This window comes from Acomys minous, assembly GCF_964271855.1.
Source record: "Acomys minous genome assembly, chromosome: 9".
NCBI lineage: Eukaryota > Metazoa > Chordata > Mammalia > Rodentia > Muridae > Acomys > Acomys minous.
Window position 1 is genome coordinate 69,098,935 of NC_140490.1, and position 67,285 is coordinate 69,166,219.

The 67,285-nt window shown below is 50.1% G+C and overlaps 6 protein-coding genes across 32 annotated transcripts; 2 read left to right on the plus strand and 4 right to left on the minus strand.

The window, feature by feature from the left end:
* Window positions 1-6,715: 6,715 nt before the first annotated feature.
* CRLF2 (cytokine receptor like factor 2) lies at window positions 6,716-15,396 on the minus strand. 8 transcript variants are annotated; one of them, XM_084794747.1, is made up of 9 exons: window positions 15,019-15,396; window positions 13,331-13,433; window positions 13,036-13,199; window positions 12,783-12,916; window positions 12,342-12,504; window positions 12,143-12,257; window positions 11,910-11,994; window positions 11,452-11,721; window positions 6,716-11,346 (listed from the first exon to the last, which is right to left on the minus strand). In XM_084794747.1, exons 1-8 carry the CDS (start codon window positions 15,239-15,241, stop codon window positions 11,500-11,502), a joined length of 1,209 nt encoding a protein of 402 aa, XP_084650873.1. In that variant the 5' UTR covers window positions 15,242-15,396; the 3' UTR covers window positions 6,716-11,346; window positions 11,452-11,499. The 8 variants fall into 8 exon arrangements, with proteins under 8 accessions (XP_084650873.1, XP_084650874.1, XP_084650872.1 ...); XM_084794748.1 differs by having other exon boundaries at window positions 6,716-11,277; window positions 15,019-15,394; XM_084794746.1 differs by having other exon boundaries at window positions 6,716-11,308; window positions 15,019-15,392.
* Window positions 15,397-15,596: 200 nt separating this feature from the next.
* CSF2RA (colony stimulating factor 2 receptor subunit alpha) lies at window positions 15,597-20,497 on the plus strand. 7 transcript variants are annotated; one of them, XM_084794739.1, is made up of 13 exons: window positions 15,597-15,726; window positions 16,079-16,245; window positions 17,348-17,445; window positions 17,629-17,777; window positions 17,857-17,974; window positions 18,086-18,215; window positions 18,388-18,557; window positions 18,997-19,130; window positions 19,237-19,266; window positions 19,365-19,500; window positions 19,602-19,698; window positions 19,764-19,845; window positions 20,083-20,497. In XM_084794739.1, exons 3-13 carry the CDS (start codon window positions 17,355-17,357, stop codon window positions 20,113-20,115), a joined length of 1,170 nt encoding a protein of 389 aa, XP_084650865.1. In that variant the 5' UTR covers window positions 15,597-15,726; window positions 16,079-16,245; window positions 17,348-17,354; the 3' UTR covers window positions 20,116-20,497. The 7 variants fall into 7 exon arrangements, with proteins under 7 accessions (XP_084650865.1, XP_084650861.1, XP_084650862.1 ...); XM_084794735.1 differs by having other exon boundaries at window positions 15,657-15,999; window positions 17,291-17,445; XM_084794736.1 differs by having other exon boundaries at window positions 15,657-15,999; window positions 17,291-17,445; window positions 17,632-17,777.
* Window positions 20,498-24,981: 4,484 nt separating this feature from the next.
* IL3RA (interleukin 3 receptor subunit alpha) lies at window positions 24,982-28,970 on the plus strand. Of its 2 annotated transcripts, XM_084794755.1 has the most exons (13): window positions 24,982-25,216; window positions 25,360-25,431; window positions 25,603-25,684; window positions 25,876-26,018; window positions 26,092-26,209; window positions 26,305-26,437; window positions 26,915-27,090; window positions 27,508-27,626; window positions 27,732-27,758; window positions 27,881-27,986; window positions 28,139-28,238; window positions 28,643-28,724; window positions 28,864-28,970. In XM_084794755.1, exons 3-13 carry the CDS (start codon window positions 25,618-25,620, stop codon window positions 28,918-28,920), a joined length of 1,128 nt encoding a protein of 375 aa, XP_084650881.1. In that variant the 5' UTR covers window positions 24,982-25,216; window positions 25,360-25,431; window positions 25,603-25,617; the 3' UTR covers window positions 28,921-28,970. The 2 variants fall into 2 exon arrangements, with proteins under 2 accessions (XP_084650881.1, XP_084650880.1); XM_084794754.1 differs by lacking the exon at window positions 25,360-25,431 and having other exon boundaries at window positions 24,985-25,216.
* Window positions 28,971-29,174: 204 nt separating this feature from the next.
* On the minus strand, window positions 29,175-32,498 carry LOC311604699 (putative bifunctional dTTP/UTP pyrophosphatase/methyltransferase protein). 4 transcript variants are annotated; one of them, XR_014781616.1, is made up of 9 exons: window positions 32,364-32,498; window positions 32,168-32,299; window positions 31,697-31,744; window positions 31,530-31,594; window positions 31,365-31,420; window positions 30,993-31,101; window positions 30,522-30,829; window positions 30,037-30,117; window positions 29,175-29,905 (listed from the first exon to the last, which is right to left on the minus strand). XR_014781616.1 is itself a non-coding variant. In XM_084794757.1 (8 exons), exons 1-7 carry the CDS (start codon window positions 32,454-32,456, stop codon window positions 30,541-30,543), a joined length of 792 nt encoding a protein of 263 aa, XP_084650883.1. In that variant the 5' UTR covers window positions 32,457-32,498; the 3' UTR covers window positions 29,175-30,117; window positions 30,522-30,540. The 4 variants fall into 4 exon arrangements, 2 of the variants coding, with proteins under 2 accessions (XP_084650883.1, XP_084650884.1); XR_014781617.1 differs by having other exon boundaries at window positions 29,175-30,117; window positions 30,490-30,829; XM_084794757.1 differs by having other exon boundaries at window positions 29,175-30,117.
* A 796-nt stretch (window positions 32,499-33,294) lies between these two features.
* On the minus strand, window positions 33,295-35,857 carry P2RY8 (P2Y receptor family member 8). 3 transcript variants are annotated; one of them, XM_084794743.1, is made up of 3 exons: window positions 35,563-35,857; window positions 33,546-34,648; window positions 33,295-33,434 (listed from the first exon to the last, which is right to left on the minus strand). In XM_084794743.1, the coding sequence occupies exons 1-3, from the start codon at window positions 35,683-35,685 to the stop codon at window positions 33,365-33,367; spliced, it is 1,296 nt and encodes a 431-aa protein (XP_084650869.1). In that variant the 5' UTR covers window positions 35,686-35,857; the 3' UTR covers window positions 33,295-33,364. The 3 variants fall into 3 exon arrangements, with proteins under 3 accessions (XP_084650869.1, XP_084650868.1, XP_084650870.1); XM_084794742.1 differs by having other exon boundaries at window positions 33,364-34,648; XM_084794744.1 differs by having other exon boundaries at window positions 33,364-34,648; window positions 34,766-35,857.
* Window positions 35,858-35,892: 35 nt separating this feature from the next.
* Window positions 35,893-45,242, minus strand: ZNF322 (zinc finger protein 322). 8 transcript variants are annotated; one of them, XR_014782172.1, is made up of 4 exons: window positions 45,009-45,242; window positions 44,020-44,112; window positions 39,513-41,770; window positions 35,893-38,793 (listed from the first exon to the last, which is right to left on the minus strand). XR_014782172.1 is itself a non-coding variant. In XM_084796995.1 (4 exons), the coding sequence occupies exons 3-4, from the start codon at window positions 41,592-41,594 to the stop codon at window positions 38,764-38,766; spliced, it is 1,170 nt and encodes a 389-aa protein (XP_084653121.1). In that variant the 5' UTR covers window positions 41,595-41,770; window positions 44,020-44,112; window positions 45,009-45,242; the 3' UTR covers window positions 35,893-38,763. The 8 variants fall into 8 exon arrangements, 7 of the variants coding, with proteins under 7 accessions (XP_084653121.1, XP_084653119.1, XP_084653117.1 ...); XM_084796995.1 differs by having other exon boundaries at window positions 40,455-41,770; XM_084796993.1 differs by lacking the exon at window positions 45,009-45,242 and adding exons at window positions 44,196-44,331; window positions 44,907-44,989 and having other exon boundaries at window positions 35,893-41,770; window positions 44,020-44,109.
* Between the last annotated feature and the right edge of the window lie 22,043 nt (window positions 45,243-67,285).

Below are 67,285 nucleotides of genomic sequence, written 5' to 3' on the forward strand. Positions count from 1 at the left end.
GATGTTATCCGAGGGGACCTGATAGCAGGAGATGTAGAGATGTGAGAAGGAAGTGGTCCTCCACTGCTGCCTTTGAAAATGGTGGAAGAGGGCTACGTTGAAGAAGAGACCAAACCTGGAAGTTGCAAAGTCTCCTGAGGGAACATGTCCAGTCAATACTCCAGTAATACCTGAGAGAGACTCAGCCTAGAGTCTTGACCTATAGAACTGTGAGACAGTAAAACCATCACATCATCATCATCATCATATTGTTTGACCCACTAACTTTGAAGATATTTGTTCTAACAACAATAAAAATAATGAACCATTGTGTTTGAGTATACAGAGGGTGGATGAGTCCCCTCTGTCCTGAAACCTGCTATCCATCTCGACAATTTCCCTCACATGCCTGGGTTCACAGCACAAGTCTTTTACTTTTCAGAAGTGAAGGAGAGATAAACTTGTTTTTGTTATGACCCCAAATGTGGGATCGGATCAGTCTTGTGAGAACATATGAGGTTAATCCAATAGAAGACAAACTGCCTCTTGCGGGAGCTTGATTGTTGCCAGCTGAAAAGATCCCGTGAACAGACTCTGGGAGGAGATATATAAATGAACCCCAAAACAGGAGGCGAGGTCTTGGGAGACTTGGGATAGTTTTGGCTGTTCATCACTGCACTTCGAGATGCTCCAAGAGAGAACTGCCCGAGAGAAGGCTTTGAGGCTCTGGGCTCCTGCTGAGGTTCCAGGTTCTGGTTACTCCACGTTCCAGAAAAAGAAATCCTGCTGATTACACCAGGAGAATCGTTCCTCGGAACTGATATCATTACGGTTTTGTTATTGTATGCTTTAAGATGTTTAAGATGCCTCTTTTGCTATCGTTTAGGTCAGTCGGGTTATAAGTGATGTATGCTTGGTTAATAAGTTCATAATAAAACACATTTGTTAAGAAAAAAGTAGCCTACACAGAAGTTTTCTTTTTCCATCTGTTTTTCAAAGTTTGTACAATTTGTTTTGAGGGCTTCCTTTGTCTTAGATGAACAAAGCACTGTTGACTGATTGCCTGGCAATTTAAAATGTTTTTCTTATTAAGTAAACATTTCTTATATTGCTGCTTTAATGTTGTCCTTAATGTTGTCCACACAATGCAGAGGGGGGTGAGGAGGGAGGAAGAAAGACAGAGAGAGAGAGAGAGAGAGAGAGAGAGAGAGAGAGAGAGAGAGAGAGAGAGAGACTGTTTCATGAGTGGGCTCTTGTGGGCCCTGTCTCACGTACAGCAGGCATTTCAGACTGGGGTGTGTAAGCACAAGGGAACTGCAGGTCTGTGCATTTTGGCTTGCTTCATTTACTTTTATGTCACCTGCATTTCTTCACAGTAGATCTTAATTTTAAAAGCATAATAAAGGATCCAAGATACATCCCGTGATTTTTTTCCCCCACATGTATTTTATGTGTTGCTTGCTGAGGACAGAGGACAACTTCGGGGAATTTGTTCACTCCTTCCTCCTGTGGATTTAGGGGATCAAATGTAGGTCACCAGGGTTGGCAGCAAGCAGCCTTTCCCTGCTGAGCCGGCTCACCAGTCAGATACATGCTTTTTTTTTTTTTTTTTTTTTTTTTTGGTGAGACAGGGTTTCTCTGTGTAGTCTCCCCTGTCCTGAACTCGCTTTATAGACCAGGCTGGCCTGGAACTCACAGCGATCCTCCTGCTTCTGCCTCTCGAGTGCAGGGATTAAAGGCGTGTGCCACTACAGCCTAGTGATACACCCTTTCTTAAAGATACAATTTCCATGTCTCAAGTTTTAGGAAACAGGTTACAAATGGGTCCTAGGATGGTTTGACAGAGAGCTGTTTCCCAGGCTCCAGTATTCCACTTGGTGTCCAGGCGGTGGCGCTGTTGGAAGGTTCAGGCTTGCTGTAGGAAGGACGTCCCTGGGAGTGGGCTTTGAGGTTGGAGCAAGCCTGTAATCTCAGCACTCAGGGAGGCAGAGGCAGGTGGATTGCTGTGAGTTGGAGGCCAACCTGGTCTATAAAGCGAGTCCAGGACAGCCAAGGCTACACGGAGAAACCGTGTCTCAGGGGGCGGGGAGCAGGGGAGGCGGGCGAGCGGAGGGAAGTGTCTACTTCCAGCGTACTCTCTGCTTCAAGTTCGCTGTTCAAGCCATCTGTTCTTGTCGCCATACCGGAGCTTACAGGAGAAAGAGCTCTTCTGTGCCTCCACTGTGCCCTCACTCTTACCCTCTGGAACTGTAAGCCAAAACCAACCCTTATTTTAAGATGCCTCTAGTCGGTGTTTTGTCACACCAACAGAAGAATTAATATGCTGTCAGAGAGCTGGTTGTTGCTGTTGAAATGCCCAAATCACGAAACTTCACAGACTACCAGAGACCAGTCAGATGCAATGTACATAGGGTCTTTTTTCTTGATCTTGCTCCGGAGAAAGGACCGGCCGTTCCCCAGAGGCTGAGGAAGGTGGGCGGCCCTGACTCCTCAGAATACAAGGTTTTTAAAAGGCAGAAACCGCAAGCAGGACTTTCCCTGCCTTGGCATCCCATAATTGGGTAAGGGGCATAGAGGAAGTTGGCCTTAATTGATAAGGTGCAGGGCAGAGGGGCTTTGAGTCATGCGGCAGGGGGACTCTTTTATGTAGACATTTCATCTGCTGTAGCTGTCACACTGCGGGGTCTCCCACACAATTGGGGAAGGGGAAGCTGGCCCTAATCTGCTAAGGTGAGCTTCTGTTTGTATCTCAGGGAAGTGAGCTCTCTGTGTAGCTCCCAGGGAAGTTGACTTCAAGCTGATTGAACATAGGGCAGGTGGGAGGGGGCTTCCGCTCAGGGAAGCTAGGCCTTGTCCAGTTCCCATACTGTGAAGAAGCGACAGTTGAGGATGTGAGCCCTGAGCTTCCTGGTGCTGGCCCTGTGCTTGCTGCCACGCTGTCCCTGTTGCTGTGGACTCTAACTCTCTAGACTGATAACGCCAGGATAAGCTCTTTCTCCTGTAAGTTACCTTGGCCGTGGTGCTTTATCACAGTACCAGGAAAGTGCCTGCACCAGGTACTGTAAGAATTATCTTGGGGCTGTGGTTTTCTGATGGAGCAAGACCTTGAGATTGCCTCTGAACATTCAGCGGGACAACACAACATGACTTAATCTTTCTGATTTATCTGTGCGCTGCTCATTCTCACTCTACAAAACAGTTCAACTCTACACTATGATGAGAAAAGGTGTTTTTTATTTACTGTGAAGATGTATAGTTAGGGATAAGCCTTTACTTTCTTTGAGATAAAGGAAATGCAATAATTGGGGCTGCAGTGATGGCTCAGCAGTTGACAGTGTCTGCTGCTCTTGCAGAGGACTCCAGTTTGGTTGCAGCTCCCTCATCAGCCACCTCATGACCACCTGTGACTCCAGCTCCCAAGGACCTGATTTTCTCTTCTCATCTCTCCATCTATCCACCTATTTCTTTTTTTTCTTTTATTTTTTTATTTTTTTGAGACAGGGTTTCTTTGTAGCCCTGGCTCTCCTGGACTCCCTTTGTAGACCAGGCTGGCCTCGAACTCACAGAGAGCTGCCTGCCTCTGCCTCCTGAGTGCTGGGATTAAAGGCATGTGCCACCACGCCCAGTATCTATTTTTAATTGATAGCACTTTCCATCCTGATCATAGCCCCTTCCCTCCTCTGCTCCAGGTGCCTCCCTCTTGCCCTCTTCACCCTGTCCTCCTTTCCCTTGTCCTCAGAAAAGGGTCCCCCCAACCCACCCCAGCACAGCAAGGACTGAGCTTTTCCTCATCCACTGAGGCTAAGCAAGGCAGCCCAGTTTGAGTGATGTGATCATAAGCAGGCAACAGAGTCCGTGTCATAGACAGCACCCACTCAACTTACTAGGGGACCACATGAACATCAAACTGCCCATCAATGACATATGTGTTGGGGGCCTAGGTCCAGCCCATGCATGCTCTTGGGTTGGTGCTTCAGTCTCTGTAAGTCCCCATGGGTCTAGGTTAGTTGACTCTGTTGGTCTTCTTGCAGCGTTCTTGTCCCCTCTGGGACCTTCTATCCTTCCCCCTGCACTCTTCCACAGGACTCCCCGAGCTCTGCCTGATGCTTGGCTGTGAATCTCAGCGTCTGGTTCAATCAGCTGCTGGGGTGGGGGTGGGGTGGATCCTCTCAGAGACCAGCTATGCTAAGCTTCTGCCTGTACACATAGCAGAGTCGCATTAATAGTGTCAGGGGTTGGCTCTCTCCCCTGGGATGGGTCTCAGGTTGTGCCAGGCATTAGTGTGACATTCCCTTGGTCTTGTAGGCTCAATTTTCTTAACAATTATATTTTATTATGAACTTATTAACCAAGCATACTTCACTTATAACCCAACTAACCTAAATAAGAGGAAAAGGAGATTAAAGAACACAAGAATGAAACCTTCTGGGTGTCAGTTCCTAGGAACAATTCTCCTGGCGTAGTCAGCTGGATTTCTTCTGCTGGAGCCTGAGCAACCGGAACCCAGAGCCTCAGCCAGAGCCTGGAACCCTGAAGCCTTCCCTCGAGTGGTTCTTTCTAGCAACGTCTCGAAGTAGAGCAATGAACAGCCAAAATTATTCCAAGTCTCCAAAGGCCCCACCTCCTGTTTTTAGCTAACATTTATATCTCCTCCCAGAATCTGTTCAAGGATGCTTTTCAGCTGGTTAACAGCCAATCTCCCCTACAAGGTGGTCCAACTTCTAAGAGGATAAATGTCACCTGCTCTCTCACAAGTCTGTTCCTCATCCCTCACTTGTGATCTAAACAAAGAACATGTTTATCCCTCCTTCATGGTCTCCATCTTTACCTCTGCACATCTTGTAGGCAGGGTAAATTTTGGTTTGAAGGGTTTATAGGTGGTTTGCTGTTTCCCCTCACACCACATAGGTCCTGCCTGGCTAGCAGGTGGCCTCCTCAGTCTCCTGTCCCCTGCCGCTAGGAGGCTCAGCTAGAGACATCCCCTGTCACCTACCCTGTCGCTGGTCTCCATCTTGTCTCCGTGACTGAGCCCTTCCCCATCTTCAGTTCCCTTTTCTCTCCAGGCCTCAGGTCCCTCCTCTCCCCACATCCCATCCTCCCCCTGGTTTCCCTCCCAACACCCTCTCCTATCCAGTTCCCTTTCTACTTCCTCTTCCCCTGTCTATTCTATTTCCCCATCTGAGTGAGAGTCAAGGAGGCCTCCCTGGACCCTCCTTGTTCCTTATCTTCTGTTGTATACTTACCTTCAATGAACAGACTGCAGTATGTTTATCCTGCACTATATGGCTACAATCTGCTTATAAGGGAGTACATACCATGTGTGTCTTTTTGAGCTTTTTGAGTCTGTGTTACCCTCCCTCAGCATAGTATTTTCTAGTTCCATCCATTTGCCTGCAAATTTCAAGATTTCATTGTTGTTGTTGTTGTTGTTGTTTTTATGGCCGAGTAGTATTCCATTGTGTAAATGTACCACAGTTTCTTTATCTGTTTTTCAGTTAAGGGACATCTAGGATGTTTCCAGACTCTGGCTATTACAATAAGGCTGCTATGACATAGTTGAGTGAACGTCCTTTTTGTGTGGAGGAGCATTATTTGGGTATATGCCCAAGAGTGGAATTACTGGGTCTTGAGTAGCATTATTCCCAATTTTCTGAGAAACAGCCAGGTTAATTTCCAAAGAGGTTGCACAAGTTTGTACTCCCGTCAGCAATGGAGGAGTGTTCCTCTTTCTCAACATCTTTGCCAGCATGCATGTGCTGTCACTTGAATTTTTGATCTTAGCCATTCTGACATGTTTAAGATGGAATCTCAGAGTTGTTTTGATTTGCATTTCCCCAATGACCAGATCTATTGAGCATTTCTTTAAGAGTTTCTCAGGCATTCGATATTCCTCCATTGAGAATTCTCTGTTTAGCTCTGTACCCCATTTTTAAAATTGGGTTATTTGTTTTGTTGGTGTTTAATGTTTTGAGTTCTTTATATATTTTGGACATTATTCCTTTGTAGGATTGGTGAAGACCTTTCCAAAATTTGTGAACTGCTGTTTTGTTCTGTTGATATTCAGGGATGGTTTAATGTATTTTGAAGCTAATTACTGTTTGCTGTCTCTGTGATGCATCTTTTGATTAATAAAACGCCATCGCACCTGGATAGGCCAGAGGAGATAGAGGTGTGGCTAAGGTTCCAGAGAGAGAGAGAGAGAGAGAGAGAGAGAGAGAGAGAGAGAGAGGAATTCTGGGGAGAAGAAGAAAGACTGCCATGAAAGAAGGAGAGACCTGAAGGGAAGAGAGGAAGGCCACCATGGGTTAGAAGGGGAAGAAGCACATGGCCAGTGTGGATGGAGGATCTGGCCCAGATGAAGAATATTAGAAAGTATTTGGGATTATGGATGGGAGGTAGCTTGATAGAAGTTATTAGAAACAGATGGCATAGGATTGGGGCAGGCATACCTGCCCCACTATGGGAAGTGGTTTAGAGGATTAATGTCTGCCCTGCCCCAGGTTAACTAAGGCTATTTTAAAATATAACAAGTGTCAGTGTCTTTTTTTTTTTTTTTTAAGTGTCAGTGTCTTAATTGATTGCTAGCTGGGCATACTGATAATACTAATAATACTGGTAATTTAAAAACAATATGTTGACAGTATCCTTTGCCTTACAGATGCTTTTCAGTTTCATGAGGTTTCATTTATTAATTAATAGTAGACTTAGATTTTTCAAAAACACTTTATTTAGGGTTCTTAAATAATTCAACTTCATTTCTAACTCACTGACCAGAGGAAGGGAAGAAGAAGGAATGTTAATAGGAAAAAGGGGTTGTGGACCTATTTAGATGTAATTCCTCTACCCAATTCCACCTTGTGTTGTCAGGATACCAGCAGTCTAATGCAATAGCCAATAACAAACAGCAACACAAATCTGGAATCTGGAGCAGTGGCAGGCTCCAGCAGAAACAGCAAGGATCCGTTGAATCAGTTCAAGTCAGTGGAAGCGGCCAGAATCAGCCAGAGTACCAGGAGAAGTTCTCTGGAGCGATTTTCTCTGCACATTGAAGACCAGCAAAGGCCAGTGAAGACCAAGGACTCATTAGTGTTCCAGGGTGTAGCAATGCAAAAGTGTCCTTTTGCTGTTCATGGGGCTCTATTTATACTCCTTCAAAACATCACTGGTGTCTTCTCCAAAAACAACATCACATGACACAACTGAGTCTTCAAAGAAACCAGAAACTTCCACTTCAGTTGATCTTAGAGCCTCAGTTGTTAGTATTCTGATCAGGAAGTTGTCCCCTGTGCCAATGGGTTTAAAGCTGGTTCCCACTTTCACTTCTAACAGATTTTGTGCATCCCCTTTTATGTTGAGGTTTTTGATGCACTTGGACTTGAGTTTTGTGCAGAGTGATAGATATGGATCTAGTTCCATTTTCTACATGCAGACATCCAGTAAGACCCGCACCACTTGTTGAAGATGCTATCTTTTTTCCACTGTATGGATTTGGCTTCTTTGTCAAAAAAAAAATCAAGTGTCTATAGGTGTATGAGTTATTTCTGGGTCCAATTCCACTGATCATTAAGCCTATTTTTATGTCAGTACCATGGAGTTTTTATTACTATTGCTCTATAGTATAGCTTGAAATCAGGAATGGAGATACCTCCAGAAGTACTTTTATTGTATAGGATCTCATTTTTCTTCTGAAGTCATTCTCTTTCTTTCTCTGCTCATTTAATTTTTTTGGTTTCTTCAGACAGAGCTTCTCTCTGTACCAGCCCTGGCTATCCTGAAACTCTCTTTGTAGACTAAGCTGTCCTCAAACTGATAGAGATCTGCCTGCCTCTGCCTCCTGTGCTCCCATGCCCAACTTCTTCTGGATTCTAAAGGCAGCGGTACTCACTCATACATGCATATACCCCCACCTGGACATGTACACCTCAGGCCAGAAGAGGGCATCAGGTCCCGGTATAGATGGTTGTGAGCCACCCTGTGGTTGGTGAGATTTGAACTCAGGACCTCTAGTAGAGCAGACAATGCTCTTAACCTCTGAGCCATCTCTCCAGCCCCCTGGCTAAATTCTTAAGATTCTTATTTCTTACTAAGGATATTCTTCACATACAATGAATTACAAAATAATACTTCTTTAGTCTAAACTTACTATGTTCCACTTTTCAAAATTGTGTTTCCCAAAATAAAAGTTAAAAGTCCAAGGAGGGCGAGGCTATTAAAACTTCTGATGACCTCCAACTCAGATGTGGCAGGAGCTTCTTGAAAAAGAAGAGTGTGGGCTCAATTTCCTTAACAATTATACTTTATTATGAACTTATTACACAAGTGTATCTCCCTTATAACCCAACTAGCCTAAGCAAGAGGAAAAAAAGATTAAAGAAAAGAATGAAAGCCAGGCGTGGTGGTGCATGCCTTTAATCCCAGTATTGGGAGACAGAGCCAGGAGGATCTCTGTGAATTCGAGGTCAGCCTGATCTACAATGTGAGTCCAGGACAGCCAAGGCTACACAGAGAAACCGTGTCTCAAATAAACAAACAAACAAAAAAGAAAAAAGAAAAAGAAAACAAGAATGAAACCTTTTGGGTATCAGTTCTGAGGATTTTCCCGGCATAATCAGCAAGATTTCGCAGACCAGCAATTCCAACAAAGTTGCTGTTGGAACCTGGAGCAGCAACCAAAGCCTGGAGCCTCGAGTCTTCACTGGAGCAGTTCTCTTGAGGAGTGTCTGGAAGTGGAGCTATGAACAGCCAAACAATCCTCCCAGAGTCTGTTCAAGGACATTTTTCAGCTGGCAATAACCAAGCTCCCCGACTTCTTCGTGGATAAACTCACCGGTTCTCACACAAGTCTGTTCCCCATCCCACATTTGGGATCACAACAAAAACAGGTTTATCTCCTCTTCAGAAGAGCTTATTTAATGAGATAATTTTATGTCCTCCACTTAGTCTTTGTTTAGCTGTTTGACAGATGAGAGCCTCTTCCTTTGTGACCATTCAAAAAATGTTTTAAAAAAATGTACATATGAAGCAATAGCAGACCAAAAAGAAAACAAAACAAAATCCTAAACTGGTATCATCGTCTATGTACTTTCCTATAGGGACACAAAGCAGGCAAACACACACACACACACACACACACACACACACACACACACACACACACACACACACACCCTTTGTATCTGATAGTAAGCTTGCTTTCTGTATGTCCGGCTTGTTCACATCACCTGCTCTATGCCTTTTTTTTTTTTTAAGATTTTATTTTTTTATGTATGAGTGCTCCATCTGCATATACACCTGCATACCAGAAGAGGGCATCAGATTCCAGTATAGATGGTTATGAGCCACCATGTGGTTGCTGGGGATTGAACTCAGGACCTCTGGAAGAACACAGTTAACACATGCACTGAGCCATCTCTACAGCTGTCGAGACCTTTGCCTTTTGTACATAGAAATCACCCACCTGTAATGCTACAGTGAAAATGTGTTCACATTTCTCCTGTGTGAGCCTGTGGACTTGTGTAGGGTGAAGGTAAGAACACATTTTGGGGCCAGGTGATAGTGGTGCAGGCCTTTAATCCCAGCACTGGGGAGGCAGAAGCAGGTGGATCGCTGTGAGTTCGAGGCCAGCCTGGTCTACAAAGTGAGTCTAGGTCAGCCAAGGCTACATAGAAAAAAAGAATGCATTTTGGAAAAGGGCAGTGACAATGAATAGTTTTGCTTTGACAGATGACATTGCGTATTTTCCTATAATGCACACAGTATGCTTTTATATAATGTATGCAGGCATGGATTCGTCCTTTAGGAGCCTTTTAATTGGTTTATTCCCAAATTAGACCTGCTTCATATATAATATGCACAACTTCTGAAGTACCTCAAAGGCACATTTCTAGACTTATTTTTTTACACTTACTACGAGTTAGTAAAAACAACTGTGAAAAATAAGGGTCACATGATAGCCATCGACTAGACTTTATGAAGGACGTGTATTCTGTGTGCAAAGCGTTGGTGAAGATTTACCTCGTAGTAACCGCAGAGTGGCTTAGATGTTTGGATATGGGCTTATGCATCAAGAGGGGTTGTGTGTGCGTGTGCGTGTAGTCCTTGCCAGCCTTAACCCTGCTGTTTAGACAAGGCTGGTCATGTACTCACAGAGAGCCCCTGCCTCTGCCTCTTGATTCATGAGATTAAAGGCTGGTCTGATCAGCACTGGTGGAGGCAGCAGGATTGGGTTTAAGGTCAGCCCAGGATACACAGTGAAACCCAGTCTTCTCAGAATCAATAGATAAGAAAGTAAATTATTTTGAGCACAGATCACCCTGACGGCGGGACCCTGTGTATTTATTGATATTTCTTCCCTGTTTTTATTTCCTCCACTCACTTTCCTACGCCCTGGTAGTTGATAACTTAGAATAATTCATCGTTAATACTTAGTGCAGCTTTTGTCAGCTCCGCTTTCCTTTTGAGACAGGATCTTACTGTGTAGCCGGGCTGGCGGTGCTTGCAGTGTTTGTTGGGGTTAGAGATATGCCCTCATACCCGAAACTTTGCTTGATTTATGCTGATTTGGGGGGCCAGAGACATGGCTCAGTGGCTCAAAGTAGTGCTGATCGTGCAAAGGACTCGAGTGTAGGTCCCAGAACCTACATCTGATGTAACGGAAAAATCTATTAGGACAGAACGTGTTGACTTCCCGGCGATCCGGCCGGAGCTGTCAATCAAGCGGGGTCACGTGGTGCGGACCCCGTCGTTAGCGAGTGACTGAACCTTCCGCAGCAGCCTCCCTGGTCGCCGCCCACGCCCACTGCCGCCTCAGCTCGCAGAACCGAGCTCCGCTCCCACCTCCTGCGGCTGACGTGCGTCCGCTCGGCTTCCACCCGGATCCCACAGACCCGGGGCAGCTTCCGGCCCCGCCTACGAGCGGACCTATGAGACCCCCGGCGTCCGCGGTGACTCTGACAACATGGGGACGCAAATAAGTAAATAAATAAAAATAATAGTAGTGCGTAGGCGGAGGGAGCCAGGGATGACCCCTGACCCTGCTGACATCACAGCGCACACATCAGAAGTCTTACTGCTTTACAGGAAGCGATACAGGAATTGACCCGGAAGCAACTGCTGCCACCTGCCCCCCCCCTCCCCCCAATCCCTCCGTGGTCATCTGAGCCTGGCGTGCGAAGCTGGGAGCGTCAGTGACGGAATGCTAGGATGCGGCTGACGCTGGGAGCTCAGCGTCTTCGTGTCCACTCTATTCCGTTCTGGGAGCTGAGTCCTCACTGGCTTGTCCATCATGGACACAGGCACCTTGGAGGAAGAGGCGGGCTGTGGGCGGGTCCTGAGACGTGATTGGCAGGGAAGGGTTATGAGCAGGGGCTGAGGGGTGATTGACAGGGAAGAGCTGTGGGTGTGTTCCAAGGTGTGATTGACAAGGGAAGGCCTAAGGCGTGGTGGACGGGGACAGTTTCTCCACACACTGACCTTTGCTCTGACACGGCAATGCTACGGTGACGCCAAGGTCGCCTGGGATCACAAGGTCATGTACGCGCTGTCATCTGTCAGGAACGTGAACCCGCCCACCGACAACTGGGCTCCGCCTCTCGGGTCCTGGTGCACGAGCTCGTGAAACCCCGCCGGCACGTCACCCTCAGGCTCCGCCCCTTTCCCTTGGGGTAGGATGATGTCATCGTCCTCGGCGCTAACTTCTAGCTTTGGCACCGGGGCTACGGCCTGCGTGTCGGCGATCCACTCCTGCCAGGAGCAGTGCATCATAGCAGGGAGGGTGGGTCGGCTCACCAGGTCAGCTGTCACTCATAGGAACAGGAAATGGGGGGTGGAGACATGGGCGGGAGCACAGGGCCACCGGAAGTTTTCGCACTACTCCATAGTAAGGCTGACAACAGTCAAACAGGAAGTGGGACAGGAAGTCGGATCTATACCTGAAAATTCCCATGATGCTTCTCGAACAGCCCGGGAAAGGAGCCTTTGGGATCCGGCACGCATGGCATGAGGACGTTCTTTACCCTGGTTCAAGGGTCAGGGGTCAGCTTGAGGCCAAGGAAGCCCCGCGGGCAGGTCTGGTTCCCCGGATTCCCGCATTCGCTGTCAGCCTGCAGGTTGATGGCGTCACGGCAGGCCATGATGTCACCAGATACGTGACCCTGCCCCTCACCTACGCAGCCGCAGCAGCAACAGGAGCAGCAGCAGTGTCAGCAGCATCGCAAGGCCACAGGCGATCGGGAGGGGTTGGGGTCTGGGTCTGGGCGGCGCGGGGGACGGACAGGAGCCTGTGGTGAGGGGCGGGGTGACCTGTCAGTCTTTCATCTGTCAATCATGTCTCCTGTCATTCTTGACCGCCCCTGTGACGTCACCTTCGCGCTGCCCTGCCTCCCAGCGGGTCACGTGGGACCAATCACTTGGGCGCGCCTGGAGTCCATAGTAAAAATTCTGGGGCGTCGCCCTGACCCGGAAGTCATAACAGCGTTCAGTGTCAAGCCCGCCAACCGTCACGTTGCAGGAGGTCGCTGACTCTGTCTGTGGGTGGATGAGTCACTTGATGTGGACACTGGGGCTCAGTTTCCCCACTTTCCGCATCTCTGGGACCCCCCCCCCCTTTGCGTAGCACAGAGATCAGGGCGGTGGGGGCGGGGCTGGTGGGCCATGTGCATTGATTGGTGGATGGTTAGTGATTGACACACGTACGGGCGATTGACAGGTGGACGAATGATGCGTGATTGACACTAGGGTAGATGGCTGACAGCCGGTGCCCTCTTCAAAACAGAGAGCATGCTGGGAACCCTGATGTCACTCACCTGCCACTCTGGGTCCACGAAGCTGCGGTACTGCACCTCATACAGGAGGTTGCTGTAAGGATGGGGGCGACACGTGACGACGACAGAGTCCTCCAGCCAATGGAGCGTGATGTTTTGCAGGGGGCGGGGCTTCACTGTAGGGGAAGGGGCGGGAATTGGCACTAGGTGACTGATACCCCTCAGACAGAGGGCGGGGCTGACAGGGGCCTTGACACCACACACTTTTGGTCTTGATTTCACTTCCTGTACTCACGGTAGTTCCATGCCTTGTTTGTCCGCTTGAAAACCTCACGCCTGCCCTTCCGGATGGTGACCTCCAACAGATCCCGCCTTGCGGGGAAGGTGCACCCAGAAGTGAATCCCCCAAGCAGGAAGTAGTGAGGACAGGGATGCGGCTCCTGCTGCCTGATGGGATAACTGCCAGAGACCAAGGCATCATGGGAGGGGACGGGGCCAGGCAGACACAGGAAGTGGCAAGTGGAAGGGGTAGGTACGTGTCTGTAACTGGAAGTGAGTGGCAGGGGGTGAGCCCAGGTGCCTTTGCTCACCGGAACTCCAGGCTCAGGTTGGTCCCTGAGTGGGTGGTAGGGTCCCACGTCACCTCCATGGTCTCTCGGTCGTAGCAGATGATGCTGACATTCATGACATCACCTGGGGGCGGGACCACCGGACAGATGATGTCTCAACGGCGTGGGGTGGACAGCCCAGTACTGCCTGAGGGCGTTTGTCAGCTGGAGCCTGGGAGGGAAAGCGGCTACCGGCTGCTGTTGATGCCGTTTAAGGAGAGCACCGCAGGACCCAGGTTCAATATCCAGTGTAAGGATCAGACAAACTCCAGTTTTTGTGTTAAACCTGGCCAAGGCTAAACCCAGGTTCCAGGAAAAAGCACAAACTATTCTAAAAAAAAAAAAAAGAAATGTTCCCCAGCAACACAACCATCTCACCTTAGGAAAGTCCAAATATACTCTGCTGGTCAAGCTGATCAGCAGCAGGTGATCTGGTAAATAGCAGCAACAGCCAATTAGGAGAAGCCAGGCCCAAAGTTCCTAACGTCCCATGGTTCCAAACCAATCTTTTCTATAGGCCAACTTGCCCCTACACCTGTTACCCAACCATGAAATGCCAAGGTTTGTAATTCCCTGCTTGCAGCTTTTCTGCCCAAATGCCATCCAATCATATACTGTAAAGCTCATTTCTTTGTCTAAAACCTATTTTTAAAACAAACAAACAAAAAAACCTCTCAATTGAGACTCGGTCAGATCCCCTGCATCAGCTGAGTCAGTGCATAGGGGTGTCTTGGGCTGGAGTCTGCAATAAAGCCTTCTTTGTGATTGCATTTGGACTGGGCTCCTGGGTGGTCTGTTTGGAGGGGAGGGTCTCACAGTTAGGGCACAACACCAGCGCCCCATGGTGGCTCCACTCCTGTCTGGGATCTGGGGCGCAGGACATCGTGAGAAAGAAGAGACATTCTGACTGCGGACAGGACCAGGACCCCGGACAGCAGGAAGTGGCTCCGGAAAGTTCCGTGCCCTCCCCACTAACCCTGCTGGGTCCTGGTGTGGGGAGGGAGGAGCAGGGTGCGCAGCCGCTGGCCTGTCACACCTGGGGAGAAGGGACCGTGCGTGGTGGGCACTGACCCTCGGAGCACAAAGGGCTGTCCGCGCCCGTGGCCCTGCTCCGCGGACTTGAAGCGCCCCACCCCACCGCCTCTGCCTGCCTTCAGCTCAGCCGCTCCTGACCCCAGATCCGAGAACCTGTCTGAGTCGGTGTTTTCCTAGAAAAACCACAGGGAGGGGGAGAGGCGGATCAAGCAGGAATTGACGTCATAGGCGTTCCAGGAAACGGAGATTCTGGGGAAAGCGCAGCCTGGCCCACTGCGTTGTGATTGACAAGTGCCCTCCCTAGAGCTTGCTCCCACTCTCATTAATGTTCAAATAAAAACATGGTCAATACATGAATATTCACGAAGAACATTTAAATGGTACCCCAAACGGCCTCCCTCTGCCTTACGCATATGCAAAACCAGGCTAGTCGGTATGTAAGTTTGATTGAAGGGTATTTATAATCGGCTGCTGCCTGAGGCTGGCGTCGGCACAGCATGTGCATATGCAAATGACATGCTAATGAGGCCGCTGCCCACAGCAAGGCTCGCTTGTAAAGTACGCAGTAAGCTCCTTTTGGGGGTCCTCCGTCTCTCCCGAGGCCCAGCTCCCACCCTACGCCCCTCCCCTCTCACCTGCGCTTTGGGCCTCTCCGGATAGGAGCTGCAGCAGGAGGATCACGGCGATGTACCAGGCACAGAAGACCATGTCGGATGGACAGACACAGGGAGACCAGAATGTACAGACCGGGCTGCGTTCCCCTCCACGCCGCGTTGACGCCCCGGGGGATTGTGGGGAAGTCGAGGCTTCCTCGGAAGCCAAGTGACTGATTGATAGGTTCTCTTGCGGTACTAACATGTCATGGGGACGGGGCGGGGGCCAACTCAGGGAATTCCCCCACCCAGAATGGTTCGCGATCGTACTGTTTCAGACTCGAGTGTGAATGGTTGTCCTGAGTAGACCTCAGCAAACCTCAAAAACTGGGAGGAGGGTGGACAGTACAAGGGGAATCACCACGTGACCCTCAGGGTAGGGGCGGGGCCTGAGGGCTGAGGAGCTTTGTGGGAAGAAAAGGAGGGAAGGAGCAATCAGAGGGTCCAGGAGAAGTGCTTGCGACTCTGTGACTGTGGGAGTGGGCTACAGATGAATGACAGGAGATGGACCCTGTCCTCTGCCAGGAGGCGCTGAGGATCATGGGGGAATTCAATAAAGCTCAGCCCACATATAATGTGTGACCCCTGTGATGTACAGATTGATTCCTGTGAAGTCATCCAGGAGGATCATGTGACCTGGAGCTGAAGGGTCAACGTAATCAGACAAATTGACGGGCGGGCCTGACTCTGGTGATTGTGCATGATGTCACACAGCACACCAATGCCACCCTGACCAATGACATCACAAAGGCCTTGAAGTCACATCACATGCCTCACATGGCCCGCCCCTACCTTCCTTCATCCTCGCTGTCAATATTCTGTCAACAACCTCCCCTTCTGCAGGCCTTGCCCTCTTGTGAATTCACAGGCCCCGCCCATGGGTCCAGCTGTCAATCACCCGGGTCCCCATGTCCAGTTGTGACATCACCACGGCCATGCTGGGCACAGCTGTCAATCACCATGGTCAGCTATGTGACGTCACCCAGCCCTGACTGACTGACAGGTCGTAGCTGTCAATCACCGCCCTCTCTTCCCCCTCCAGGTTTCCCAACCGTTAGATGAGGAAGCGGGAGCCGGACAGACAGACAGACGGAGAGACACGGCTCTACAGCTCGCCAGGGCCACCCTGCGCAGCCGAAGCAGGGGAATTGCTGCGACCAGAACCACCAGAAACGGCAGCTTTGTCATCAAGGGCAGTCCCCTGCCCTGGTGAGTCTATTGATCCAGGGGGAGCTTCTGGTGTCCCTAGCTATGAGGTCTGGGTAGGAGAGCGAGCAGGCGCTTCTGGTGACCTCCAATCCTCTGATGCTGCCCTACTGTGTGTGTGTCATTCGGTCACCTCCCAGGGCAGGCATGCCATTTCATGTGTATGGAGACTGGAAGTGGCTGTGGGGGGGGCAGAACTTGCAGGCCTACTGTGTGCTCCCAAGGGCAGGCTCTGTCCCAGTGACAGGCAACAATGGGTGGGCAAGGTTCAAGGTCAGGTGGGCCCCGGACCAGATGTAGCCCGTGGGTTGATCTTGTCCTGATAGCAAGGGTCACTCACAGGGATTCAACTCCTGCCAGTAATTACTTCCGGGATTGAACTCCTGCCAGTAATTACTTCCGGGTCATGGGGCTAACGGGGCGGGGCACTGAGGGGTCAGCGATGCACTTCCAAGAGACCCTCTCTTTAGAGGATCCCTGAAGCCTGGATCTCTCCAATTAATTAAAAGTCCTACCCCCACTCTCCGCCTTTCAGAGGCTTTGATGGGAGTCTTGTGGAGAGAGGCATCATGGGTGGTGACAGGAATTATGAGAAATGAGGAGGGGTCATGGCAGTAACTGACTTGTCTATGCGACCCTTGCACACGGGGCTCCCCAGGGTGTTACTGTCAATTCTCAGGTTTGGGTGAGTCACCTCAACCACTGCTAGGAAACTGGAAGTGAGCAGCGTGTAAAAAAGAGGAAGTCCCATCAGTTTTCGGGGTGTCACGTTGCTGAGGCAGGGGCATGACTGACAGGGATCAGTACTGAGGCGGGTAGGGGGATGGTGGGGGCGGGACAGGAAAGCACGCAGGGATACCAGCTAGGTGGGCGGGACCTGACCATAGCCTTCAGGTGATTCCCAGGGCAGAGCATTGTGGGTAACGTGGGGGCGGGGCTGCCATGGAGTGGCACCCGGGGGTCACTATGTGTCTCTGCAGAGACCGTGCCTCTTCCAGGGTGACTTGCAGTTCCCATGTGATTGACAGGGTAACTTTCCCCAGTCCAGCCTACCCCAGGTGATTGACAGACTGACGTCACCAGCATTGCCTCCTGTCTCTCCTAGTTCCGCCATGAATGTCCCACCCCTCCGGCCCCTCGCCCTCCTGTGCATAGCTCTGCTCGCTGGTGCTAGCCCCTCCCCCAAGGTTCAACTGCTTCCTGGTGAGTGCCCGGCCCCTAGTGACTGACAGGAGGTGAGCCGACCCACTGGGAGCTCCCATCATGCCATCCATTTAGAGGGCGGAGCAAGGGCGGGGGAATCCCAGCTGTGAGGTCACTTCCTGTCTCAGGGTCAGGTGTCATGGGGTTGGGCTGCGCCATCTCTAACCCAAGCCTTCATGTCAGCAGTGACAACAGCAGATCCCAGCTCCCTGAACGTGACCTTTGACCCCGGGACTTGGAGCCTGAGCTGGGAGTGCACGGAAAATGTCACAGTGACGTCATGTGTCGCAGAGTTCAGAGAGGGTGGTAAACTGTGGCCGAGGCGTATCACGGTAGGCTGGAAGCAGTGATGGGATGTACAGAGCCATTGTGGCCGGGGACCTGCGTGATGACATCACATCCGCTCTACAGGCAAAAGGCTGCAGCTGCCAGTTCCAGCTAATGGTCCTGCACCACGGGGTCACACTGGAGGTTATCGGAACTGTCAATCACTGGCCCATACACAGGAAACTGTACTACGTCAACGCTGGTAGGGATGATGACATCACAAGGCTATGGTGAACTTATATGTCCGTGGTGACCTCATAGATGGAGGGTTGACTCCCGGGTCACAGGCACCATGTCTGTCCCTGACTTTCAGGTGTGGAGGGCTCGGGCCCACAGAATGTGACATGCGTTATCCACGATGCACGTTTTCTGATGTGCAGCTGGGGCGTGGGGCCAGCGGCACCAGACGATGTCCAGTACTTCCTGCACATCAGGGACTCTGCGTAAGCTCTGACGTCAGCGCCGGAGTCACCCCACTTCCAGCTGGGCCTGAGTATTATGGGTTGTTCCTGGCCAGGAGCTCACTATTGTGGGATATTCCAGGTTCTGTGCTTAGTATTATGTGATGTCATCATCCCTTTTCCCCAACTGACTATTATGGGCTGTTGCCTGCAGGGGTCAGGTGGTGACGGAATGCCCTGCCTACCTGGGCAATCACCTGCATTTAGGCTGCAGCTTAGAGGACCTGTCCCTGCTGCCTGATATCTTCTACATCATCGTGACCGGAAGTAGCCGGAAGGCGGAAGTGCAGTTCTTTGATGCCAAGCTGAACACCAAGCTCATTGGTGAGGGTAGTGAAGACTTGTGTAAGGGGGAGGAACTCAGGAGGGACTGACAGGAGGGTCTGAGGGGGTGGGACAAAGGAGTGAGTGACAAGAGAGTGTGAGGGGTGGGACTCAGGAGTGAGTGACAGGAGGTGTGAGGGGTGGGACTCAGGAGTGACTGACAGGAGGTGTGAGGGGTGGGACTCAGGAGTGACTGACAGGTGTGAGGGGTGGGACTCAGGAGTGACTGACAGGAGGTGTGAGGGGTGGGACTCAGGAGTGAGTGACAGGAGAGTGTGAGGGAGTGACTGACAGGAGGTGTGAGGGGTGGGACTCAGGAGTGACTGACAGGGGTTGTGAGGGGGCGGGACACAGCAGCGAGTAGCCAGTGACTGACAGAACCTCCTGAAGTCACTCTGCCCCTTCCTGGATGGGTGGGTCGTCCCCTTCACTTGCCCAGAGCGCCTCAGCCCTCCTGACAACGTAACTGTCACATGCAACATGTCACACTGTGAGATTACATGGTCCCAGCCACAGACCTGGGCACGCCTGACTTTCCGAGACTTCCGGTATGAGGTGGATGTGCAGAGACAGGTATGCAGGGTGCATCATGGGGGTGGGGCTCGGGTCACATGATCACCGATATGAGTGCCGCAACCCCACCAACCCCGAAATCCGTTTCCTGTCTCTACGCTTTCAGAACACGAGGCCCAGAAGTACAAACCCGATGGTGAGTCAGGGTGACCCTAGGTGACTGAGTCCTCACCCCAGCCCCATGGTTGATTGACACTCAAGGACCCACCTCCCTGCTGCCCCGCCTCCACTCAGGTCCGCATTTCCAGGGAGGAACAGAACAGATACATCTTCCCAAGCCCCGCCCCCAGGCTGTGTCACGTGGTCCGCGTCCGTGCGGGTGACGTGCGCAGCGATCGCTGGAGCAACTGGAGCCCACTCATCACTTTTGGTGAGGTCATCTGTTCCTGTTCACTTCCCAAGCCCTGCCCACACGCTTCCCGTGGGTGTGGGTGTTTGACCCCCTGGTGGTTTTCTGTCTTCCTTCTGTAGGATGCAGGGAGCAAGGGATTCCCAGACTGTACCTGTACCTGACAGTCGCATGTGTCACCCTACTGTGTGCTCTGGGCCTCGGGCTCGTGTGCAGAAGGTAGTGTGAGGGCAGGGGAATGGCCGTGATGACCCCTGACCCTTCTGACTGCTCTGACCCCTTAGGTACATGAAGATCCAGGAAGTGTTTCCTCCAATCCCGGAAATAAAGGACAAAGTGACTGATAACGAGCAAGTGAATCCCAAGGTCAGGAGTCAGGGGGCAGTCACCCACTCAGCCACTTGCAGACCTTCCAAGTCAGTCACCCAGTAGGATCCACCCCACTTGACCCCTTGACCTGTGTCAACCTCTCTAACCCTCACTAACCCTCATTGGCCCCTGCTGATCCATTGACCTCTGACCCCATGTCACTGCAATGATTCCTAGTGATCCCTTCCCACCCCAATTTACCCCGCTGGCCCCACCCTCTGCTCTCCTTTGCAGACCCTGAGGGAGGACTTACTGCTGCAGCCATAGAAACCTGACAGATTACATCGTAGCCCTGGGACAACGACATCACAAGGTGTCCTGCCCCTCTCTGAACATGGCGCCCAGAGCTTCAAACTATGTACTTCCCAACTTGGTTTTTTTTTTGGCGGGGTTGTTTTTTTGGGTTTTGTTTGTTTGGTTGGGTTTTTTGTTCGTTTGTTTGTTTGTTTTGGTTGTTTTGAAGACAGGGTTTCTCTGTGTAGCCTTGGCTGTCCTGGACTTACTTTGTAGACCAGGCTGGCCTTGAACTCACGGCAATCCATCTGCCTCTGCCTCCCGAGTGCTGGGATTAAAGGTGTGTATTACCGCACCCGGCCAACTACTCGGCTTTTAATGTGAAAAAATAAATGTCGTTTTCCAAGATGGCTGACATGTGACTCGGCCCTGTGATGTTATAGTGACATGGGCTTGGCTGTCAGGAAGTGGGCGGGGCTATGGAAGGGGGCAGGAGTCATGTGGGGACATTCTGTGATGTCATTGTGTCAATCACGAAAGGGAGGACATGTCCAGAAGGAGCTGGTCCTCCATGATGGATGCTCCTGGCTGAGTCCTGCCCTTCCCAGCATCCTACCAGGCTAGAGTTGTGGGGTCAGAGGTCACCACTCATGTCCAGGATTTCTGTGCTGTGTGATCCAGTGAGTCCCTACGTGGCACGCCTGTGCTAGCTGGAGGGGCCAGTTAGATCTGGGGAGGGAGTTTCCAGCCTCCATGCAGTGATTGACAGGTGCCACAGCACACTCCCAGTTCTCCACTCTTGATCAGGTGATGGTCAGTGAGGCCATGCTGAGTGAAGTGATGATGTCACACTAAGTGACGATGCCACAGTGTGTGCTGAGTTCATACCCCCAGGCCAGACCCTGGCCTTACTCCTCGGGAGCCGGAGCCTGCATTGATGGCATCACTGAGCAGTGATGTGAGGTCATCATCACTATGGAGACAACCCCATAGTCATCATCATAACTGTGAGTGCAGAGGACTTGTCCACAGGGAAGGATCATTGGAAATAGGGGCGAGGCTATAGGCCAAAACTACCTGTCATTCATAGGAACAGGAAATGAAGGAAAGATCCCTCTCTCCAGCCTGTGGGTGGAGCTTGATACCCCTGTAACATCACTGATGGGGACTAGGGTACCTGTCCATCAAACGGACTGGAATTCAGGGCAGAGAGTAAAGGATCATGGGATTTGCCTCTAGATCTTTACGCACAGTGTACTGTGTACCTATGGGTTGGGAGCAAATGGAGCTCTGGCTGACCCTGGGTGAGGTCTCAGCCTGAAAGTGACTGCAGATCCCTCAAGATGCTCAGGGCTATCTCAGTGACCTTTGCCCTTCTCCTGCTTTTCCCCTGCAGGCACCAGGATAGCTACTTCCAGTCACTTCCTGTGGACAGCAGTCCTTGCAGTGGTGGGAGGGCCATTTGCCGGAGGTGAGGTCAGTTCCTGTAAGGTGGACAGGGACTGTGGTGCCAAGGCCCTTCCCACATGTGTGAAGCTGTTGTGGCTAAGCAAGGGATGATGTCATCATGGCTGTGTGTGAGGGACAGGGCCTAGTTGATGATGTCATTGTGCTGTGACCAGGTGGTAGCATCATCACTGTGACTTGATGACATCATCAACATAGACAAGGTCCATGGTGTCTCACTGACTGTTAATGCCCGGCGGTGGTGGCTCTGAGGAGGCCTAGGGTTCACCTCATCTCCTGGGTCAACATAGCTGGCAGCTCAGGCAGCCTATCAAGATTGAAGGAGGGAAGGAGCCCAGGGTTGCACTCGGCCGAGGAGGAGACATAAACCCACCACAGCTTCCCGACAGCTAAGGCTATAACAGTGGCTTCTAGCTAGAAACTGCAGGGGGGGGTGTTGTAAAAGGAAGCACTGTGGTCTGCGGCCTCTGCGAGACCTCCAGTGACGTAGAAGGCTAAGGGTAAAGCCCCAGTCTGCTGTCTCACTTGGGAATCTACAGGGAAATAAGAAACGAGAGAGAGAGAGAGAGAGAAAGAGAGAGAGAGAGAGAGAGAGAGAGAGAGAGAGACAGAGACAGAGACAGAGAGAGACAGAGACAGAGAGAGACAGAGACAGAGACAGAGACACAGAGACAGAGACAGAGACAGAGAGAGAACCACGCATAGTCACACATACTCAAGAGAAAAGGTGGATGAAGTCAGGCATCGTAACTTCAACTGAATTTAAGCCTCTCAATTTTACTGTGTTTATTGTTGGTCACCGTACTTATACTTCTGAGAAAGGGGAATTACTTCATAGTCAAAAAAGGGCAATTAACCACAAAAACAGATGAATTCTAAAATACAACAGGTTACATGCTTTAAAGGTAAACATACCTATGTATCCATTACATAAGTTCACAGTGAGTTCAGAGTGACACAGGTTGACAAGGCCTACAGGTTAACAGGGTCTAAAAGTTACAAGAATATATGACTTTTCAATTAGAACTGACCTAACTATACATTATCCAGCCGTTTCTTAGTTCATAATGAGTTCAGGACAATAATGTCTTTCATTCTAAGAAACACAGTAAATTTAAAATGACAGCATATCATGTCACAAAGTGACAAAGTTAAAGGAATTAGAACAGCTTATATATTTAGAAACTAAGGCTCCTGCTTAATTTAGACATTTCTAGGTAGCCCCATTATATCTTGGGTTCATGGAAAGTTTAAACCATCTTGCCTATATTTATGGTGTATACCAGAATTCATGGTACCATCTGGAGTGAAGGCTTATCTGAGGCCACAAATCTGCTTCAAGGCATCTGGAGGTCCACAAAGGTATTTATTGTAGCCATAAACTCTAAAATAGCCGGATGTGGTGGTGCACGCCTGTAATCCCAGCACTCGGGAGGCAGAGGCAGGCAGATCGCTGTGAGTTCGAGGCCAGCCTGGACTACAAAGTGACTCTTGGACAGCCAAGGCTACACAGAGAGACCTTGACTCAAAAAAAACAACAACAACAACAAAATAAACTCTAAAATATTTTCTTTTTTGAGACAGGGTTTCTCTGTGTAGCCTTGGTGTCCTGGACTCACTTTGTAGACCAGGCTGGCCTTGAACTCAGAGATCTACCTGCTTCTGCTTCCTGAGTGCTGGGATTAAAGGCGTGCACCACCATGCCCAGCTCTGATGTCAGATTTTTAGAGAGATGCAGCAGTGCACAATTAGGATTGGGGTTATGAGATGTTGGAAGCATCACAGTACAGACCTTGCAAAATACCAGATCCCCCTGGAACGTCTACGTGCCTAATGAGCTCCTGTGACAGGAGGGCTCTCAGCAATGAGAACGATGCAACTCTAACAGATGATGTCACTGCCTGTGCCTCTGCTGTGAAATCACCAAGGCTTTAAGGGATGATGTCATCAGTTATCCCACACCGTTTTCTATGCCTCTGGGGTGATATCATTGCCACTGTATCTGATGATGTCACTGTGGCTTTAGACTTGGGGTGACATCATGTCCTGGGTGATGACATCATCGCTTGACTCAGCAATGACTATAACTCTACAACTTGATGACATCATCAAGCCAGACAGAACAGATGCCATTGTGCCCTTGTCTCACTGTTGACATCACCATATACCTCTGAGGGGTGACACCATCACAGTAAGGGCAGGAGTGATGATGTCATCATGCCCTTGATCCACTATTTCTGTGCCTGAAGACACCATCACTCTTGCAGATGACATCCCCGTTCGTGCCTGAGTGGTGATGTTATTTTAGCCCATGGTAACAGATTATAAGGTGCTGATGACCTCACACATGCCTCAGTGGTGACATCAACCATTCTGGCCCCTCCCACAGGTGAGGCTGGAGCTGATCCTTCTTCCTGTGGGACTGAGAGGTGAGTGAGATGTCTGAGCCCTGAGGGCTTGTGGGAGGCAGAGCCCCAGTGGGTACTTCCCATGCCGGCTCCACCCTAGGTCTTCAACTCTGGCTCTCCCAAGTCCTGTGGGCAGAATAGCTCCCTAACCTGGAGGTTGTCCTGCGGGAGCAGCGGGTGGTGTGACCCCTGACCTTTCACACACCCACAGCCCGAGGAGTTTCCCTCCCACATGCCTGCCTTCCAACAAATTAGGGGAAGGATAAGACCTTGTCCAGTCATGTGGCTTCAGATGACATTACTGCATCACTCCGTCCATCACCGGAGGCCAAGGAAATAGTCACAGGCACGTTGTTGTCCGTGATGACGTCACTGTTCTTCCACAGGCAAAAAGATAAAAACATTGAGGTTTGGATTCGTCAAAATCCTGATCCTCCCATCGTGGCCAGGCGTCCTGCCCAGCCCTGCCTTGCAGAGTTCCTCAGCAACAGCAGGAAGCCTCGGCCAGCACTTACGGGAGACCGGAAGTCCCGCCTCCCCAAATCATTCCGCTAGGAGCCACCCCGCCTCAGCTGCGGTCAACCTGGTCTCCCTGATGATGTCACATGCCGTAGCCCCTCCCCTCCATCCTGGCTCTCCTCTGTCCTGCCCCTCCTGGGCTGCAGCCCCCCCTCCTTTGGTGCGGGGCATGCTGGGAATCCGCGAAGTTTTTCACAGAAACCACGTGCGTTGCCTGCGTTCCCGCCCCTCCTCAGTGATTGACGTGAAGACCCAGCCCGAACCATGGATTGGGCGACCTCATTGGATTAGAGTGGGGTCATGACCCCTCAGAAAGGGGCGTGGTCAGGGAAACTGAGGGAAACCGCGGGATTGGCTTTAATTAAGCGGTGAGGTCACCTGGGTCACAGCTCAGGCCGTGACCCCCGAGTAGAAACCGAGATTTCAGATTCCAGGATGGCGGCAGGCGCTGGGACGCGGGGGAGCGTCGCGCGTGACCCGGCCCTCCCCCCCCAGCCCCTCCATTTCCCACGCACCCCCGCAGCCCCGACACGCCCTCGAGGCCGCCCCCCACCGCAATCTATCAGTCGCTGTATTATCTCAGGAAATTGCCCAACATCCTTAATAGTCTCTGCAGGGGCGGGGGCGGCTCAGTCCGAGACACGGCACGGCCACCCACGCAGCTGCTCCCTTCGCGGTGCGCAAGCCTTCCCGCGGACCTACGTTCACGAGTGGCGCCACTGACTCAGTGATAGTTTCAGGTGGGTACCAGACTGTGGGGGTGAGGGGTGGCGCGTTAATCGTGACGTCACAGACCATGAGCGAGTGTGCCTGTGAGTGGTGGTTTCTAGGTGCTCCATGTTGTAGGGATCGGGCTGGTTCGACTGTGCCAAATGGTTTCTAGGACCCCCCGACTCACTCATTGGGAGCAGAATTATTCCTGTGGCATGCAGGGACACAAGGACAGGGGTTACAGGTCTGTGTCAGCAAGTGAGGTCACATCTGGTTTTCTGAGTACGTGGGCATGCTCCTGACATAGCTCTAAGTTGGATGTTCACAGGAGGACATGCTGGGAAGAGGTTGGGGTGGGTGTCAGCCCTTGGGTCTGACTAGCACGGTACCAGCTGCCCACACCGGTCCTCTCCAGTTCTGTGAACCCATCATGACCATCCTGTGGCTCCTCATGGCGCTGACTCCGCCCACTTCCTGTCTGCTGACTTCAGACCCAGGTAGGTGATGTCATACTGGGTACTGGAGGTGGGTCTTGTTCCTCCCCCCAGCTGTCTATTATTCCTCATGCCCCACCCACACAGGCCTCAGTTTCCCTTGGTAGGAGTGAATGATGTCCACACAGCCCATACGCACTTCAGGGGCTAGGGATGTGGGCATGACATCAGTGTCATGATGTCACCTGTCACAGGCCCTGCCCACAAGGCCTCGCCCTTCCAGAATCTGCATGTGGATCCCATTCAGCGCACAGTGTCCTGGGAGCGGTGCTCCCCGGGCCCAAACGCTTTCTGCGAGAAGCTGCAGCTCCACACGCAGGCCATAGATCGCACGCAGGTGAGTGGGCGGGGCGGGCGCCCTCCCCTGTGCGGCGGCCGGCTCAGCTCTCCCTCAACTGTCAATCCCGCAGGAAACAGGGGAGAACCACTGCCCCTTCCCTTCAGTGTCGCGGTGCCACCCGACCAACTACTCGGTGTACCTGAATGAGAAGGCCGAGGAGGCCGCCTGGGTCGTGTTCCCGGAGCCAGGTGCACCCCCGGGGCGCAGCCACCTTCCTGCCTCAGCTTCCCTGGGGGGTGGGCCTGGAAGGGCACTGTGACCCCGAGACCTCCGACCCCTGCAGACCCCAACAGCCAGGCTGCAGCCACTGACTTGCAATGCTCGGTGCATCATGTGACCAAGATGTCGTGCCACTGGGGGCGGGGCCTCGGGGCCCCCAGTGACGTGCAGTACCGGATGTTCTGGAGGAATACAGAGTGGGTAGAGTCTCTTCAGGAGGGGCGGGGCCACCAGAAGATAGGCGGGTTGGTTCAGGAGTGGGAGAGGAAGTGGAGGGGTGTGTCCATGGGTAGGTGGGCGGGGCCACCTCAGGGAAGCTCTAACAGGTGTGGGTTGAGCTCAGAGCATTTCTGGAAATGGAAGCCATTATAGAAATGTTGAGGTGTCTGCAGTGGCAGGGCCAGGATTTGATGGGTGGGGCCGGGCCAGAGCCATGAACAAAGTGGAGTTATCCCATCAGTATAGGAACCAAGTCACTTGCGGTGTAGGTAGGTAAGGTCTGGCAGGTGGGCGGGGCCCTGAGTACAGGAGCAGAGTCATGAGGGGGAGGTCTTAGGTTACTCCTGGGTTGGGCAGGGCCATGAGCGAAGGGCTGGTGTCCCATAAGGTAGATATGAAGCCACTTCCAGTGTGGGCGTGGCCACCTGCAGAGGTCCCGCTCTCTCATTTAACAGGCTCCCATTGAAGGATTATGGCCTTGAATGCCAAAACTATGTCATCATACACGGGACACGCCTGGGCTGCCATATCGATAACGTCACTGCACTGCCGCTGACCGTGACAGTGACCGGAAGCAGCAGCACGATTGCTGTGCCATGCAGTGATGTACCTCTGGACCTAAAGTTAATTGGTGGGCTTGCTGTGCACTCCAGGCTCCCAACTTGCACCAGGGCTGAGGGTCCACTGTGTGTTAGCCTCTTACCTGGAGGCTGTGTGCTTACTGTGCCTTCTCACTACACGGGAGTGTTTGGTCCTAACATACAAGTGTTCCTAGCATGTAGTGGAGCCTGTGTGCGTTCCCAGCATGCCTCACTGGTTGGCTAAATCCCCAAATTATCTCCCAGCATGCACTGGATCGTCTGTATCCCCTCCCCCCTCCACACCACTTGCTGTCTTGTTTCCTTTCTGCTTCCCATGGAGCTACAGGGTGTGCCCACAGATGTTTCCTGAGTTGTGTGGGGTGTGCAGTCTCCTGTGGAACTGGGGAAGTGCTGGGACTGCGGGTGGGGCCATATGAGGTGGCTAGTGAAGACGCTCCTCCCGACAGAGGTCCTGACCCCGCCCACCATGAAGGCTGAGTGCAATGGAACAGCCGCAGCAAACCTGCACTGGCACGTGAACAGCCTTTTCACCCGTAGATTCTTATATGACCTGCAGATCAACAAGGTGGGTATGGATGAAGTGCTGGAGGCTCAGTGAGTAGAGGGATAATTTAGTCCCAGGTGCTCTGCTTAGTCCCCTGATCCTTGCCTTTATTTTTCTCCCCCACAGAGCAACTTGAAGACTGAGGAGTCTAATGTAAGTCAGGACTGAGCATCTGGCAGAGCAGAGCATTATGGGAGCTTTGGGTGGAGTAGGACATGGGAAAGCTGTTGGTATCACTTCCAGCCACTCACCCCTTCCCCATCTTGCACCTGCAGATTTCTGGTAACTACTACCGGGTAGTGAACCCAGGAGCCGCCTTCTTCCGCATCAGGGTAAAGAATGGCAGAAAGATCAGCAACTGGAGTGAGCCAAAGCGATTGGGTGAGCAGTCTGCCCATCACTGTGTAGCCCTGCCCCCACCACAAACGCCAGGGAGACTAAATGCTACCTACTTCCATCCTGTCACTTCCTGATCTGGTGAGGCCAGGTGGTGTAAGCTGGGCCACTTGATCCACAGCCCTCCCTCTCTGCAGACTGCAGCCCCAGGAGGAACCACGTGACTGTGACTGTCCTGTCGCTCCTGGCTGTGGGGGCGGGGTTAACAGTGCTGGGGACACTGCTGCTTTGCCAGAGGTAATGACATCACATGCAGATAACCCATAGGCACAACTTTACATTTGCATATGCAAATAAGTACATATCCAGCCACATGCACAAAGTGCTCATGCTCAGACACACAAATGTACCCATGTGCAATGAGGGTCACATGGTCAAATATGCAAATGTGTGCCAGTGAGGCTGTGTAGCTGGGAGCATCTATACATAGCAGGATAAGCAACTGCATACAAACAAGCAAGGATGGGCAACCAAGGTGCATTTGCTCTGGTATGCAAATGAGCATATGGCCCCAGTCCCACTGCATATCCAAATATGCAGATGTTTTGTGTGGGTGAGCTATGGTGACATTACTGCTACATGCATGTCCTCCAGATCTGTATGACTGACAGCCATGGGCTTCTCTGTGCTTTGATTGGCAGGCGGGCCCTGATGAAGAAGTTGTTCCCTCCCATTCCACAAATGAAGGACCCCACAGCTGACAGAGCAGAGCCTGGGGAGCTGGTGCGGGTCGTGTTACACGGGTTGGGTTGTGGGGCATGGGTGGGCTACTGTGAGAGTGACAGGTGGGTCTCCCTGTGATAGGCTTCTGGGTAGGTGCCCATGAGTGATGTGATTGACATGTGGGCGCCTTTCTCCTTAGGTCACATGGACCTTGGTGCCCGAGGAGTGTGAGGTGACACAGGTGACTGAGGCCTGAGCTCCTGTCAGTCAAAGAAAAAAAATAAAGCCTAGTGGGATTCTGGAAAATCCAGCCTCCTTAGTGTTGTATGGGTTACAAGGCTCTAGCCCCAGCCCAGGGTGACACCTGCCAGTCATGTCCTATTTGGTGTGGCTGAGCCTTAACTCACCTTCCACCCAAGAGCCCCCTGTGCACAGGAGGGGGTGGGGTCTTCCTCGGAGCAGTTTCTCAATTAAAGCTACAGATTCTCCTGGTAATTCTCCTGTGTAGGCTCATTTTTCTTAAGTATATTTTATTATGGACTTATTAATCGAAGAGTACCTCACTTATATAACCCGACTAACCTTAACAATAGGAAAAGAGAATTAAAGAACACAATAACAAAATCAAACCCTAAGGATATCAGTTCTGAGGAACAATTGTGGCGTAATCAGTAGGATTTTTCCTGTTGGAACCTGGAGCAACCCTGAAGCCTTCCCTCGAGTGGTTCTCTCTAGGAGTGATAAACAGAACTATCCCAAATATCCAAAGGCCCCACCTCTTGCTTCAGGCTCACTTATATCTCCTCCCAGATTCTGCTCTTGGATTTTTTCAGCTGGCAACAATCATGCTCCCACACAAGGTAGTTTCCCTTCTAGTGGATTAACCTCACCTGTTCTCTCACAAGACTGTTCCCCATCCCACACTTGGCATCATAACAAGAACAGGTTTCTCTCTCCTTCATTCCTGCTTTACCATTCTCCTACTATGTGTACTCAGCTCTAAGCACCTGACCCAGGAGTACTTAGTCCTCAGGACCCAGGTTATAGCCTCATCTGTTTTCTCAGTACTTAGCTCGGAGCACCTGATATGGTCCCACTGAACATACAGTTGGGAGTTCCATACAGGGCTGAGTCAGAGCACAGGTGAACTTTCCCTAGGAGGCCTGTCAATCATGCAGAGATGTGGGTGGGTGGACAGGGAGGTCCTGGTCCTCTGTAGCTGACTGACTTCTGAGCTTGTCCTGTGACATACAAGTAAACAGAAGAACCTTAAAAAAAACATCTGTGTGACCTTTAACCTCCAGGAGGTAGGAGTTCTCCAGGCCAGGAGTGTCTTCAGCACCCTGGGAACTTGACCCCACAAGGCTCTGACCCATGATCCTGGAAGTTATCCTCATGACTTGGTGTGCCGAGTCTGGAGGTCAAAGGTTGGCCTCACGATGCCTGGATAGTCCTGGGAGTGGAAAAAAAACAACCCGTGACATAGATGACCCCTGACCTCTGACCAACATGATGTCCTGCAAAATCCCAAAAAGGACATAGAGGGGAAAAGTGACATCTTAAGCATGCCATGACTTCAGGGATCACCACATATGACTCTGGTGAGGTGACTTGTCAGCCCAATGGAGCTATGACATCACACACTGTCACATTATAGTGGGTGGGGATTACATCAGGATCCCCAGGGCACCCACCTTCCACCTGTCACCCAAGGCTTGGAGGCAGCACATCCTCTCTTGCCTTGTCACGGCCTGATGGGGAACCCAAGTGAGAGGAGTCGATGGTCAGGGATGGGGAGGGGGGGGCGGCACGTGTGGAGCATTACCAGTTATGATGTCACCAGTGTGTCCCTGGTACCTGGGAATTCTCAGAGACATCAGTTTGACACAGGAGGATTCTGGGAAACGGCAAGAGCTGCAGAGAGCCCAGACAAGGGCACCCCTGGGCTGTTCCACGTCGGAGATGTCTTGTTTACTTGCGACAAGCTTTCTCTTGCCTGTGCTTCACTGTTTCCTGTCCTAGGCCTGCTGTTTCCAGTGAGAATCTTCCCGAGCTCCCGACAGAAGCGGTTGAGCGGGAAGCCTACGACGTTCAGGAAATCCCCGTCTACACGTTCCACCAGCATCCCCCCCAGCGCCTGGATGCCATAGGCGCCGGCCTTGTCCCTGGGGGCGGGGCCAGGCAAGGGGGGAGGTCAGCCCCAAGCCAGCGGGAAACAGGGCCAAAGGAAGTCCAGGGGGTCACTGGGTGAAGAAATGCCTGAGCCCACCCTAGGCCTACTGACAGGAAGTGACCTCACCACAGGTCTCACCCATGAGTGTCACTCACATGGGTTCCCCACTGTCAATATATTCCCAGATCAGCTCTTCAGACAGTGGGGAGAAGGTCACCCGTGTCTCCTCGAGGAAGCCCTGCACTTCCGGTTTCGGGTCACTGCCTACAGGATTGGGCTTGTGAGGAGGTGGAGGGCTTACAAAGCAACTTCCGTTTCCAGGTCACATTATTGGAGGGTGGGAGCACCAGGTGGGAACTGCATATACTGTGACATCACGAGGCTGACTTTCCTTGTCTTGTGATGTCACCTGATCCTCTAGCCAAACAGGAGCCCTGACCTCCAACCTCCCAGAACACAGGACCTATAGATTCTGTTTCCTGTCTCCCACTCCCCACGCAACCCACAGGGTCCCCGGCAGCAATCACCTGAGCAGGCCACCACGGCGACGCCTGTGAACACGCTGTGTTCCTTCCCGCTCAGCCTGCCAGGTAAGGGGTGGGGTCAGAGGGGTGGGGGTCAGCGGGGGGAGGGGGTGGGGTGGGGGGGGTCAGGGACTGTGGATCGGCCCCGCCTCCCGAGGCCACACCCACCTGCACAGCATCCGGTATGCGTCCTGCCTGTCTGCTGGCTTCTCCAGGATCAGCCCATCAACTGCCTACTGGAGGAAAGGGATAGACCACCATGGCGTCGGCTGGCTCCACCCACACTTGCGCCATTTTGAGAGGACCCCACTAAGGGCCTGAGACAGGGGACTGACCACGATTGTGTCCGCGCTGATTACCACATATGGCGTCCTCTGGTCTGACTGAAAAGAAGTCAGAGTTAGTGTATCAGATGAGGCACTTCCAGTTTGCTAAGGAAGCAAACATGCCCCTAAGGGTGACAGACAAGGAAACAGGGTCGGTCCGGCCTGCACGTGATAAAGAGCTCTCCTCATATCACACCAACGCAGAAACCAGGGCCTGCGTGGGACTCACGTCTGACGTCATTGTGGGCGGTACTTGCGTGACTGGCAGCGGACGCCATGCACTCACAAACCTGAACCAAGCCCAGGCAGTTAGGTGGGCTGAGCACTGACTAAGAAAGGGCGGAACAGGAAGTGGATTGGGCCGACTGCGAAGAGGGAAGAGCTTTGAACTTGATTGACAGCCCGGGACCCACGTGACCACCGCACCCGGCGCTATCCCGCACCGGGACTGCGGGAGGCCATAGCCCCGCCCCGCCCTACCTGGCACACCCGGCTGGCCACCTCCAGCGCCTTGCCCGCTGCGGTGTCCAGGGCGTAGGCGCCGGCGCACGGGGAGGCCGCTGGGCGCCGCGACTCCTCGAACCGCGACGGAATGACGTCGAACGCCAGGCCCTGGGGGAACTCCCGTCAGTCACTGTCCCCGCCCCCGCCCGCCGCCCCGTGACCCGCCGCGCACCGTGAGCCCGAGGATTTCCCTCCGCCGCGGGGACGCGCTCGCCAGCACCACGCGCCTGTCCTTCAGCAGCGGACGCAGCGGGGTCAGCGCCATGGCGGGACCGCGAGCCGGGGTGCGCCCAGTTCCTGTGCAGCGCTTCGGACTCGAGGTCCGCCCGTCTAGTTTCCGGTTTCGCCGGTGTTCACTTCCGGGTCCCAAAATGGCCGCGGAACCACGAGCAGCGTCCTCGCTCTTCTGACCCGGAAGCCCGAACCCGAGAGCGCACTTCTCTCAATTCCCTTACACGAATCCGGAAGTCCCGCCTCAGTTACAGCCCCGAAACAGCGCCAGCCTCTCCCCCGGCCTCCCCTGCCCCTGCTGTTGGGCGCACACAACAGAACACACCAACAAGCATCACACAGCAGAAAGGTTTATGGGCCACAGAAACAAGCCCCACCCCCAAAACAAGTCCCGGCCCCCGCCAGATGTACGATTTAGCGGGAAAAGCGTCACTCCGGTGGTGACGTCGCCCAGGGAGCGTAGTGGTTGGCTTGGTGACGTCACAGCGGAAAGGTGGCCGCTCAGAAGGAAGGCCGAGGCCTGTGGCTCCCTCCTCGCAGTGCGTGCAGCCCGGGCGTCCTAGCACCGGGCTAGCCTGGGCTGCCGGAGCCCCTCAGTGTGGGGTCCATATGACGTCAGCAGGTGGGATCAAAGTTCATAAGGGGGGACTTAGCACAAAACGCGAGGTGGAGCGTCCTCTCCTGGGCGTGCTCTGGCGACGTCACGAGCCCCTTCACAGCAGGGACAGTTAATAGCGGGCAGGACACTGTCCCTGAGATGGTGCAGCATGGTGTCTCTGAGCTAGCACCGCGCCTTCCGTCCCGTCATCCCTCTGCCCGGAAATCAAAGGCAAGCTCGCAATCACCCAGGGGCCTTGTCCTAATGACGTCACAACTCTATATCTTTCCGTGGCATCCTATCAGGTGAGGTGGGCGTGCCCAGGCAACCCGGTGCCTATGACGTCACAGCACGCTCTCCGGCCGATTCCGGGGGATTCCGCCCTCCTCAGTCCCATCAACCCCCTCGGCCGACCTAACAGATAACGTGGTGTTTGACAGCACCCGCTCCCATCCCCGGTGGGCGTGGCCGGGAAGGCTACAGGTGCGTCCGGAAACGGGGGGGCGGGACTTTTGGGGCAGGTACCTGCGCACGCGGTCCTGGAACTCTCGGGAGGCGAAGCAGTAGACCACGGGGTCCAGGCAGCTGCTCAGGCAGCTCAGGCCAAGCGCCACTTTGTAGGCGGCGTAGCACCCACGGCCCAGGAACAGCCGCCCCACCACGTGCAGCAGCAGCGTCACGTGACTCGGCGCGAAGCACGTGATGAACGTCACCAACACAACAGCTGCCAAGCGCGCTGCGCGGCGCCGGCCATCCGTGCCAGAAGCCCCGGCCCCCACACCTGAGGCGGGCCCATCAAAACACTCGCCTCTCATGCTCGACCCAACGCCACCAGGATGCGTGCTTCCCACGCCGGAAGTAGTGGGTCTGCTGCTTCCGGTCCCGCCTACTGCCACCTCACGGCCTGGATCTCGAAGCAGGACCCGGATCGTAGCTGTGTAGCAGGCGACGGTGATGGCGAAGGGCGCCAGGAAGAGCAGCCCAAAGGTGCCGAGCAGGAACGCCGCCCACGTGACCCGCCCTCCTGGGAACATGCTCCAGCGCAGCACGTCGAAGCACGTGATCACGCCTAGTGCGCTCACATCATAGGTGAGGTCTGCGGACGCGAGTGGGGACAGGGCGGCGAGGACCAGGGTCCAGGAGGCCGCGCACGCGCACAGGGCGTAGCGCCGCCGCCGCCACCGTGAGGACGTGAGGGGCCGGGAAACGCCCAGGAAGCGGTCGACGCCGAGGCACGTGACGCTGAGTGCGCCCACGTACATGTTTGCGTACAGTCCGACTGTCACAGCCCCGCACAGCCCTGCTCCGAACACCCAGTGGTTCCGGTTGCAGTGATAGTGGATCTGGAACGGAAGGACTGCCCCCAGCAGCGCGTCCGTCACGCTCAGGTTGATCATGAAGATGACTGATGGCGACCGAGGCCCGATGTGACGACACAGGACCCACAGTGAGAACAGGTTCCCGGGCACGCCCACCGCCGTCGCCACTGCATACACGGCTGGAAGCGCCACTGACAATGCATGGCTTTGCAGCACGTGCAGAGTCTCCGCGTCTGGGCCCGGTGACGTCACGTTTCCAACCAGTGACGTCATCGCCGCTGTGGTCATTGCCTCACACGATGGGGCGGGCTGGAGCGGGAGTAGAAAATAAACGACTGAGAGATGGGTGGCTGGAGGGATGTGGGAGAGGTGTGGGGCATGCAGAGCAGAGTCTGGATCTGTTCCCCCCCACACTCTGCGACTCACATGACTGTGCTCAGGTGGCCTGTGATCCCTGTTCCTGGGGGTTGTGACCCTGGGGTCCCAGATAACCGAGCAGCAGCAGTTGTGAAGCCGAACAGCTGCTTCCTCTTTCAGGAGGGGGTTGGGGAGTGTGAGTGACAGCTGTCACCAGAAGTCATCAGTTGTAGGCGGGGCCACAAAAGACAGGGACTCTGGCGCCCCAAGGAAGAGGGACCCGGGATTCGAACCCATGCTGGTGTCAAGGCCAACCATTAGGTGAGGTGCTATCATCCAGCCATGGTAAGGAGGACCTAGCATCTGGAGAGTGAGCACCCACATGAGGACTGAGCAGCGGAGTGAGCACCACCACTAAACTAAGCATTACCACAGTGAGTACCCACACGAGGACTGAACACCAGCTGACTGAGCATCAGCACTGACCACTGGGACAGCACCAATGGCAATGCACTGTGGGAAGGGGTGGAGTCAAAGGTCAAGCCCTCCAGGCTTGTCAGTCAAAAGTGGGGTCTCCAGCAACTGGTAGATGGGATCTCCCGTCCACCCCTGCGGGCACTGACATCACACATAACTGAGCAACCAGCATTCTAACCACCAAGTCACCAGCACGCGCCAGGGAGGGGTCATCTAGCCATAATGAGTATGGGAGTGTGGTGAGTGGTGCCCCTCCCACGGGGTCTGCCTGACGCCCCTGCATTCTAGGGCTTCCAGAGTGACTGAGCCCATGCTGTGAGTGACAGGTCTGAGGGGTTTCCCAAAACCTCCAGTGACCCTCCAACCCCCATCTCATCCCGACCACTCACCCCATGTCTCATCCGATCCGGTACCTGATGAAGCAGGAAGTGCCACCCCCGCCCTGCAGGTGGGACGTGCCTGGGGAGGGGAGGGACTTGTAACATAACGGCTATTACTCGCTCCTCCCCCATGTGGTCATTAATTTAGAAGAAAAAACTGGGGAGCCTAGAAACCGCTAGGCAGAGTAGCCAACTGCACAGGATGTGGGCAGCTCAGAAACAGGTAAAAATAAACGACAGCCTGAGGGTCCTGCCCCGCCTCCCCCAGGACAGTGTCACTTCCTGTTTCTGCAGCACGGGGGGGGGGGGGTGGGGGGGTGGGGTGGGGGGGGTGGGGGTGGGGTGGGTAGCCTAAAACTGTCAGTCATGGAGCATCAGTCAGAGTCCAGAGTTCTGCAGAGGGGAGAGTGAAGGATCACGGGAGGGGTGGATGGGGACAGTGGCAAACAGCCTGTCTCTTTATTAGAGAACACCGGTCATCGAATTTGGTGAGAACCTGCTCAGAGGCCGACAGCACTGCCACCGCCCCTCTCCCCGTCCTGTGCACAGGGCTCTTGGGTAGGTGAGTTAGGGCTCAGCCACACCAAACAAGAAACAGGTTTACAGTTCACAACCTCAGGATTCACAGCGCGATCAAAAGTCCTGCAACAAGTACGGGGAAGAGTGTGAAGGATCATGGGAGAAAGAGATGAGTAGGGTGGACCTGTGCTTAAGTACCGAGATCAGTTGTGTCTTAGTGCGCTTGGCAGACACCTAAGTGACAGACAGGGAGTCAACGTGGGAGGAGGGTGGCTAAGGGACACAACTCACCAGCGCGCTTGCCTAGCATGCACAAAGGCCCAGCTGAGCCCCGGTGGGTGGCTAGGGACACAACTCACCAGCGCGCTTGCCTAGCATGCACAAAGGCCCAGCTGAGCCCCGGTGGGTGGCTAGGGACACAACTCACCAGCGCGCTTGCCTAGCATGCACAAAGGCCCAGCGGAGCCCCGGTGGGTGGCTAGGGACACAACTCACCAGCGCGCTTGCCTAGCATGCACAAAGGCCCAGCGGAGCCCCGGTGGGTGGCTAGGGACACAACTCACCAGCGCGCTTGCCTAGCTTGCACAAAGGCCCAGCGGAGCCCCGGTGGGTGGCTAGGGACACAACTCACCAGCGCGCTTGCCTAGCATGCACAAAGGCCCAGCGGAGCCCCGGTGGGTGGCTAGGGACACAACTCACCAGCGCGCTTGCCTAGCATGCACAAAGGCCCAGCGGAGCCCCGGTGGGTGGCTAGGGACACAACTCACCAGCGCGCTTGCCTAGCATGCACAAAGGCCCATCTGAGCCTCGGTGGGTGGCGCACGCTAGCAGCGGCAGAATTCAGAGTCTGGTGGGGAGGTGCCTCAGTGGTTCAGGGCGTTTGTTGCTCCTGCAGAAGACCCCATTTGGTCCCCAGCTCCAGGGTATCTGGCGCCCTCTTGGTCTCCTCAGGCAGCACAGTTCATGTGATGCACACACCACAGTGCAGGCAAACACAGAGTCTAAAAGACTGCTCTACAAAGGGAGTCCTGGACAACCAAGGCTACAAAGAAGCCCTGCCTTGAAAAAGAAACAAAGGGTTTCAGAGAGGAAGACGACTAGCAATTGAACTAGACATCTTTCTTGTAATATTTTGGCAAAAAAAGAAAAAATGTGGTTGCTTTTTGCCCTTGTCCAATAGTTATGAGTACCAAGAACACACTGCACCATCAAATGATACTCCCAATGTAAACAGAGGGGACACGCTAACGTTTCTTAGGATTACAATGGAGACAAAAAGGTTTTCAGAACAAATGTTTATTTAAGAAGTAAAGGTAAACAATAAAGCATAAAGGAGTACACAGACAGCATATAATTTATTTCATTTGGTCTGAAATCTTGAAGTTACTCTAACTACTTACCTGAGGTAGGTTTGGGTTGGCACTGCTTCCAGGGACCCTCCATCATCCCAGAGGTTACCTTCTAGCTTTGGCTACAGGCTCCCAAGTGGTCCCCTCCAACCTCAGGGTATGCTATGTAATACCAACACCTTCTCACCACAGTTAAAAGGCCTCGGGCCTGTTTCATATCCTCACAGTTCTGTTTGAGGAATGGTCCACTGTTAATTTAATTAGAGACTATAGACAATTACCAGTGAGACAGGCTGAAGGAGGGGTGAAGTCACCAACCTACTGATGTTTTAAACTTTGTCTCTTTTTCATGGTCTCTCTACCTGACTAATTAGCAGCTGTAATGACTTTTTTTTTTAACTGCTGTTATACCCAGTATTATGTTAAGTATCACAACTATCAAACTTTTGCTGCTAGTGATAGGCATGATTTTCCCCAAACAAACAAAACGTATTTTGTGTTTATCAAAACTGAAAAATTTTCACAGTACTAGTTATTTGTAAAAATTGCTGGAACCTGTCGGATTAAAAAACAAAACAAACAAAAAACTGACACAGAGCCAAACAGTGGTGGTGCACGCCTGTAATCCCAGCATTAGGAAGGCAGAGGCAGGCGGGTCTGAGTTTGAGGCCAGCCTGGCCTACAGAACTAGTTCTAAGACAGCCAGGGCTACAGAGAGAAACACTGCTTTGAAACCTAAAAACATCAAATATCAAAAAAGAAAAACAAAAAACCTACCACCACTACCACAACAAAAAACAACCCTGAAACAACCTGTTTTCCAAAAGGAAAAATACTGGAACTAGACTCTTCACTGACCTAAACTCACTGGCCTTAAGTTATGATTATCACATAACTATCAGGTTGAGAGCTTACAGCCACATTTAAGGTGGCACCACACTAATTTCATGACTTCAAACACTAATAAACCCTGGAGTTCAGAGGTTCATTAAACAAATTACAACAAAATCACAGGACTGTGATTATCAATAAAAATAAGATTATCAATAAAAAAAAGAAAGCATAAAGCTTTTCTTACAGTCCCAAATATGGAGGAACTTAAAATTTTTCTGTTAAGTCTTTTACACCAAAGAAAGATATAGACTGAGAAATGACGGGTTAAATGCGTGGCCATGAGCTAGCCAGGGGTGCTCCAGACAGTCACAGCCTACTGTACTGGAAACAAATGTTTACCCTTGAAACTTCAGGCGAATATTCCAACCATTTTTCTAACATTTAGAATCCTGCATTCCAAATCAAAAATATACCTTATATTGTGTTGATTGCAATCCTTTCCCTGGGATTAAACTGTATTTTTCTTTCCTTGACAGAACTGAAATAAATGGGAAAAAAAAGTGTCATTATGAAGCTTAATTTGCTGCAGGCATTAGGACAATAGAATCAAAAAGAACATTAGCTTTGGAATAAGAACCCTCAAAACAGAGTCCTGTTGTTCCTTTAGTAAGAATGCTTCATTGTGTCTCTCCCTTTGCTTTCTCTGGCTTACAACTTGTCCCTTTCCTTCTACTCCATGGCAGCTGATACGGTATCCATCAAAGAGATGGAGCAAGTCACAAAAAACCTGGATACTAGGACATCATCATAACCAGTATCCTAGATGCTTGGGTCATGAGTATCTCTAATCTGAAAAGAAATGAATCTCTAAATTTGAAATTTCAAGGACTAGTGATAACTCAAAAATACCTTAGGGGCAATTTTAGACAACTTAGGACAATTCTGAGGGCAGTTCTCAACAGTAAGCAAAAAGCTGAGTAATCTGTGTTTCTGTTGGGGCTGATCATGCAAAAGGAAGACTACTAAGAATTTTAACCCAAACTACGTGCCCCTAGGTTCTTAGCACCACATCATTCCCATTCTAGCCAAGGGATCAAAACAAACAAGCAAAAGCAAATGGGAAGCAAAATTCAAAGCACACCTTTCTTCTAACAAAATCCATGCCCTGCAGTCCTTTCCTTTATTGGACTTATGAATTTGTAAAAGTGAAACTAAAGCAATCGTTAAGTGATTCAGACAAAAGAAAAGCATCTTTACCTGAGTTACCCTCCAGATCCATGCTGACCTGCCCCAGCTCCTCCAGAACTCCTGGGTCACTAAGACACTATTTCCAAAAAACTCTAATTTTTTTTACAAAGCGGTTCAACTACGAGAACAGCTCTTCTCATACATAGCATTTGTACAGATTCTCACCCACAACTAGGTCTTTCACTGGAGCCAGTCCTCCACAGAACCAGTTATCTGGGGGCCGGCTAAAGAAGAGCTGCTAGCATCTTAAGACACAGAACATTTCTGGGTTTTTCACTAATGTGAGTTCCCCAATAAGCCCCAAGAGCTTATCATTCCTCTGACTTTTGTTTAGGGGGATGCAACCCCAAATAAGACTCTCCAACAAGCGCTTTTGCCACACTCAAGACAAATATCCATTTATATCAGTATGGCTTCTCTGAGGGGTAAGAAAGTCAGAATTCTGTTAGAAGCGTCTTCCTGTCATTTTGGGTTTTCTCCAGGGCGAATTTTCTCATATCCAATAAGACATTCATACTGTTTGGAGTACTGCGGACATAAAGCATCTAACTGGTTCTTCTCTGCTGCGATTCTCTTGGAATTCAGCTTAACACTGCTGGAACGCTCTCATACTGCACATGTAAGGCTCCCTACCTGGATGAATCTTCTTGTAAGATTTTTTTCAAAACCCAGAGCATTTGTTTAGCTCTTCACAAGTGTGGCTAATAAAGGTGTCCTGATGGGCCACTGTCTGCATAAAGCTTTTCTTACAGTTCCTAAGACTACAGACTCTTGCTCTCTCTGGTCCCTAATGAGGTCTGAAATGAGAGAAATCTGAAATTCACCTAGAAGTCTTTCTCTTAATGAATTCTGACATTTAAGTACATTTTTAAAAGGCTTTGTGACTTCTTGTCAAGACATCCGTGAGGTTTCCGATGCATGAGAGCTGAGATCAAGACCTTTCTCACTCACATTATAGATGTATTCTTCATCAACGCGCACTGTCTGATGTTGAAGAAGGGTTGAGCTATGATGAAAGCTGTTGTTGCATACACTGTATTTATAATGGAGCTCATCTGTTTGAGTCCTCATTTTCTGTTGGGCAATGAAGTCCATACCTAAGAGGAAGCCATTCTCACACACAGACCATTGATGTGATTTTTCTTCCATGTGAATTCTCTGATGTACAATAAGGTCTGAGCTACAGTTTAAACTTCTCTCATATTCAAGGCTTTTGAAAGTATGGGTGTGAGTTGCCTGGTGCCTAATTAGGTTTGCACTCCGAGTGAAACTTCTCATACACTGCAAGCATCTATACGGCTTCTCCCCTGTGTGGACTCTCTGGTGTACGATAAGGTCTGACTTCTGGCCAAAACACTTCTCACAGGCACCACACTTATACGGCTTCTCCCCTGTGTGGACTCTCTTATGCACGATGAAGGCGGAGCGGTGCCGGTACCTCTTCTCACATTTATTGCATTTGTAGGGCCTCTCACCGGTATGAGTCCTTTGGTGACTAATAAGATCTGATTTCCCACTGAAAGCTTTTTCACATTCCAGACACTTAAAGGGCTTCTCACCTGTGTGAGTTCTTCGGTGCCTTATGAGATTCGTACTTCGACTGAAACATTTATCACACTCATTACACAGATAAGGTTTTTCACCTGTATGGCTTCGCTGGTGGACAAGCAGATCAGAGCTCTGACCAAAGTTCTTGCCACAGATGTCACAGGTATAAAGCTTTTTACCTGCATGTGTTCTCTGGTGCCCTGAAAGGGCTAAATGGTGCCAAAAACTCTTCTCACATTTGCTACACTTATAAGGTTTCTCGTAATTATGGATCCTCTGGTGTGAAGTAAGATCTGAGCTCTGGATGAAGGTTTTCTCACACATATCCCACATATAAGGTTTCTCCCCAGTATCCGTTCTCTCGCACATATGTGCTGAGTCTTCACAAACGTTCTGTTCACACTCAAGGCACTGATATATCTGATTATCTATCTGAGTAATCTCCTGTACATGAATATAAACCCTTTTCCCCTTCTGCGGGCATACATGGTATATTTTTCTTTTTTGAGTTTTCTGGTTACACTTCTCTTCTGAAGTGTACATTTTCTATGGTTCGCTCTTAAGTGGTTTTCCATTGGTCTTCTTGACCCCTGGTTTTCATAGTCATTTTACTGGTAACTTCAAAAACATATCTGTTTCAAGCCTTTCCTTCATTAGCAGTTTGCATTTACAAACTTCTGGCATTATATATATTAATTCCTTACTTGGTACCTCCGAACCTATGAGACAAAGTAGAAATATTATTTATATTTCTATCACTAAAAAGTTTCCAAGTCGAAATCACTGCAGGAAAGACTGATAGAAATTCTTTATTGGAGCTGGAGAAATGGCTCAGTGGATAAAGGTGTTTGTTGCCAAACCTGATGACCTGAGTTCTATTCCTACAACTATCTACATGGTAGAAGCTGAGAACTGACTGGCCTCCAATACCTACACTGGTGCCATGTGGCAGCCACCCACCTCCTACACACACACACACACACACACACACAGAATAAATGCAAAGAAAGGGAGGGAGAGAAGTAGAAAAGAGAAGGGAAGGAAGTCAAATTTAGGTTGCCAGGCTTCCATGGAAAGTATTTTTACCCACTGAGCCATCTCACCAGCCCTCATATATATTTTTATTAATTTTGTAGCAGACATCTATAATCCCAGCACCCAGGGAGGCAGAAGCAGGCAGAGTTCTGTGAGTTTCAGGGCAGCCTAGTCTACAAAGAGAGTTCCAGGACAGCCAAGGCTACACAGAGAAACCCTGTTTCAAAAAACCAAAACACAAACAGAAAAAGGCATGCTAAATAACCTTGATTTAGCCATTCCACATTTGTGTACATACACACAAACATACACTTTATTATAAAGCACTTTTTAACATATAACTGAATTCCTATGTATACATATAGCATTGCAGAAAACCTTTTTAAAGATTTTATGTATATGTGTCTATGTGAGTCTATGTACACATGAATTTGTACACACACACAATCTCCAGAAGAAAGGGTCAGATGTCTTCTCTTTCCTTTGAGGTAAGGTCTCTCCCTTGAACCTGGGGCTCATGTTTTCCCAACTGGACTAGAAGCCAGAAAGCTTCAAGTAAAAGGACCTTTTGTTCTGCTTCAGTTGTTGTCTCGGAGGATTACTGCCTCTGTCTGCTAACCTAGGCCTAGTCCTGGAAGCTTCTTGTAGTGAAAGTTTTGCCTCCTGTGGGGTGTGTTCTTTGCCAGCTGTTAACGGCCTGCCCTCTGGAGCAAGGAGAGGGTTGTGGTCTAGGACTCTGAGGGAGAGAAATAGGAGAGCTTGGAGAGAAAAAGTGTGGTATCAAAGAAATATATCAGATCCCCTGAATTAGTTACAGTCCACTGTTAGCTGCAAGTGGGCACTGGGACCTGAAGATGGGTACTTTACAAATGCTATTTAACAGCTGAGCTGTCTTTCCAACTCCAAATGTAAATATTTTGAATTTACTCATTTATTTAGTTTTTTTTTTTTTTTTTAAGACAGGGCTTCTCTGTGTAACCCTGGCCTCAAACTCAGAGATCCACCTGCCTCTGTCTCTCTAGTGCTGGGATTATAGGTGGTATGTACCACCACTTCCTAGCATCCAATTGTAAAAAATTTAAAAGTGCAAACAAATGCTATATTTTATGTAAGTAGAAAAATGATAAACTATATTTACAACTATAAAACTATTTTTAATAATTTATTTATTATATATACAATGCTCTGCCTCCATGTACACCTGCAGGCCAGAGAAGGGCAACAGATCATATAGATGGTTGTGAGCCACCATGTGGTTGCCAGGAATTGAACTCATGGCCTCTAGAAGAGCAGTCAGTGCTCTTAACTACTAAGCCTTCTCTCCAGCCCCCATAAAACTGTACTTATTGAAATGGTCAAAAATAAATTAGGAAAATGTAAGTAAGAAACTAATGTGCTTGATCACCACAAGGCAGGTGAAAATGGGTGAGAAGCCAGGGAGACAGCACTGCTGTGGACACGGAGACAGAGGCATGTTACTCTAAGAACACACTTCTGCATGCAGATACATTCAACAGTAACAAATGGGTAGACGGGGACAGGGCTCTGTAGTGTAGCCTATGTGGGACCCCAGGCCCTATCACTAGCGCTGCCAAGAACACTGTAAAATCAGATATTAATACCAAGGTCTGCTTGTGACAGGTAGCTAATTACCCCAAAACTCACAGGTAACAGAGACAGGGTTTAAATATCCACCCTAGAGCCTGCCTGAGCAGTGTGCACACTGCCTTTTTTTTTTTTGGTATGGCTAATCAAAAGGGACAACTGTGAAGACACACGTTTGCTGCAAAAGTAGAAACTGTACTTAATTGTTATGAGCAGGCCACTATGTGAGCAACCGGAAAGATCCTTTTCCCAAGTATGTTTTCCCTTCTTTCTTGTCCCAGCACTACTCCAAAATTCACATTGGTATAGAAACATATATGCCACTTACCATAACAAGAGCTCAACAACTTTTTCTCTTTTTCTTCTGGCTCCACAAGGTCTCTAGTCCAGAACTACTCATAATATTCAATTCTTCCCTCTGCTAGAGGAAAAAGCAACAGTGTTGAACATGATGCTAATTTTACCTTTTTTTTTTTTTAAACAGTAGGACAATTAAATATGCACTCTGCAATCCGGAGATCATCTTTCCGTCAAATTTTGCTTCTTCTCATGCTTGCTTCAACGAGCAGTTCAAACCTGTAATCCCAGCAATCGGGAGGCAGAGGCAGGAGGATCTCTCAGAGTTCGAGGGCAGCCTTGTCTAAAAGGAAGTCCAGGACAGACAAGGATGCTGTCTAGTTTTATTGTTTTGTTTTTTAAGGCAGGGTTTCTCTGTGTAGCCTTGACTGTCCTGGACTCATTCTGTAGACCACCAAGCTGGCCTCGAACTCAGAAGATCTGCCTGCCTCTGCCTCCCGAGTGCTGGGATTAAAGGCCTGCGCCACCACACCCGGCTGCACTTCTAGCTGAGAGATTTTAAGTTCCCAACACAGCCCTAGGCCTTGTCTTTCTCCTGCTACTTGTTTTTGTATCACTTAATTTTTTGCTGTTAATACAGGGAGAGTCTCATGTTGCTGAGGCTGGCCTTGAGTTCCCCTAACTCCTCCTCCTCCTTCCTCTCCAATGCTCAGGTTACTGATAGGCGCATTATGACTTCAACTTCTGAGATCAAAGATTCTTTCTTCGCGCACTAAAAACTTCAGGAATATGATACATGAACGCAAAATTACGTAGAACCAAGGCCCTTACAAATAAATGACTATGGAATGCTTTGAGCAGACAGATTCCAGGGCAGCTTAAGTCACCTCCGCCCTAAAGGCTGGAGGAGGGTCCTACCAACGCCCGGGGTTCTCCGACTCAGGAAGGCTACGGGCTCCATTGCTCCCTCGAGGACAGTCCTCGGGGCTCTCCTCCCCAGCACCGCCAAAGGCCGCTTACCCGGCCGCCCGGGGGGGACTTCCGGTGACTGGACCCACGGCCTGGTGCTTCCGGGACCACGCTCTCCGCGGCGGCGGGGTGGGTCCCAGCATGTTAGGGGGAGAGGGAGGGGCCGAGAGGTCGGCCAGCCGTTCTCATGGAACCAACCGGGCCACCCGTGCACGGCGCCACGAGGCCGACGCGGGGCGCGCTCTACATCTGGGACACAGCGGCGCAGCCCCGCCCCCGGCTCGTGGCCACCCATCATAGGGCGTCACCGGGGCTCCGGCCAATAGGAACCGAGCTTTTGAAATGGGCGGGGCCTGAGCGCGCCTGCGCCCTGGCGTACTCGGGCCCACAAATCCGGTGTGTTTTAGTCCCTGGGTTGCAGGACCCGGGAAGCGCCCTGCGTTGTGGTTACCACTGACTGTCTCCTTGCCCGGCACTGCAGCCTTGGACTTCTGTGTTCTTTCCCGACCGCTGTTTAAACCGGGAGCCAGGAATAGCGTCCCAAGGACAGGAGACCCGCACTTAACACCCTGAAGAACCCAAGCCCAGGATTTTAGTGCGTTCAGTCTCTGCATGTTTATTGCTATTCTCTAATTCAGTTGACATCACAATACAATACAAATACACAAGTCATCTTGGTCCTGAGCTGCCCAGTCTCGTGCTCACAGTCTAGGATGGAAACAGCGGATGTCAGTAGTTTAAGAGAAACTGTAAAAGATGGTGTGGGAGCATAGAGATGGGGCCCGTTGGCTAGGATTCTGCAAAAAAAACGTTCAGAGAAGAACAGACTTTTAGGCAAGACGTAAAAGATTATAAGGCAGAAATGAGATGAAATGGAAAGGAGTCATAGTTGTCTCAAAGTGGCAAACTGCATCTTTTAAGAAATGAGAAATCGCCAGGTGGGGTGGTGCACACCTTTTATCCCAGCACCGGGGAGGAAGCAGCAGGCAGATCTCTGTTGAGTTCGAGGCCAGCTTGGTCTACACAAAGAGAGGTCCCGGACAGCCAGGGCTATTACACTGAGAAATATAAAAACTGACTTCCCCATGCTGGCTTCTGACCTCCCCACCAGTTTGGTGACATGCTTGTGCCGCCTCCCAACACACACACACACACACACACGCACACAAAGTAAACAATCATTTTAAAAAACATATCATCCCAAAAATTTAAGCGTGCTACAGTAGCCTACTTATAACTGAAATTCAAACATCCTTTTAAAGATTTTTCTTTTTGTTTTCAGTTTGAAATGCGGAGACAAAGATAATAATTTTAATAATGATTTTTACTGGTAGGTCAGATATTATAAAGAAATCAGATGAAATAGAATCTTGGTGATGTTTGGATAGTATATACTGTGGGTCATGTTTATGTGATATAGACACTGTATTCTGAGTTCTTTATCCATCCTGTTTCTCTTCCTAAGTTGCTGAAGTATCTCAGGTTTTCCTGACACACAAAATGATAATGTATAAGTATTTATTTTTGTGAACAAGTAATCTGCAGGTCCCATTTAACTTTGAAATGAATGAAAATTGCATTTGACTTTATAATATAGTCAAGTCCTGCAAGTAGAACATTGTAAAAGTCGGTTCCTACTGTAGGCTTAATTTCCTTAGCAATTATACTGTATTATGAACTTATTAAATGAGCGTACGTCCCTTACAACCCGACTAGCCTCAACAAGGGGGAAAGGAGATTAAAGAAAACAAGAATGACACCGAGGAACGATTCCCCTGGCATAGTCAGCAGAATTTCAGCAGACCAACAATTCCACCAAATTTGCTGCTGGAACCCAGAGCAGCAGTCAGAACCTGGAGCCCCGAAGCTTTCGCTGGGGTAGTTCTCTCTCAGAACATCTTGAAGTGGGGCAATGAACAGCCAAACAATACCAAGACCCCCCAAAACAAACAAACAAACAAACAAACAACCCAGGCTCCTGTTGTGGGCTCATGTAAATACATCTCCTCTCAGGGTCTGTTCTAGGATGTTTTTCAGCTGACAACAACAATCTCCCCCATGAAGTGGTTCAGCTTCTAAGTGGATAAACATCACCTGCTCTCTCACAAAGTCTGTTCCCCATCCCACACTTAGGATCAAAACAAAAACATGTTTATCTCCCCTACATCCTACTTTTAGAATAATAATTGAAGCCAGGTGTAACAGCACACACCTTTAACTCCAGTACTGGGCAGTAGAATTCAAGAACACATTCAACTGCCTCCCATGAGATGAATACTTCCTTTTGAAGAAGCTCCTGTCACATCTGAGTAGGAGGTTGGTAGAATGGGCTGGCCTGGAACGCACAGAGATCCACCTACCTCTGTCTCTCCAGTGCTGGGATCACAGGCATGTGCTACAGTGCCTGCCAAGAAATAAGAACCTTAAGAATTCAGCCAGGGCTGGAGAGATGGCTCAGAGATTAAGAATACTATTTGTTCTTCCAAAGGTTCTGAGTTCAATTCACAGAAACCACATGTCTGACAACAGTCTATAACAAGATCTAGAACAGTCTGTAATAAGATCTGGTGCCCTCTTCTATCATGCAGGCACACATGCAGGCAGAATACTGTATAATTTATATATAATTATATATAAAGAATTCAGCCAAAGCAGGGTCTGGTGGCATATGCCCTTAACCCCAGCACTCAGGGAGGCAGAGGCAGGCAGATCTTTGTGCATTCCAGGACAGCCTGGTCTACTGCTAGACTCAGGTCACCTGAGTCTATCCCTGGAAACCTAATTGAGAGACAGAGTCCAGAGTTGATGCAAAAGCAAAGGAATTTATCAAGCTGATGTGTCGGGGTCCACCAAGCTCTCTGGAGATGCAAGACTCCGTCCTACAAAACCTCAGGGTTTAAATATCTTTTACAGAAACAGAACTTAGGGACAATGGTTAGCTAAAGAGTGCAAAGCTAACAATAGGGGGTCTAAGGTAGTAAATTCTAAGTAGGGTGAGATAGGGGCAGTAAATTCTGGGGGCAGGGTCGAGAGTTCGCTGTTAACTTTGTTTGCTCTCATTATTGGCTGCAATTCTTAACTTGCTTGCTTGGCTGACACCGCTATTGTCATGGTGGCTGAGCCCAGGCCACCTGGAGTCTCATATTTCCTTAGCTAATAATGTCACTGCTGAGTTCCGGCCATCTAGAATCTTACACTACAAAGCAAGTCCAGACAGCCACTACACAGAGAAACCCTGTCTTGAAAAAACAAAACAAAACAACAACAACAAAAAGAATTCAGCCAAACAATGTGTGAAATGTTGCTCAGAGTGCTTACCACAATGCTCAAGACTGTGGGTTTGATTCTCAGCACCAAAACTAAAAAAAAAAAATAATAATAATAATAAAATTTATTTTTCCAAAAATTTTTAAACTTATGTATACATGTGTGTGCATGTATGAGGGCAGGTAGCTCTAGAATCCGGTGAATCTGGATATGGTGGCCACGGAGGCAGAGACAGACAGATCTCTAAGAGGCCAGCCTGGTCTACACAGAGAGTTTCAGGATAGCCAAAGCTGTTACACAGAGAAACCCTGTCTCAAGAAGCAAGCAAACAAAGAGAAATCAGAAGAGAAAATCAGGTCCTTGGGAGCTGGAGTCACAGGTGGTCATGAGGTGGCTGATGAGGGAGCTGCGACCAAACTGGAGTCCTCTGCAAGAGCAGCAGACACTGTCAACTGCTGAGCCATCGCTGCAGCCCCAATTGTTGCATTTCCTTTATCTCAAAGAAAGTAAAGGCTTATCCCTAACTATACATCTTCACAGTAAATAAAAACCACCTTTTCTCATCATAGTGTAGAGTTGAACTGTTTTGTAGAGTGAGAGTGAGCAGCGCACAGATAAATCAGCAAGATTAAGTCATGTTGTGTTGTCCCGCTGAATGTTCAGAGGCAATCTCAAGGTCTTGCTCCACCAGAAAACCACAGCCCCAAGATAATTCTTACAGTACCTGGTGCAGGCACTTTCCTGGTACTGCGATAAAGCACCACGACCAAGGTAACTTACAGGAGAAAGAGCTTAATCTGGCGTTATCAGTCTAGAGAGTTAGAGTCCACAGCGACAGGGACAGCGTGGCAGCAAGCACAGGGCCAGCACCAGGAAGCTCAGGGCTCACATCCTCAACTGTCGCTTCCTCACAGCAACAGCCAGCTCTCTGGCAGTGAGAGAAAGAGCGGAACCGGAGAAGTGCTTTAACACAGAAAAGAGCACGAACCAGGGAAGCGTTTTAACACACCAACTCGAGCCACAAACGGCCTATCTGAGGTTTTAAAAGTTCTTTGAAAAGACAGAAGAGATAAGATTTAAACTCACAGCTACAAAGAAAAGCCTCACCAGAGATAGCGTTACCTAGCAACTGACCCGCCCCATCAGGGAGAACAAAAGAAGTTAAGCCATGGGTGGTCTTGACCCCTTTTTCTGCTTGAGAGACATTGGGAGGCTAAAAGGTCCTCAGATCAATGTCCCCGGGTCGCTTCCCGATACTTTAGTCTTGGTGTAGGGGGCGATCCAGCTCTAGAGCTGAAATATTAAAGGTACTTCTTGTATTTACAGCGGTCTTTCTGGTTCTTTTTGGGGACCCATCTGTGTGCATCAACTGCATTGTAAAATAAAGGTTGATTCTGGCTAACAGTTCCCGAGGGAAAGAGTCTGTGTGGTCACAGAGGAGGCATGGCACCAAGCTCGGGTACGGCGGCAAGAACAGGCCGCTTCAAATGCACATCTTAAACAGAGAACATGAAACAGAGAGCGCTACAAGTCGATACTGCCTCGCACCCCAGCTCCCTTCCCCCGCACTCCGCCCCCAGTCATGAGAAAAGGTTTCTCTGTGTAGCCTTAGCTGTCCTGGGTTTGCTTTATAGACCAGGTTGGCCTCCAACTCACAGCAATCCACCTGCTTCTGTCTCCCTGAGTGCTGAGATTACAGGCTTGCGCCAACCTCGCTCCTGTTTTTTAAGCTCAAAACCATGGAAGTCCTTCCTACAGCAAGCCTGAACTTTCCAACAGCGCCACCGTCTGGACACCAAGTGGAATACTGGAGCCTGGGAAACAGTTCTCAGTCAAACCATCCTAGCACCTATTTGTAGCATGTTTTCTAAAACTTGAGACATGGAAACTGTATCTTTAAGAAAGGGTGTATCTGACTGGTGAGCGGCTCGCTGGTAAAGGCTGCTTGCTGCCAACCCTGGTGACCTACATTTGATCCCCTAAATCCACAGGAGGAAGGAGTGAACAAATTCCCCGAAGTTGTCCTCTGTCCTCCGCAAGCAACACATAAAATACGTGTGGAAAAAAAAAATCACAGGATGTATCTTGGATCCTTTATTATGCTTTTAAAATAAAGATCTATTGCGAACGTTGCTCAGAGTATCAGGGAAGATGAGAAAGGCAGGTGACATAAAAGTAAATGAAACAAGCCAAAATGCACAGACCTGCCGTTCCCCTGTGCTTACACACACCAGCCTGAAATGCCTGACCACAAGAGCCACTCATGAAAGAGTCTCTCTCTCTCTCTCTCTCTCTCTCTCTCTCTCTCTCTCTCTCTCTCTCTCTCTCTCTTCCTCCCTCCCTTCCTCCTCACACCCCCTCTGCATTGTGTGGACAACATTAAAGCAGCAATATAAGAAATGTTTATTTAATAAGAAAAACATTTTAAATTGCTAGGCAATCAGTCAACAGTGCTTTGTTCATCTAAGTCAAAGGAAGCCCTCAAAACAAATTGTACAAACTTTGAAAAACAGATGGAAAAAGAAAACTTCTGTGTAGGCTACTTTTTTCTTAACAAATGTTCTTTATTACGAACTTATTAACCAAGCATGCGTCACTTATAACCAGACTAACCTAAATGATAGGAAAAGTGGACTAAAGCATACAATAACAATTCCATATGATACAATACAATAACAATACAATACAATACAATAACAGTTCTGAGGAAGGATTCTCCTGGTGTAATCAGCAAGATTTCTTTTGCTGGATCTGGAGTAACCAGGACTTGGAACCTCAGCAGGAGCCCTGAGCCACAAAGCCTTCCCTCGAGCAGTTCTCTCTAGGAGCATCTCCAGGAGTGATAATAGCCAAAACTATCCCAAGTCTCCAAATGCCCCGCCTCCGATTTTGGGTTCATTTATTTATCTCCTCCTAGAGTCTGTTCATGGGATCTTTTCAGCTGGCAACAATCAAGAGGCAGTTTGTCTTCTAGTGGATTAACTGCACATGTTCTCACAAGACTGATCGGATCCCACATTTGGGGTCATAACAAAAACAAGTTTACTTCCTTCACTTCTGAAAAGCAAGAAAACACATTGGATAAGACATATGGGGTTTCTTTGGAAAACAACTGAATAGAAATCCAGCATCACCTTAGCCGGAACTCTAGGACTGTGTGGGCAGTTTTAATTTACTCACATAGTAAGTAACAGAATCCTGCTGTGAAGCCAGTCATGTGAGGGAAATTGTGGAGAGGGGTAACAGGTCTGAAGAGAGAGATGACTCATCCACCCTCTGTATACTCAAACACAATGGTTTGTTATTTTTATTGTTGTTAGAACAAATATCTTCAAAGTTAGTGGGTCAAACAATATGATGACGATGATGATGGTTTTACTGTCTCACAGTTCTATAGGTCAATACTCTAGGCTGAGTCTCTCTCAGGTATAGCTGGAGTATTGACTGGACATGTTCCATCAGGAGACTTTGCAACTTCCAGGTTTGGTCTCTTCTTCAACGTAGCCCTCTTCCACCATTTGCAAAGGCAGCAGTGGAGGACCACTTCCTTCTCACATCTCTACATCTCCTGCCGTCAGGTTCCCTTGGATAATATCAGGGAGAGGCTCCCAGTCCTACTGGCTCATGTGATCATATTGGGCTGACCCAGGTAAACCCAGACAATCTCTCTGTGCTGGTTTGAGTGAGCGATGTCCCACCTTAGGCGCTGGTACTGTGAAGACTGTTTCCAGTTGGCAGAGCTGTTTGCAGAAGTGGCCATGCTTTGCCAGAAGTGCCACAGGGTGAGCTTGGAGATGTCACAGACTCACCTACTTCCACTTCTCTGCTTGGTGCTTTTGCTTGAGGTGGGCTTTCTCAGCCTCCTGCTCTTGCAGCCTTGCGTGGGGCTTGCCTGCCAGCCTCCCACCACATTGGCTGCTTAGCTCTCTGGACCCTGAAGCTAAATTAAACTCTCTTCCCGATTCTGTGACTCTAACATATCTACAGTCATGCATGATGACTCTTCACTGGTTCCAAGAATTCAGACATAGGCTCTTGGGAAGGGAGTTATAATGTGTAAAACAGGAAATTGTACTTTCCCCATTTTCCTTCTTCCTAGATCGATGTCTTGCTAGAATCTGAAAACTATGTTCCCCAAAAAATTCCAAGAAGGTTGGGTACAATGCAGCCTGGAAAGTGTTCAATTTCAGGTCAGACGACTGCACTATGAGAAAATCAAGCATAGACCTCAAAGCAGGGTCCTCTGGAAGACAGGAATTGTAACTATTTAAAGGGTAGGGATTTAACAGAACACCTGTTTCCTCTGCTTGGTTGGAGTTGTTCTTAAGCGAGACACGTGTTCTTCTGAGGGTAATAAAGAGCAGGATGTACTAGCTCCTCAGCACCACACATGGCTGCAGCCTTGTCGCCTCGACCTCACCCTCCACCCCAAGCTTGCATCCTAAGAACCGGGTGTTTTGAATCCTTTATCATTTTGGCCATAATCTGGTTTTCACCACATATTATCCTGACATCATGCGCAAGCATGGCTAGTCATCTTGTTTTCTTTCGGAAGTTTGAAGAATTCAGAAGTTACAGCAATGCAATGCGGGCAACCCTTGAAGACAGGATTTCCTGTGGTCGGACCTCTCTTGGACCACTCTACAGGACCCTGGGTGTCATGTCCTCCTTAGGACAACAGATCCACCTGAGTCCCAGGTCAATGTTCTTACAGCCTGGATTCTCCCTGCTCCTGTCGACGCTTAACATATTTTCCAGTTTATTCTATTACATCCCCGATTTCAGCTACCCAGGCTTCTAGCTACCCTCAGCGCTCATTTCCGGTGGCTCGGTAAACACTAAGTACCAGAAGGAGGTTCCTGCAGCGCTCCTACCGCACTGCAGGGCATACTGCGCTGGGGGACAATTCGTTCACCATCCTCCAAGACGCTAACTCTGAGCGCCATCAAACTGAGCAGAGAAAGATATCTGGATAGGCATTTTTCAGTGAGCAGGAGTTCTAAAAGCGCCTGTACTCCTTTGTACGTGAGCCTAATTTGAAAAATGTGCTGAGTCGCTATAAAACACTGCCTTCTCTGAGGCTCGAACTCAGGACCTTCAGATTATGAGACTGACGCGCTGCCTACTGCGCTAAGAAGGCGACAGAACACAGTGGTTGACTATGCCATACAGGAAACATTTGATGTCTTTTCTTTGTCCCCACCCCCAACCTGTCTCTGCAAGGAGTCTGCGAATTTCTGAACTTCTAAGTGGTTTTGGCGTGGAGATGTTTCCAAGACAACTAACACCGACCGACTAATGGGAACAGACATTAGCAAGTGCCTTCCATGGGCGCTGAGTACGTGGGGGTGGGGGGGTGGGGCTTGAGGGCCCTGCTTTATAAGTCTACCTGCTAAGAATGAAAACAATGATTGTTTGGACTCGTGGAATTAATAGAATGTGTCTCCTATTGTGAGTCAGATCCCGCAGTTGAGAGGAGTCAGGTCAATTGCATGAGACAGGATGGGCAAAGACAGAGGTGTGAGGGTAGGGCCGGGGACCTGCAGAAGTCCTTGTGACGATCCAAGACCCTCTGCAGCAAGCTGGCTGTGCACTGGACACTTGAGCTAAGTCACATGGCTAGTGCTTAATTCCCACTCTCGCACACTTTCTTTCAACAGGGAACTGTGTTATAACCGTAAACCTACATTTAGAGCGGTGGTTAAGAGCACACACTTCTCCTGCAGGGGAACAGAGCAATCCAATACCCTTTTGTTAACTGCTGTACGTCAGCCCAGAACATGGATTTTGTGCTTAAAAGCTCACACTGTGAAAGGATCAATGCTACACTGGGATCCTGAACCCAGTGTAGTCGCTGGCTGGCTTTCTACTGGCTAACCCGGAGTCTGAGCAGCCTTGGCTGAATAGCCCCAAGGCTAGAGCTGGAGACTGCTGGCCCCTTCCCTTCCCTCTCAGGCTGCACCAGCCTGTGCGCTCCCCTTTGAGCCAATCACCCCACAGGCCTTGGCTTTTCCAGCACTTGTTTGTTTGCTTTTTATTTACTATTTTGTGGTGCTGGAGCTGAAATCTGGAGAATCACACATGCTAGGTCAGCTGTCCTGCCTGGTCACTCCAGCCTTAATCTGGTGTGTGTGGCTTCTTTGTTTGGGGATTGAGGTCTTTGCTAATTTCCCTTTTCAATTCTAAATCACTGGGTACAGTTTTCCCCTTTCCGTTCAGACTCGACTGAAGAACCCAGTTGCCTCAATTTCTTCCACATTGCCCAATATCGTAATCCCTATTACAAACAGGTTGGCGGCGCCTGGCTTCTCCCGCGCTGGCGATTTACAACAGGACTCCACTGCCTGAGGTCTGGAGCCCTGAAGTCTGAACCCGGTTTCCATAATCTCTCCGACGGAGACTACCAGAAGGAACCGGGTGTTCAGTTTTTAGGATGCTGTGTATCAAGTATTTTAGCCATAATAACACAGCTCCACGACCACCGAGCAGGCAGGTATTTCCTCTGCCTTGGAGGAACTCATAGCTGAATTTTGTCATCTAAAAGATAAGGAGATCGGAAATCCTGTTAAATAACTTCCCACCTATGGGGACCAGAGACAATATTTTGTAAAATTCTGCTCCCATCTCCCAAAGAAATTAACTTATCCTGCTAAGACATAAGCTCACTGTGCTCAAGAGCCCCTCCTCGGCAGCGGCTCAGTAGTTTTGAAACTCTGGTCTGACACTCATTTCAAGGCTCTTGTGAGATGAAATTTTGGGAGTAATTTCAGAGTAAGTTTGTAAAGCCCACGCACAGCTTGTCTAGCCCTGTAGAGTTACTGGATCAATCGGGCACAGGGCGCTGCTGAGGTGAAGACCCGGCAGAGCTCGTGGACTGGCCATCTGGGACCTTGACTCCAGGGTTCCTGACCGCCTGGCGGTGACGCGGTTTGAGTTTAGAATGGTGCCCTTCAGAGTGGTACAGTGGCTTGTGACGTTTCTAGGAGCTGTGCGTCACACCTCACGCGTGGCGCTTCTTCGAGTCCTCCTTTGTTCGTGTCTACTTTGTCGTTGTTGTCACAGCTAGGCCACCAGGTAGGGAACTGGAGCTCTGAGGGTCCCTGGGGAACAGGATCAGCGGCATCGGTTCAGCAAAAAGTCTCGGGGACAATCGACTGGGAGGCTGATGCCCCCCGTTGGCCTCGCCAGCTACAGTCTCTAGGACTGCGGGCGACTTCGGAGTCACAGATATTCGGTGTCACCAAATCTCCTGATCGCGGCCACAAGGGACTGTCTCAAACTTCGGGATGAGGAGACTTCAAACGGGACCATCCCAGCATCTAGGTAGAAGGGAAACCAATGCCTCAAGTCCTAGAGTGGTCAGTGCTGGCTCCACCCTGCCCCCTGCGGGTCGCTTTGAGCCTGTTCCGTTTGTCGCCAGGGCTCTGCAGACACTCAGACCAAGAGTCCAAAAGCGTCCAAGGCAAGTAATTTCTGGGGAGCCTGAAAAAGCTCATTTCAAAATCTCAAGTTCTCCACTCCTCCGGGACTTCGTTAAAGCAGACGGAATGAACACGTGAGGCCGTGCCCGAATTCAGACGACGACAACCTGACAACTTTCTCTTTTGTTTCTTCAGTTCCCGCTGAGGGAGCCATGAAACAAACGCCTTGAAGCGCAGGAGTGCTCAAAACTTCTAGTCTGGTGGCGATGGTAAAGTTCCAGCCGAGCCAGGGATGGCACCGCTGCGACCCAAGACAAGCGTGGGTGCGCCGAGGAGACTGGGCCCTGGGCCTGGCGGGGCCGGGCTGGTCCCGGACTCACTCATCACGCAGCAGCGACTCCGGGACATAGGCCAGAGGGACCAGGCCCCGCCGGCCGGGAACCACCAAGGTTTCGTGGCACAAACTCTGGGCCTGCGGGTCCACACACCAAACATCTAATCTCACAACCTCCATAGCCACGAATTTAGACTGGGCTCCTGTTAGGAGTCCCTGCCGCAGAGCTGGGCTCTGTCGCTCCGGTTCTCTGCCAGGGCAGTTCCAGACCAGGCTGGCATTTAAGTCAGGCTGCAGGAGGGCCAGGCAAGCGTGCCTGCTGCTCTGTTCTTCCAGGAGGGAAAATAATGCCCATTTCGTTCGAGATTCCAGAACAGAATTCCAGTCTGGCATCCCCATGTCCACAAGACCTAGGTCTGTCTCTCGCAGCCTAGCAGGGAGGCACGATCTGGCCGAGGCCTGCCACCCACTGACTTATCCAAATGTTTTTGGCGAATGGAATCCGAAATTCAGTACAACTGGGAGGAGTTGAAATAGTCACTAGGGGCTAACGGGAGATCTGTGCAGCGGGCGGCTAGAAGTCGGCTTGCACTTTGTGCGTGCACTGAGCGAGCGGACTGGGCAGTCTGGGGCCAGAATCTCTGAGTCCCACAACCGTGGTCAGGAAGTCATTGCAGCTGACAGTTGTTGCTCATATAAAGAATGTCCTTTCTGGTCAGAGAAACTTTCTACTGAGAACAAAGCGAGGTTCGTAACTTTTTTTTTTTTTTACGTTTTTAAACATTTTTTTAATCTTAAAGTTTTGGGGGCAACACCCCCCAAAAAACCCACACCACACCACCACACCACCACACCCAAAAAATACCGAACCAAAACCCCCCCACCCACGTCTTTGTATTTTCCTTTACATCATGGCCTATCAGTTGAGGTCGATTGGGGCCTTTTTCTCAGCTGGCCGGTTAGCTCAGTTGGTTAGAGCGTGGTGCTAATAACGCCAAGGTCGCGGGTTCGATCCCCGTACGGGCCACGTGACAATGTTGCTTTTAGTCAATCTGCCTTAAAACAAAAGGATGAAGGAAATCTACTTTGTGCAGCTGTCTAAAGCATACTGCTTCAAAGTATTCCATCTAGAAGGAGTCCTATCCTGCCTTCTGATTTTGTGGCTTAGTGTCCTGAAAGCACAGATGGAGTAGAGGAAGCAGAGGGCAACAGCAGTGAATACCCGGGCCTTTCTCCCTGTCACATCCCACAGTGTCCCTGCTCTCCAGCCACTGACTTCACCAGCAGACTTCCTGCAAAGCTGTGTGCATCAGAAGGCTGGGTGAGGCTCCCAGAAAATCCGCAGTTCTGGCCTCTGGCTGCCTCTTCATTTCGGTTTCCTTCCTAACCTAGAGACATTGAACCGAGGAGTGTCAGGTTCAGAGCCCCAATCTGTTCACCAACGTCCAACTGCTTACTGAGGTCCCAGCATCTTCTGGCAGAGATCTTTGCTGACAGTTTTCTGAACTTGAGCTTGTCCCTCGCAGGAGTCCCAGGGAGCCTGGCAGAGGTCGGCTTGTGGCGTTTATGATGAGCCTTTTAGTGTGTGTCCCCATCATGTTATAAAAGGCAAATATCAAGCTGTGAGTGATGCAGTAAATCAGATGTCCTTGGGTATTTCTCCAAATGTTAATTACTTCTCTAATTAAAATGCTGGTGATCAGATGAGGGCTTTATGCACTAGGCAGGCACCATGCCACTAAGCCGCATCCCAGCCATTCCAGGCTTTAGAAAGTCTATACAGTGAATTTGTGCTCTGAAGGAACACACAAGTCTGTAGGGGTCTGCTTGCCCCTCGCACTGTACTTAGATAAGCAGTAAGTGACTTCTCTGCGACCTCACAAAGCTCTGAGAGGTTGTAATGCTCCAAAATCAGGAAAGCAGCGAAGGGCAGAGTGTGGACAAGAAACACAAGGCAGGAAGGTTCTGAAAGGTTGAACCCAATGAAACTGAGCTTTGGGGTGAGGAATCCCAAGAGATGGGATTTTCTACTGCAGTCATCTGATGTGAACGAAAGCAGTGAGCCAAATGCTTCTCAGACCGCAGTGGGCTGCCTCAGAGAATGCCAGAAGTGAAATGGACACAAAAAATTATAGATGTTTCTAGGGCCCCAGTGTATGAGATCTTAGCTCTCAGGAGACACAGTGTAAAATTGGCCACAGCCTTCTACAACAGTGAAGGTCACAGAAGAGAAAGTGTTCAAGGAGAGCAGCTGCAGGGCCATTGATTGCCAGCTCTACTGTCAACACTCAAGGCCCAGCTGGCTTCCCTTTGGCCTCCAGATCCCAGAACAGCACCTAGGAGTAGAACAACGGAGATCTGTGTCTCCGCGCTGTGAGGTTATGTAAGGTAGGAAATGGTTCTGGAGTTTTCTCTGTAGGATCTGCCTTTGCATAACCTTAGCTCTGCTGAGTCCCTCGCACTTATGAGTAAACTCAGTAGCTCAGATTTCTTTTTTCAAGTGTCAACCAGGTTCTTCAGATTTGTTGACCCCTGAAATGTTGCAAGCAGCGCAGCAGTTGCACGATGTAGTCAGGATTCCTTTGTTAGCTGAGTGAAGACGGAATGGCTTCACTCTCCCTTTTGTGTCTTCTGCAGCCAGGCACCTTCAGAGCATGAAATGGCACCTGCCTTGCTTCCTCCATCCCATGATAGGGAGCTAGAGCAAATTTCTACTTGTGGTCCAGTGTGGCCTGAATCTCCTCTCTCCATCTCCCCAAACCACCAGGAACTGATTTCAATGTAATGAATAGCCGTCTCTCTCTCTCTCTCTCTCTCTCTCTCTCTCTCTCTCTCTCTCGCCCAGGTCCTTTTCAGATGCCATGATGCCAGATACCAGAGACTCAGGGGAATTGACTATTTCCTCAAGGTCTGGGAGTTGGGAAGTGGCGTGCCCTAATAGGAAAACAGATGTTAAGTATTTCTAATAATGAGCTCTTCCTCTGCTCCAATTCACCTGTCACTGCCTGGTCTCCACAGCAACTCACCCACTAGCACACCAAACATCTAATCTCCCAACCTCCACAGCCTTGAATTTAGACTGGGCTCCTGGTGATAGTTCCTGCTCCAGACTCAGGCTCTGTCACTCAAGGTCTCTGCCAGGGCAGTTACAGATCAGGTGACGTTTAGGCCCAGGCTGCAGGAGGGACAGGGAAGTGTGCCTGCTGCTTTCTTCTTCCAGGGAGGAAATATCATCCATCTCCTTTTAGATTCCAGAACAGAAGAAATCTAGTTCCAGATCCGGATGGTCCATGGCGAATGGCTGCTGTTAGATGGTCCACTCTAGACATCTGGGGTCGAGAGGGTCCACTCAGGAGGTTCCAGCGGTGTGCTTGGTGGGTTCAATTGCAGGAATGTCAGGAGGAAACATTCCCAGCTAGAGCCTCTGGAGGGAGGCAGAGCAGAGTGTAGGGTGCTCCACACTGGCTTCTGAAGGTAAGGACAAAAAGTGTGGTCACAGGACAATGGCATTTGTGTAAAACACAGGCAGTGAGGAAGGTGGAAGAGCCCGGACATGTGGAGACAACTTGAGGAGAACGTGTAGATGCTGGAGAGCTTGTGAGAGAACCCAGGCCAGTGGCTAATAAGGTCACAGAAAAGTGATTCTCCATTTTTACAGAGCTTAGGAGTGGGAAACAGACTAGTGGGAAGGGGACACTTGGCACTCAGGCCCCGTGGAGGACCTGTCCACATGGTGATGGTCACAGTGCAGGGCAGCGGGACGCTCCCTTCTGGTGAGGCGCAGAAGCACCTCTCACTATCGCAGCAGAGTTGGCAAAAACTGGGCGAGGAGCGGGAAGATTCCAGAGAAGTTAGAGCAGGCACGACATGGAGGTTTAAGGGTGAAGTCCACACCTGGTGGCCCGGAAGCTTTTGTCAGGTTTACAGTCACTCATAGCTGTCCAGAAGACCGAGTGCTCTAGGGAGCCCCAATGCTTGTCCTTTGAGTAGGACAGCAAAGAGTAAGACCAAGTTAGTCCAAACTACACATCTGTCCCAGAGCATGCACTAGAGAAGTCATGAAGACACTGGCCAGAGGCTCAAAAGCTAAAGTGAGTGGAGGATGTGGGCATCGATCCCACTACCTCTCGCATGCTAAGCGAGTGCTCTACCATTTGAGCTAATCCCCCCGGCAATAAAGGGCCTTTTCTTGTACTTTCCTTTATGCACAGTACTTCCCCTGGTACTCACAGAATTAACTCACATGGATAGGGTCAAGGAAAGTGCCCTGTGAAGCCCCAAAATGCAGCTTGGCCATGATTATCTCCTAACTGCTCAAAAGTGTATGGAGTTGGCAGGCTGACTGAAAACAGTGTCTCCACCCGGTTTCGAACCAGGGGCCTCTTGTATGTTAGGCAAGTGTGATACCCACCACACTGCAGATACATCATAGCCAGACTGCTTCCTAGTTTCTGTTCATATATGCAAAACTTGCACAAAGTGAGTCCAGGACAGCCAAGTGTACACTGAGAAACCCTGTTTCAAAAAACCAGTGCCAAAACAAAACAAAGCAAAATAAAACCACCTAACAAATGAGTTGATGTTGGCATCCATTGCATTTACTTAAGTTATGGGCTAAGGAAATCAAAGTAACTAAGGTGGCGGCTCCCTCCATCCCCAGCCGCTGTCTGAGCACTGAGATTGCACACTGTGCGCGAAGTCCTGTGGGATGCGTCCCTCTGTGGCTGGCTTACCTCACTTGAGGCAACATTCTCTTTCACTCTTTACAAGTGACAGAGCCCTTTATAAAGGGCCGAGTAGCTAACGCTCCTTGTGTGCCTGCTGTGCTCTCATCTGTCCGGTGGTGACAGTAGCTTGATTTCGCGTCTTGGTGACTAGGATAATCCTCCTGAGAATGTGAAGGCCCAAGTGTCTCAAAAAGATTCTGATCTGTTGCCATGAGTGTCTCAGAACAAAGCCAATGTCTCCGAACACCTCGATTCCACTGCTGTGGCCACATGCCCATCAAGGGGAGGCCCTATTTTCCATTTCTAAAGGAAACTCCATGCTAGAGCACTAGCTGCTCTTGCAGAGGACCTGGTTTTGATTCCCAGCACCCACAGGGCCTCTCAAAAGCATGTTCAGTTTAAGTAATAGAGCATCAGTCGCCCTCTTCTGGTCATATTGGACACTGCATGAAAATGAACATATATGTTCTAAATATTAGAAGCTTTTCTGTGCATAATCTCAGTATTCCCTTCCTTTGTGCAGCCAAAGACACATAGAAACCCTTTATACCAGGGACTTCCTGTGGCCACACTGGGATGAAACACAGGAGCCCCTCCCCCTCCCCTTCCTCACTCCCAGTCCCTGGGGACTTTGCCTCTTGGTGAGGATCCAGGGTCCCCTTAGCTCTTTCCTACTGGCCCCCTGAGCCTTTCCCCATAGCCCATCTCCATTCCTTTGTGTCACCCACCGACCTGCAGGAGCCCCTTATCAAGAGCCGCACAGCCACCTTGCCTAGGATCCAGAGTGGTCAACAGCAACCAAAGGACAGAGTACACACCCAACAAAGACAGGATCAGTTGTCTGCACCAAGCAAGGTCTCAAGTGTCATAACCACCGCCTGTGTGGACAGGCAAGACAGCATGCTTCCTAGAGAAGCCAGGCAGCCTATTGCAGCAGGCCATGAGGGTTCCAGTAGAGCTGAGCCATCAGACAGTGACTTCAACGTAACGATTGTGAATGTGTTTAAGGACCTTAACTTCCCTGTAATGCCAGCACTCAGGGAGGCAGAGGCAGGCAGATCTCTGTGAGTTCAAGCCCAGCCTCATCTACAAAGTGAGTCCAGGACAGCCAAGGCTACACAGAGAAACCCTGTCTCAAAAAACAAAAATGGCATGGGCAGAGAACCTTAACTTTTAAAAAGATATAAAAAATGCCTTACTGAAAACTCAAACAGTTCAAGGAATGTTTAGCTTGAATAAAAGTGGTCCCCGTAAGCTCGTGGGGAGTGGCATTATTTGAAAGGATTAGGAGATGTGGTGTCACCGGAGTAGGTTTTGCCTTATTGGAGGAAGTGTGTTACTTGGGTGGGCTCTGAGGTTTCAGAAACTCAAGCCAGTAACAATGGCTCGCTCTCCCATCCTGCTGCCAACTACACATCTGACAGTGGGTTAGTATGTACACTACACAAGGAACTAAAAAAGAAAAAAGACAAAGAAAGAAAGAAACAAACAAAACCAGGACATTAAGAAATCACATAATCCTATTTAAAAATGGAATAAAGCCGGGCGTGGTGGTGCACTCTCGAGGCAGAGGCAGGTGGATTGCAGTGAGTTTGAGGCCTGCCTGGTCCACAAAGGCAGTCCAGGACAGCCAAGGCTACACAGAGAAACCCTGTCTCCAAAAAAAAAAAAAAAAAAAAAAAAAAAAGAGTAAAGAACTAAACAGAGTTCTCAAAAGATGAAATACAAATGCCTGAGAAACAAAGAAATGTTCACATCTTTAGCCGTCAGGGATATGCAAATCAAAACTACTTTTCAAATTCTTCTCAGCTCAGGCAGAATGGCCAAGGTCCATAAAGCTAAAGACAGCACACGCTAATGAGGTGTGGGGAAAGAGGAATTCTTATTCATTGCTAGTGGGAGCCCAAACTCCTGCAGTTTCTATGGATATCGATGTGGTGGTTCCTCGGGAAGCTGGGAATCGATCTACCTCAAAATCCAGCTAAAACTGGTGCACGGGTGCATGTCTTTAGTCCCAGAGATTGGGAGGCCTAGGCAGGACAAGCTCTGTGAGTTTGAGGGCAGTCCTGAGCTCTACATAGTAAGTTCCAGCACAGCCAGGGATATGCACAGAGACAAAGAAAACAAGCAAGCTAATCAGATCTGTCTGTACTACTCTGAGGCATATCCCCAAAGGACTGTACATCCCGCCACAGACGTACTAGCTCAGTCATGTTCATTGTCGCCTTATTTATAATATTCAGAAATTAGAAACAGCCCAGATGCCCATTAACTGATGAATGAATAATGAAAACATGGTTCATTTATGCAATGAAGTATTATTCAGGTGTAAATGACAGGTGTGAACTGTGTTGTGGGTGCTGGGCATTGAACCTGGGTCCTCTGGAAGAGCCGCTGGTGCTCTTAACCGCTGAGAATATCAAATTTCAAATTCAGGAACAGAAGAAAGCTAGTCTGGGTTCTGTGTGGTCCACCGGGAACCTTCCTGGGTTAGATAGTCTACGCAGGACATATGGGTTCACCTGGGCTCAGTAGCTTCGCTCGGGATGAACTCAGCAGTCGCGGCAGAGGTGTGGTGGGTTCAGAGGTTGGTTTTCAAGCTAGGAATATTGTGTGGGCGCATTCTCAGTTAGGCAGGAAGCAGAGTAATCACGAGGTTTTTCTCACTGCCTTCTGAAAACCTGGATGTAAACCATCAGTGTTTCTGGTTGGAGGACCTCTTAGCATATGAGGCTAGCGTGCTACCATGACACTACAGGGACACCTTACAGTAACCTGACACTGTTACTTTACACCCAAGGCAGACTGTATCCTTGCTGAGGTGCCACCAAGAACTTACATATCTACATTAATGGAAAAAACCTGCAAAGAACACTATGGAACCAGGAATAAAGGCCGTGGGTGAGAGGCGAGACAGTGACACAGGCAAGGAATAAGGAGCAAACAAAGGCCCCGACAGATTCAAAGTGACAACACATCTGGAGGACCTGGGCAGCGCGCTGCTACTTCTGTGCCAACCGAGGGCTCTACCTCTTCAGCTAATCTCAGTGCTCTGGACCTTGTCACCCCCAGGGCCGCATGACTGTCACGTCCCCAAACACATAGCGGAGATTAGACAATGTACTCAAAACCAGTTCAGGGCCTGAGCGCCTGTGTCGTCGCTCTAATCAGTGGTTCTTAACCTGTGGGTCGCGACCCAGTCAGAGACTCCAATGACCCTTTCCATAGGGTTCGCCTAAGGCGACCGGAAAACATCTATACAATATGACTCATAACCGTAGTAAACTTACAGCTATGAATAATTAGCAGTGAAAGTGATTTTATGGCTGGGGCGTCACTACAAGAACAGGAAGTGTATTGAGGTCGCAGCCTTAGGAAGGGTGAGAACCACAGCTCTAAGAGAGAAGCAGCGCCAGGGAAGGGGGCATGGGAAAACGCCGAGCGTCAACAGACTCCTGGTGGCAGTGGAACATGTGGCTTCCTTTGTTCTTAGAAAGAGGGTGGAGAATGTGCTCCCTCAGGTCTGGTCAAGAAAGATGGTGAAAGGCTCTAGCAGGCCCGACCATGGCAGACAGGGTGCCGACAGCTTTTGTATTTCACTCTTTTCCCCCTCGCTAAACTGTTAGGCTACATTCCTGACGCTGACCCCCAACGTCTAGTTATTTGGCCACTGACTCATGCCTGAGACAGAACAGCAAGATGCCACTATGGAATCATCAAAGTCAAAGATTGAAATGCATTATTCTGACTAAGCTAAATAAAACACCCCGTCAGAACTTATCAGCAAGTCCTAGCTCATTCTACACAGACCTTCCCTTTCATCCTTTTAAAATTAAGGCTTGCAAAGCTATTTATGCAGGGTTTCTGCCCGATTCAGATTCAGTGACCTTGTCTCTTTGTCTTGCTCACTAAAGGGTCTCTCTGCGATGATTTGTGCTTGGGTAATTGGTGTTTGGGTGTGTTCGTTGCCTAATGAGGCTCCAGAGAGAGCACCCCGCAGTACATGGGTCCCTTCAGATGGGTGTGTGTTTGGTTGAAAGTCTGAGAACTTTAGAGAACTGCAAAATAGCAAAAGGATGATTGTTCCCGCCCGGTTTCGAACCGGGGACCTCTCGCGTGTGAGGCGAGCGTGATAACCACTACACTACGGAAACACCCTGTAGATGCAGTTTTGTCATTTTGTCATCCAAGACAGAGGCCCCCAGGGATTACAACCAAACCAGAGTTTGAAAACCACAGTGGAGAGGAGCGATCCTGGCATGGGAAAGGAATAAGAAATGTGACTTGGGCGGCAGAGGGGAGAGCTCAGCGAAGGGAGAAGCGCGGGTGTAGGAATTCCCGCGTAGAAACGTAGCTGTGCATCGCAGGGGAATCGCGCGCGTGTAAACCACACGGAGGGCACGAGGTTGGAAGAGCCTGATCACCGGGGACACCTCGAGGAGGACGTTGTAGACGCCAGAGAGCTTCTGAGAGAACCCGCGGAGGTAGCTCTAAAAGACTCAGATCCCCACGCCCACACCTTCCCCGAGTTTAGGAATGGAAAATTGAGAGTGAGATTAGTGGAGAGCGACCAGGTTCCAGTCAGGCGGAGAGCAGGTTTGTCCACGCGTTGCTGTCGGTGGCTTTGCAGGTCTGTGGGTAGTTCCACTGAGGCGCAGAACAAGCCTCCACTGACGCGTTAGCAAAGTGAGCAAAGAGATGCACCGGAAAAAAGATTGTAGAGGGGCAGGCAGAACATTTAGAGCCCGGTAGTTTAAGAGGAAATTGCTAATCTTGGCTGTGTAGAAGAGGTTCTGACCCAGCGTCCGGCAAGTGAGGTGAAGGAGCAAATAAATGGGGCTATTTGTTAAATGGTGGGAAAACTTTGTTGTGTGTTCATGGGAAAAGTAAATTTTTTGTGTAGTGTGTGACAAGAAGAAAATGCAAGGGTAAGTCCTCAGGTTCTCTGGGCGGTAATGTCCGAGGTGACATATGAACTGGAGGATGTGGGCATCGATCCCACTACCTCTCGCATGCTAAGCGAGCGCTCTACCATTTGAGCTAATCCCCCGATGGAAATGAGTTTTTCTTGTCCTTTCTTCTATGGCCAGGACCGGGACCTCCAGTGCTCCTCAGTTATCTACATGGTCCTGGACAGGATGAGAGTCAAGACCGAAATCACAACGCGGAGGTTCTCATGGTCTAATTGCTGAAAAGTGTAGGGAGTGAGCTAAGAGCCCGAGAAGCCAGGAAAAAGTGAGAAGAGCAAGTGTGTTTCCGCCCGGTTTCGAACCGGGGACCTCTTGCGTGTTAGGCAAGCGTGATGACCACTACACTACGGAAACTCACCATAGTTGAATAGTTTCTACCTATTTTCTACCTATTTCCTAGTTTCTACCCATTCATTCAAAACGTGCTTAGTAGATGGTTAGATGGTGGCACTTTTTGTATATGTGTGTATCTCGGGGTAGCTAAGCCAAAGCAGCTAAGGTAGCTGTGGCCATAGGTGCCCAGCCCTTGGTGACCTCATTCTACAGCCGCTGTCTGAGCACCGAGATTGAACACTGTGAGCGAATTCCCATGGGATTCGTCCCTCTGTGGCTGGCTTACCTCACTTAAGACAATGTTCTCTTTCACTCTTTACAAGTGACAGAGCCCTTTATAAAGGGCCGAGTAGCTAACGCTCCGTGTGTGCTTGCTGTGTTCTCATCGGTCCGGTGGTGACAGGAGCTTGATTTCGCGTCTTGGTTAATAAGACTGAGAATGTGAAGGACCGAGTGTCTCAAAAAGATTCTGATCCGTTGCCATGAGTGTCTCAGAACAAAGCCAATGTCTCCGAACACCTCGTGCCCAGCAAGGGGGGGACCCTGGGGCTCTATTTTCCATTTCTAAAGGAAACTCCATGCTAGAGCACTCTGCTCATGCAGAGGACCTGGCTTTGATTCCCAGCACTCACAGGGCAGCTCAAAAGTACCGTGTGTTCAAATACTAGGGCATCGGTCGCCCCCTTCTGGCCACATCGGACACTGCATGAACATACACATGTAGATACTAAATATTAGAGGTTTTCCTGTGCATCATCCCAGCGTTCCCTTCCTTTGTGACAGCCAACAACACACAGAAACGCATTCTATCAGTGTCTTAGTAAGGGTTTTAAAGAGACACCATGACCACAGCATTTTCTAATAGAGGAAAACAGGTAACTTTGGCTGGCTTACAGTTTCAGAGGTTTAGTCCACTATCAGCATGGCGGGAAGCATGGTGACTTGCAGGCCGACACGTGCTGGAGAAGGAGCTGAGAGTTCTCCATCTGGATCTGCAGGCAGCAGGAAGGAGGCTGTGTGACACACTGGTGTAGCTTGAGTAGAGAAGACCTCAAAGCCCACCCCACACAGCGACACACTTTCCTATTCATACCTCCACATCCCACTCCCTGGCCGTCACAGACTTGTAGCCACACCATCATGCAGAAGTGTACTCAGTGCAGTCTCAAAAGTCCCCATCGTCTAGAACAGGCTCAAACTTGCTTAAACGTCCAAAGTTCAAAGCGTGTTCTGAGATTCAGGTCATCTCAACTGTAATCGTTTATAAAATCAAAAT

Coding starts and splice junctions, on each gene's coding strand:
- CSF2RA (XM_084794735.1), top strand. CDS start 15,805: ATGCCTCACATGGCCCGCCCCTACCTTCCTTCATCCTCGCTGTCAATA. Junction 16,246..17,290: donor AAGGGCAGTCCCCTGCCCTG/GTGAGTCTATTG, acceptor TCCCCAGTCCAG/CCTACCCCAGGTGATTGACA. Junction 17,975..18,085: donor ACTGTACTACGTCAACGCTG/GTAGGGATGATG, acceptor CCTGACTTTCAG/GTGTGGAGGGCTCGGGCCCA.
- LOC311604699 (XM_084794757.1), bottom strand. CDS start 32,456: ATGGCGCTGACCCCGCTGCGTCCGCTGCTGAAGGACAGGCGCGTGGTG. Junction 31,102..31,364: donor CGCCGTGGTGGCCTGCTCAG/GTGATTGCTGCC, acceptor CCAATCCTGTAG/GCAGTGACCCGAAACCGGAA. Junction 30,830..30,992: donor ATTGACAGTGGGGAACCCAT/GTGAGTGACACT, acceptor CCCCGCCCCCAG/GGACAAGGCCGGCGCCTATG.
- P2RY8 (XM_084794742.1), bottom strand. CDS start 35,685: ATGGGGGAGGAGCGAGTAATAGCCGTTATGTTACAAGTCCCTCCCCTC. Junction 34,649..35,562: donor CGGATCGGATGAGACATGGG/GTGAGTGGTCGG, acceptor CTCCCGCTCCAG/CCCGCCCCATCGTGTGAGGC.
- IL3RA (XM_084794755.1), top strand. CDS start 25,618: ATGACCATCCTGTGGCTCCTCATGGCGCTGACTCCGCCCACTTCCTGT. Junction 26,210..26,304: donor GGTCGTGTTCCCGGAGCCAG/GTGCACCCCCGG, acceptor CGACCCCTGCAG/ACCCCAACAGCCAGGCTGCA. Junction 27,987..28,138: donor GAGTGAGCCAAAGCGATTGG/GTGAGCAGTCTG, acceptor CCCTCTCTGCAG/ACTGCAGCCCCAGGAGGAAC.
- CRLF2 (XM_084794747.1), bottom strand. CDS start 15,241: ATGTTAGTACCGCAAGAGAACCTATCAATCAGTCACTTGGCTTCCGAG. Junction 13,434..15,018: donor CGGAGAGGCCCAAAGCGCAG/GTGAGAGGGGAG, acceptor TCCCGCCCCCAG/GTGATGTCATGAATGTCAGC. Junction 12,917..13,035: donor AAACAAGGCATGGAACTACC/GTGAGTACAGGA, acceptor CTTCCCCTACAG/TGAAGCCCCGCCCCCTGCAA.
- ZNF322 (XM_084796991.1), bottom strand. CDS start 41,594: ATGTACACTTCAGAAGAGAAGTGTAACCAGAAAACTCAAAAAAGAAAA.